Genomic DNA, 72,089 nt, shown 5'->3' on the forward strand with positions numbered 1-72,089 from the left:
CAAGAGAAGCCACCATAATGAGAAGCCCATGCAACAAAACAAAGAGTAGCCCCCGCTTACTGCAACTAGAGAAAGCCTGTGCATAGTAATGAAGACCCAACACAGACAAAAATAAAATAAATAAATAATTTTAAAAATGAAAATAAATGGTGATGTCTGTGGGCAAAACTCAGGGAACATTACCTGAATAAGTAGGTCAGATAACTGTTAAAAAAAAAAAAAGAAAAAAGTTGAAAAAAATTTAAGACTACAATCATTAAAAGAAAACACACATTTTTAACAAAGTGGAAATGGATGATGACAAATATTGACACATAAACTTTATAAAAATAATCCCCTGGGGGAAAAACATAAACAAATCAAAATGTAAATGACAAACTTAGAAAAACAAATGGTTTATAACTGAAATCATAGGCAAAGGTCTAATTTTCTTACTATATAAAGAGGAACTAAAATCAGTAATAAAACATACAAACTCCAAGTAGAAAAATAGACAGACAAGCAGAGCACATAAAAGGCACTAAAAATAGCTTTTAAACATATGGTATATATCATCTTCAACCATGATAAGAGAATAAAGCCTAAAACTTAAATTTAAAAACTTTTATTAATTCTCAGATTAGCAAAAGTCCAAAAGTTTGATAACAGAATAGGGTGACGAGAGACTTTAGAAAGAAGAGCTCCTATACATTGCTGGTGAAAGTGTGAACTAGAATGGCTTCTACTGAGTATTCCAATATTGACCAAAATTTAGAATGTATATACACTTGGTCTTGTGGACTCCATTCCCAGGAATACACCTTATGATTTTTTTCAATTATATAAGGCTAACATTGTTGCAAAAGCAATTTACACAAAATTTATGGTATAATGTGGCAAATAAAGCAGTGGAATACAATATTCTTTGTAACACGATTAAGATTATGCTCTATTGGCTTACGTGGAAAGATCGCGAAGATTTTGTTTAGTGAAAAAATTCAATATGCTAAATAGAGTACTGTATAATATTATACTGCTATTTAGCAAAAGGAAGAAATGAGAGAAAGAGAGGGAGGGAGAGAGAGAGGAAAAAGAAAGAAAGAAAGGAAGGAAGAAAGAAAGAGAGAAAGAGAGAAAGAGAGAGAGAGAAAGAGAGAGAGAAAGAGAGAAAGAGAGAAAGAAAGAAATAAAGAAAGAGAAAGAAAGAAAGAAAAAAAGAAAGAAAAAAGAAAGAGAGACTTTCATTCTTTCATCAAATATTTACTAAATATATCCTGATTCTCAAGCTCTGCTCTATGAATTTAGAACAAATAATTGAACCAGTCTTTACCCTTATGTTATACATTTCCTTGAACATGCTTAGAATATTGGAAGTATATACAAAAATTAATTTAGTCATAATTTACTGATGTAACAAATACTATTGAGTTGTTTTAAATGGGGAAAGCACTATAGTAAATGCTGAGTGAGGATACATTAAGATATTTTTTCATACAAAGCTAAATCACTATTAGATTTTAATGAAAATGACTGATGTGTATTGGCAAAGGGAAAATGGTTTAGTTCTGGAAAACTGGCAGGGCATAAGAAGAGATAAAAATGACCTTAGATGATAGTGGGCTAAAACCTAACTTGTTTGGCTTAAGTGGGTGGGATGTGAGAGGGATTAATGAGAAATAAAAAAAAAAATTGTTTGTAGAGGGATGAAGCTTTGAAAAAGTTATAGACCACGAGAGCAAGAAGAATTATAATATATGCTATCCCAACCAGCATATATTTTATAGTATTTTTTAAAAAAGGTAAAATACTTGCCCAGACTCATACAACTACATCTTAAACAGGACTAGTAAACAGGTTTTCTGACTCACAGCCTTTGTGTTAGTTATGTGAAAGGCAAACTGGAGTAAAGTATTAGGGCCGAGGCAGTCAGAAAGGAAACATAATGCTTTGAATGAAAAAGCCATGTAGTTATTGCCACAAATATAGATAACTGGAAATAGTAGACATCCTCTAACAGTTTTGGTTAAGATAATAGAGCCAGAGTAGATGAATTACACAGGGAGCAATCTCTACAGAAAATGGATTTGCTCCAGGAAGGAGAATTGAGAAAGTGGACTGCAAAATTAGGAGGGGGATATATTTCAGACTATAGATAAAATCTTCAGTATTTTGAAATTTGTCCTATAATATGTACACCCATTCAAAAATTAATTTGGTTGAAAAAATAAAATAAATTGGAAGAATGTAGATATCTTTCAACTGGAATTTTGAATTGGGTAATAGAATATTGGATTAAAACCCTCAATCTATCATTTACAAACTAAATTACCTTGGGCAAGTGAACTTCTTAAATTCCAGTTTCTTTTTTTTTAAAAAAATTGGAATTGTAATACTAATAAAATTTGTTTCCTGAACTGTGCCTATGCACATGGGTATGTGAATTTGATAAATATTAATAACACACACATACATGTAACTGAACTACATGAGAACTGCTTTTCTTTGTAATTTTGCTGAAGCTTGGTAGAGGCTATGCCTACACACTCTATTGTGTATGTAAGGGGAAATGAACATGTGAAACAGAAGGTTCTTTCATAATTTCATGATCCTGAAACAACAAAAGTATTACTAGGAAATTATTAATTACAAAATGTGTAATAAGAACTGTTTACAATCAACTATATGGTTTCTTTAATTAGGCTTATAGAAATAAATAATGTAGAACTTGAGCCCCATTTCAAAGGTTTAATTTCACCTGTTCCCATGGTTGAATCCAAATTCTAAGTTTTAGCCATATTGAGCTACTTTAAGCTCCCCAATGTATAGTTCTATAAGGTTTTCAACACGTTTTGAACATGCTACCCTCTGCTGCGGTTCTATATTACCCCATACTCTACCCCTCCCTTGTTCCTCCGTTTCACCAACTTATATTTTCCCTCAGCTAGTCACATCTTCCCAGTAACTGCTCCTAACATCTGAATCCTATGCCCTTCTTGTATTTCACATAGCACGTATATCACCTACACCTACTCCCGCTAGTAATAATTGGAATAATTTCTTACACTAAGTTACTATATATTGCCATGCTGCTGTTTTATGTGAATTTCTCATTTACTGCTCCTAGTAAACTTAAAAACATCTGAACTCTTAATATTTCCAATTTACAAATATGGAAAATAAAGCTTGGAAAGGCAAGTAACTTGCTGAAGGCCATGGGGCTGAAAAGTAAATAGATCTAAGATTCAAACTCAGGTTGCCTGACTCACTCTAACAACCTCCAATGATTCAGGTTCACTTTTGCTCACCTACTTGTGTGCATTTCCCAATAGTCTTTAAAGATTCCTTAGATCAGAGATAGTACCCTGTTTGTTATTTTTACCTCTAATACTTTGTAAAGTGCCTGATATCAACCTTTGATTCTCACTGATGAATTTGACTCTCACCTTTGACTCTCCAAATGCCTGTGATGGCATTTGGAACACATGTGGAGTGAGAGAGTTACAGACTTTATCCAATGGGAGATCAAACAACAAGATGAAAAGGGAATTTTGGTCACAATCAGTCTTTGTAGAAGAGCTGCTGGAAAAGTACCTGGCATCTGACTCTGAAGGTGGCTAAGGGTGTGACAACCTAGCCTGCATCATCATTTACTTCCTGACCACTAAGAAAGCAGTGCCTCTGCCAGGGAGTGAGGGTGCTGGTGCCTGAGGGGCTGAGGGCAATGACAGTGGTGTCAACAACAGGGTCAAGCAATCAACTGTATCCATGCCCACCCATCCTGCTTCTGAGACAGCTCATTTACTATTTCATAAGTCAACAAGTAAGTTTAAAAAATAAATGAATGAATGAGTAATAATGTTATTTAAAATATTATAATAAATATATAATAATCATAAATGAATAAATAAATAGTATTTTAATATGTATATTAAATTTATATAAAGCTAGGAGTATATATCTAGCAATGAGACAAACCTTGATTATAATTTTGGTTTCAAGCTACCTCTTTTCTCTAGTTAGGCCTCTATTGTTCTTCTTCATCATGGCATTCAATTTTCCTGATAGTTTTCTATGTGGCCGAACCATTTTCATTGCTTGTCTTTCTGCAATTTCTCGTATTAGGGTCCTTATTAATATTTTCAGGAAATTCTCACTCATTTATGACACTTGTTTAAATATCATATTAATTATTTTTTTATGATTCAATATGCTTTACAGAATACCTAGTATGTAGTCATTTCCCTAGAGCTGACATCTTGCCAAGTTGCTCTTTGCTTATCTCTTTCTGTTGAATGTTTTGTCTTCTCTGTACAGTTTCTTGACGTTTTGGCCATCTGCCTAGTGGAAGTAAAGAACTGTGGTTGTGCTAAGGCAGTGGAAGGAGAATTTAAACCATCTTCTCTTAGTGAGATAAATAAATTCCAGAATGCATAAAAGTTGAAAATAAGAACATGGATACAATGATATCCACACATTCATGCAAATATATTAAACATTAATTTTCACTATAGCAGCTCAGAAGCAGGAGTTTTTAACTGTCATGAACACGTTCTTATGTGGGTTACTTATAGACTGTAATTTACAAATAAAGAATGTTGAAAGGTGTGTGTCAGTGTGTGTGTATTTGCATGTATGCACAGATAGACTAAAAACTTTTAATGCAAAAGATAAATGATGTGACCCACTTGAATTCCCTCTACCTTCTAAGAGAAAACATGAATGTAGTCACTTAACTATAGCTGACATTCTCAACACGTGCACACACGTGTGTGTGTGTGGTCCTCATAATTCTTTAAGACTTTGCCTCATAAATTCCAAAATATTCTTTTAAAATTTTAAAAATCAAACTGAGACAGAAGAATGTTTGTGGTTAACTGACTTAAATAAAAAGTAATTTTTTAAAAAAGTTACTGTGTAATTTGTCTGGTAATACTGCAGGAGAAATAGTTTGTTAATTTATTTTCCTTTTAATATCAGTTTTCATATACTGTGAAGCCTCTATTAATATTCTGAATGAATATTCTTAAGGTAATATGAAACAGAATAGCTAAAATATTATGGGTTAATATTATATTTTCATCATGTGTCACCTTTTGTTCATGCTCATTTTATGTCTCTTTTAAAGTGAGAATCTAGCTTTATATTCACGTTTACATCTTAAACATTTTCTTCTATCTAGTATAAATAAGTGTAGATAAATTTTAAACCAGGTTTTATGAGTAATGTTCTCACCATATACATAATAGACACTTAGCTGATAACGAAGTTTCCAGTGCAATATATTACATCTTTATGTATTATATGAAACTCTATAATACAGTATCAAAAATATAATTGTAAGTAGGGGCTGTATAAATGTTTGCTTTGTTATAATTTTTTTTAATTTTATATGATTATTATTAATGATTTCATAAGCACCCAATTCTTTCTCCCACCTGAACTGAGAAATGGGCAATTTTTCAGGGCCATAAAAATTTAGCATTGAATTATAACTGCACCCATTATCTTAAAACTGAACTTGTCCTTAGGATACAATCACTCTGTCAATGACATGGATTTTTTGTTTCCTTTGTTATTTTACGTAATAGTAATTTTTACCTTTAATACTATAAGCTGTGTAAGGTCCTGACCAATTATTGAGACTCCTAATTTATTCATATCATCTTATTTACAATTTTTTTTTATTGTTTATTGACTGTGTCTTCTGTTTTTTTTTTTTTATCTTTATTGGAGTTTAATTGCTTTACAATGTTGTGTTAGTTTCTGCCGCACAACAAACAAAATGAATCAGCTATATGCATACATATATTCCCATATCCCCTCCCTCTTGAGACTCCCTCCCACCTCCCTATCTCACCCATCTAGATCATCACAAAGCATCGACCTGATCTCCCTCTGCTATGTAACAGTTTTCCACTAACCATCCATTTTATATTTGGTAATGTATATATGTCAATGCTACTCTCTCACTTCATCCCAGCTTCTACTTCCCCCCTGTGTCCTCAAGCCCGTTCTCTACGTCTGCCTCTTTATTCCTGCCTTGCCACTAGGTTCATCAGTACTGTTCTCTTAGATTCCATATATGTGCGTTAGCATATGATATTTGTTTTTCTCTTTCTGACTTACTTCACTCTGTATGACAGACTCTAGGTCCATCTACCTCATTACAGATAACTCAATTTCATTCTTTTTTATGACTAATATTCCATTGTATATATGTGCTGCATCTTCTTTATCCATTCATTTGTCGATGGACATTTAGGTTGCTTCCATGTCCTGGCAATTGTAAATAGTGCTGCAATGAACATTGTGGTACATGTATCTTTTTCTTCTTTTCTTTTTTAGACAAAGATCCAATATATTTGTGAGGAATTGACAGGACAAAGAAATGTGTGTTTTGGTGCTCAAAAAATTGTTCTAGGGGCTTCCTTGGTGGCACAGTGGTTGAGGGTCCACCTGCCGATGCAGGGGACACGGGTTTGTGCCCCAGTCCAAGAAGATCCCACATGCCATGGAGCAGCTGGGCGCGTGAGCCATGGCCACTGAGCCTGCACTTCCGGAGCCTGTGCTCCGCAATAGGAGAGGCCACAACAGTGAGAGGCCCGTGTACCAAAAAAAAAAAAGAAAAAAAAAATTGTTCTAATTCTGTGAAAAACGCTATTGGTAATTTGAGAGGAATTGCATTGAATCTGTAGATGGCTTTGGGTAGTATAGTCATTTTCACAATATGGATTCTTCACCATCTGTTTGTACCATCTTTGATTTCTTTCATCAGTATCTTATAGTTTTCTGAGTATAGAGCTTTGACCTTAGGTAGGTTTATTCCTAGGAATTTTATTCTTTTTGTTGCAATGGTAAATGGGATTGTTTCCTTAATTTATCCTTCTGATCTTTCGTACATGTATCTTTTTGAATTATGGTTTTCTCAGGGTATATGCCCAGTAGTGGGATTGCTGGGTAATATGGTAGTTCTATTTTTAGTTTTATAAAGAACCTCCATTCGATTCTCCATAGTGGCTGTATCAATTTACATTCCCACCAACAGTGCAAGAGAGTTCCCTTTTCTCCCCACCCGCTCCAGCATTTATTGTTTGTACATTTTTTGATGATGGCCATTCTGACCAGTGTGAGTTGATACCTCATTTTGGTTTTAATTTGCATTTCTCTAATAATTAGTAATGTTGAGCATCTTTCCAAGTGTTTGTTGGCAATCTGCATGTCCTCTTTGGAGAAATGTTTATTTAGGTCTTCTGCCCATTTGGGGATTGGGTTGTTTGTTTTTTTGATATTGAGCTGCATGAGCTACTTGTATATTTTGGAGATTAATCCTTTGTCAGTTGTTTCTTTTGCAAATATTTTCTCCCATTCTGAGGGTTGTTTTTTGTCTTGCTTATGGTTTCATTTGCTGTGCAAAAGCTTTTAAGTTTCACTAGGTCTCATTTGTTTATATTTTATTTTATTTCCTTTACCCTAGGAGGTGTGTCAGAAAAGATTTTGATGTGATTTATGTCATGGAGTGTTCTGCCTATGTTTTCCTCTAAGAGTTTTATAGTATCTGGCCTTATATTTAGGTCTTTAATCCATTTTGAGTTTATTTTTGTGCATGGTGTTAGGAATTGTTTTAATTTCATTCTTTTACATGTAGCTGTCCAGTTTCCCAACACTACTTACTGAACAGGCTGTCTTTTCTCCACTGTATATTCTTTCCTCCTTTGTCAAAGATAAGGTGACCATATGTGTGTGGGTTTATCTCTGGACTTTCTATCCTGTTCCATTGATCTATATTTCTGTTTTTGTGCCATTACCATACTGTTTTGATAACTGTAGCTTTGTAGTATAGTCTGAAGTCAGGGAGCCTGATTCTTCCAGCTCCATTTTTCTTTTTCAAGGTTGTTTTGGCTATTCTGGGTCTTTTGTGTTTCCAAACAAATTTTAAAATTGTTTGTTCTATTTCTGTGAAAAGATCCCATTGGTAATTTTATAGGGATTGCACTGAATCTGTAGATTGCTTTGGGAAGTATAGTTATTTTCACAAAGTTGATTCTTCCAATCCAAAAACATGGTATATCTCTCCATCTGTTTGTATCATTTTTAATTTCTTTCATCTGTGTCTTATAGTTTTCTGCATGAAGGTCTTTTGCCTCCTTAGGTAGGTTTATTCCTAGGTATTTTATTCTTTTTGTTGCAATGCTAAATGGGAGTGTGCCCTTAATTTCTCTTTCTGAATTTTGTTGTTAGTATATAGGAATGCAAGAGATTTCTGTGCATTAATTTTGTATCCTACTACTTTACCAAATTCATTGATTAGCTCTAGCAGTTTTCTGGTTGCATATTTAGGATTTTATATGTACAGTATCATTTCATCTGAAAACAGTGACAGTATTACCGCTTCTTTTTTGTATTTACTTTATTTATTTGTCTTCTCTGATAGCCTTGGTTAAACTTCCAAAACTATGTTAAATAACAGTGGTGAGTGTGGGAACCCTTGTCTTCTTCCTGATCTTAGAGGAAATGGTTTCAGATTTGCACCATTGAGAACAATGTTGGCTGTGGGTTTGTCATATGTGCCTTTTTTATGTTGAGGTATATTCCCCCTATGCCCATTTTCTGGAGAATTTCTCTCATAAATGGGTGTTGAATTTAGTCAAAATCTTTTTATACATCTATTGAGGTTATCATACAGTTTTTACCCTTCAGTTTTTTAATATGGGGTATCACATTGATTGATTTTCATATATTGAAGAATCCTTGCATTCCTGGGATAAACCCTACCTGATCATGGTGTATGATCCTTTTAATGTGCTGTTAGATTCTGTTTGCTAGTAGTTTGTTGAGGATTTTTACATCTATGTTCATCAGTGATATTGGCCTTTACTTTTCTTTCTTTGTGACATCTTTGTCTGGTTTTGGTATCAGGGTGATGGTGGCCTCCTAGAATGAGTTTGGGAGTGTTCCTCCCTCTGCTATATTTTGGAAGAGTTTGAGAAGGATAGGTGTTAGCTCTTCTCTAAATGTTTGATAAAATTCGCCTGTGAAGCCATCTGGTCCTGGGCTTTTGTTTGTTGGAAGATTTTTAATCACAGTTCAATTTAAGTGCTTGTGATTGATCTGTTCATGTTTTCTATTTCTTCCTGATTCAGTCTTGGGAGGTTGTACTTTTCTGTAAATTTATCCCTTTCTTCCAGGTTGTCCATTTTACTGGCATATAGTTGCTTGTAGTAGTCTCTCATGATACTTTGTATTTCTGAGATGTCAGTTGTTACTTCTCTTTTTTCGTTTCTAATTTTGTTGATGTGAGCCTTCTTCCTTTTCCACAGAGGTGTCTGGGTAATGGTTTATCAATTTTGTTTATCTTCCCAAAGAATCAGCTTTTAGTTTTATTGATCTTTGCTATTGTTTCCTTCAGTTTTTTCATTTATTCCTGATCTGATATTTATGATTTCTTTCCTTCTGCTAACTTTGGGGGTTTTTTGTTCTTCTTTCTTTAATTGCTTTACATGTAAAATCAGGTTGTTTATTTGAGATGCTTCTTGTTTCTTGAGGTAGGATTGTATTGCTATAAACTTTCCTCTTATAACTGCTTTTGCTGCATCCCATAGTTTCTGGGTCATCATGTTTTCATTGCCCTTTGTTTCTAGGTATGTTCTGATTTCCTCTTTGATTTCTTCAGTGATCTCTTGGTTCTTTAGTAGTGTATTGTTTAGCCTCCATGTTTTTTTTTTTACAGTTTTTTTTTTCCTATAATTGACATCTAGTCTCAGAGCATTGTGGTTGGAAAAGATGGTTGATATCATTTCAATTTTCTTAAATTTACCAAGGCTTGATCTGTGACCCAAGATGTGATCTATCCTGAAGAATATTCTGTATGCGCTCGAGAAGAAAGTGTATCCTGTTGTTTTGGGATGGAATGTCCTATAAATATCAGTTAAGTCCATCTGATCTAATGTGTCACTTAAAACTTTTGTTTCCTTATTTATTTCTGTTTGGATTGTCTGCCCATTGGTGTAAATGGGGTGTTAAAATCTCCTACTATTATTGTGCTACTGTTGATTGCCTCTTTTATGGCTTTTAGCATTTGCCTTATGTATTGAGGTGCTCCTATGTTAGGTGCATAGATGTTTACAATTGTTATATCTTCTTCTTGGATTGATCCGTTGATCATTATATGGTGTCCTTCCTTGTCTCTTGTAACAGTCTTTATTTTAAAGTCTATTTTGTGTGATATGAGAATTGCTACTCCAGCTTTCTTTTGATTTCCATTTGCATGGAACCATCCCTTCACTTTCAGTCTGTATGTGTCCTAGGTCTGAAGTGGGTCTCTTGTAGACAGCATATATATGGGTCTTGTTTTTGTATCCCTCAGCCAGTCTGTGTCTTTTGGTTAGGGCATTTAATCCATTTACATTTAAGGTAATTATTGATATGTATGTTCCTATTACCATTTTCTTAACTGTTTTGGGTTTCTTTGGGTAAGTCTTCTCCTTCTCTTGTGTTTCTTGCCTAGAGAAGTTACTTTAGCATTCATTGTAAAGCTGGTTTGTTGGTGCTGAATTCTTTTAACTTTTGCTTGTCTGTAAAGCTTTTGATTTCTCCATCGAATCTGAATGAGATCCTTGCTGTGTTGAATAATCTTGGTTGTAGGTTTTTCCCTTCCATCACTTCTTGCCACTCCCTTCTGGTCTGTATAATTTTTGCTGAAATATCAGCTGTTAATCTTATGGGGATTCCCTTTTATATTATTTGTTGGTTTTCCCTTGTTGCTTTTAATATTTTTTCTTTGTGTTTAATTTTTTTTAGTGTGATTAATATGTGTCTCAGTGTGTTTCTCCTTGGGTTTATCCCCTGTGGGACTCTCTGCACTTCCTGGACCTGATGGATTATTTCCTTTCCCATCTTGTGGAAGTTTTCAACTATAATCTCTTCAGATATATTTTTTTAGACCCTTTCTTTTTTTCTTCTTCTTCCAGGACACCTATAATTCGAATGTTTGTGTGCTTAATGTTGTCCCAGTGGTCTCTGAGACTGTCCTCCATTCTTTTCATTCTTTTTTCTTTATTCTACTCTGTGGCAGTTATTTTCACCATTCTATCTTCCTGCTCATTTTCCTGTTCTTCTGCCTCAGTTATTCTGTTATTGATTCCTTCCAGAGTGTTTTTAATTTCAGTTATTCTGTTGTTCATTACTGTTTGCTCTTTATTTCTTCTAGGTCATTGTTAAATGGTCCTTATATTTTCTCTATTCTATTTCCAAGATTTTAGATCATCTTTACTATCATTACTCTGAATTGTTTTTCAGGTAGTTTGCCTATTTCCTGTTTGTTTATTTGGTTTTGTGTGTTTTTATCTTGCTCCTTTGTCTGTAAGATTTTTCTCTGTCTTTTCATTTTGTCTAATTTACAGTATTTAAGGTCTTCTTTCCCTAGGCTGCAGATCATATTTCCTCTTGCTTCTGTTCTCTGCCTTCTGTGGTGTGGTTGGTTCAGTGTCTTGTGTAGGCTTCCTGATGGGAGCAACTACGTTCTGCTGGGTGGAGCTGAGTCTTTTCCCTCTGATGAGCAGGACCATGTCAGGTGGTGTGTCTTGGGGTCTGTGAGGTTAGTATGACTTTAGATAGTTTGTGTGCTGATCGGTGGGTTTGTGTTCCTGACTTGTTTGTTGTTTGGTGTGAGACGTCCAGCATTGGGAGCTGCTGGCAATTGGGGGGAGCCGGGTCTTGGATTCAGATAGAGGCCTCCATGAGAGCTCTCAGTGATTAATCCTCCCTGGATCTGGGAATTTTCTAGTGGACCAGCGTCCTGGACTTTGTTGTCCCACCCCAGAGCCTCAGGCCTAACTGCTAGTCAAGGGAGCAAGACCCCACAAGTTGCTCATCCTGGCAATAAAGGTGATTAAAAAAGACTAACAAAACCCTAGACAAATGGTAAAAAATAATGAAACAAACAGAAACAGAAACAAGGAAACACACACACAAGAAACAAAACAGAACCAAATAAATCAAAAAGCAAGAGAACAACCAGACAAACAAAAGAACCCAAGAACAAAATCAAACAACTAAGAAGAAAGCTGACAAAAACAAAACGAAAAGACAAAACCAGAGGGCCAACTGAAGAATGAAGCAAAGAGACAAAACCAACTGATGAAAATGATAAAGAAAAAGAGAAAGAGGAAAGAAGACAGAACAACAGCAAGGCAACATAGAAACAAATTTTTTTTAAAAATAGAAAATATTAAAAAAAAAACCTGAGAAATTGTAGAAACAAAATCAATCAAACAAAAACAGAAACAAGGAAACACCCACATGCAAAAAAACCAAAAACAGAGCTGAATAAAACAAAAAGAGAAAAACCAGACAAACAGAAGAACTCAAAAACAAAATCAAACAATTAGGTTTTAAACTAGCAGAAACACATAACCTAAAAACAAAACCAAAGCAGCGTGCCAACTGAAGAATAAACAAAGACACAGAACAAACCAATAAAAATGATTTAAAAAAATAATAAAAAAATAAAAAGGGAAAAAACACAGGAAAACAGAAAAGCAAGTAGAAATGGAAATATCTTTTTAAAGAAAGAAAGAAAAATATATTAAAGAAAAACAAGAAGAAAAAAATAAGGGAAACAAACACAGAACCACAGAAAAGCAAAGTAAAAATAGAAATTTATTAAAAAACTAAAAACAAAAGATGTTACAAAACATGGAGATCCCAAGAGACTAAAAAGAAAAAAACTAAAACAACATCACCAAACAAACAAACAACCAAAAAAGAATGAAAAGAAACCAAAAAAAGAAAGTTAGAACCAACAACAGAATGACCCAAAACATAATAAAATTAATAGTAATAATTATGTTTCCCTGGGGTCTCTGCTGTAAGTGACCTTACATGCCATGAGCCACAGCCCACCTCTGTCTCCCCAGGAGACCCTCCTCTGTCTCTGGGCTGGTCTCTGGACCTGCTGTGGGCCCTGTGGGACCACTCAGACTCTGACCTGGCCCAATTCCTGTGTGTGCTGCCCCCAAAGTCCACAGCTGCCAGAGCTAGACTGTTTTCATTTGTGGGAACACTCATTGTCTACTCAGATATTCCATAGACGCACAGTCTACCTAGCTGATTGCAGGGATTTAATCTGCAGCTTGTACAGCTGATGGAAATATTTTTGATCTTCTTCCTTAGTCACCCTGTCCCTGTGGTTTAGCTTTGGTTTTATCCCCACCTCTCTGTGTGGTCTACCCACAGGAGTCTGGTCCTGAGGTTGCTTTGGAGCTCTTGGGTCTGCCCCTATGAGGACCTGGCACAGAAGTGTTATGACTGCTTGGATCGCAGGAGCCCTGGCAGCACCAAATGTGTAGAGAAGCCAGTGGCCATGGGAACAAGAGATATGACCCTAGTGAGGGCCTTTTCTGGTGCCCAGCATAAGGCTAAAGAAGACCAGCCGTGACCTGTTTTTTTCTGGCACCTGTCAGCTGGTGCATGAGAACCACCCCTGAGGAGGCGTTTTTTATTGCTCAGCAGCTGGCACTCAATAGCCAGCCCTGAGTGGGCTTTTTTTTTTAATTGCTGTTGGCAGGTGCCAGCATGTGGGAAGAAAGAGGTTAGCATAGTGCCTCCACCCCCTGTGTGTGACTCAGCAATAGCACCTGCTTCCATGGCAGTCCAGTCTTTCTCCATAGCCATTCCCTGCTGTGGATTTCTTCCCTTTCATCCCCTCAGTCCATCTCTCCACAGTCAACAGTAGTTCTCACTTTGGACCTGATCTCCAATCCTCACGCACCATCTCCCAGCCTCCTTGCACACCTTTGAACAGACTTCCCAATCCAGGGCACATAGGACCGTGGTACAGACCATCTGTGTATTTCTCACTCTGTCCCATCTGCCACAGATCAGCTGCTTCACCCTCTTCTGACAGCCTCAAATGCTTCCCTTCCATCCCAATTGATTTCTCCATCAGAGAGAGGGTTTCCCTACAGCTCCACTGCCCCAGGGTGCAGGTCCCATCCTGCTTCCTCTCCTCCTCTTTCTCCCTTCTTTTTTTTCTGTCCTACCCAGTTATGCAGGGATCTTAATAGTCCATTCCAGTGTCTAAGGTCTTCTGCTACTTTTCAGCTGGTGTTCTGTGAGAATTATTGCATCTATAGGTGTATTCCTGATGCATCAGTGGAGAGAGATGAACTCCATGTCCACCTACTCCTCCACCATCTTGAACCTCTGTGTCTTCTGTTTTAGTTCTGGACATAGCTGTAATAAATATTTTACAGAAGATATGGCTTAAAAGAAAAAAAAAAGTTTTGCTTCCTCAGTTTATAGTATTAATAACTTGAAGCTACACAGACCAGGGCAATATCTATTGATGGTAAGTAGAGTACTACATCCTTAAGATTAGAAACTTGGGGAAAACAAACTTACCAATATAACATGCATTTAATATTTTGTTGATAAAAATATGAAAGTATAAGAAACTGATAATGAAAATTCTACCTTAACTGTCTCTTCTTGATCGTTAAGAATTCCTTGGAAAGATTTTGAATTGTCAATGCAGCAATATTTCCCCAAATATAGGTGTTTATACAGAACACATTGTAAATGAATATTTCATTGCTAAAATTAAGTGAAAAGATAAATAAGAAAAGATAATTCTTATTCAAAACTGAATGTTTTCCTTTAAAATGGAACAGGTGCTACATGTGACAATGATGGACCAGCTTATTTCAGACCAACTCACTGTTAACAAGCAACAAACCAGGCAAATGTTTAATATGTCTATTTGAAATTATCAGAAAGCCACTAAAGACACAAGGACTTGTGAGGCCAACACTCTGAGTAAGACAGAAGACCAAAATGTTGAATTTGACTCTTGAAACCATCTTTTCTCCTGAGGTATTTGCCAATTCAAAGGTGAAGTCCAAGAACCTAAGAATCTGAGGAGAAGGAAAGGGTGACAAGTAGAGCACTGGCAGAAGTCTTAGAAGACTGCCAACACTGAGGAGACACAATGGGAGTTCAGGGCCTGCAAGGTTCAAAGAATTCTGTGAACATCCCAGGCTTCCTCTTAGGACCCAGTGGATTACATTCTTCCAATGAGGGAGAATTATAGACAAGTGCTTGCAACACTGAAGTTTAGCTTAGAATCAATTGAATCCTTGTGTAGGGCTGTTAATTGATCTGCCTGTGAGAAGGGCAGTAAATATTCTATAGAGAAGAATAGCCTCTAGCCTTCATATTATTCTTACTTTTTTTCTACACAAAATGTATGACACTTAACCAAAAATATTAAGTATACAAACAAGAATTAACTGAAAACCAAAAATAAAATCAGATAAGAGAAAAATAACAATAAGAGATACATTGTGTTATTAGTCCAGGATAGGTGAAGTGGGCAAAAATATGTGAAGATATAGTATGTCTAAACAATAAAATCAATAAGGTCGATCTTATTAATATGCATAAAACATTATACCTATTACTACAGAATGTATCTTTTCTCAAATGCACATAGAGGTTTTCCAAAAATTTATCATATATTAGATCACAAAGAAAATCTCAGGTTTCTTAAAATAATAATAATCCAAATAACATTCTCTGATTCTAATGTGATAAAAATTTAATTAATTTATAACAAATCTAAAGACAATTCATTCCACACAGGGGTTTAAAAAAAATATCTTTCTGTTAAATAATTTCTTAGTGAAAGAGGAAATGCAAACCAAAATAAAAGAACCACTAAAAATATAATGATAATGATAATAATAATGATTTAAAAATAATTAAATGATTAAAAAGTAACACATAAAATACGAGACATGTAAAGAAATAATCAGAAGGAAATGCATAGTCTTAAATACTCATATCAATAGAAATAAAAAATAAAATAAATACTAAATGAAATAATAGTAAATATTCATTTACTTATACCAGGAATGCAGGTATAATTTATATTCAGAAATTATTAACATGCAGCATTAGAGGGAAAAAAAAAAAAAACTCACATATGCACATGTCATTTCTTCCACAGATGCTGAAAAGACTTTGTAAAATATTTGATACCCATTTCTGATTAAAGAAATAAGAAGCAATAAAAGAGGATTTGAGAAATATTTTATAACAGGAATGTGTGTGTGTGTATTTCTATGTGTATATATGAATATATATAAAAAGATATTTATATATGCTATTATAAATTTATAATAAATGTGTGTGTATATTTATATGCAACTAGAGAAGAAAAATACATTATCATCTCAACAGATGCAATAAAGTCTTTATTAAATTTGTGATCCATTTATAACAATACTAATAATGACATAAAATTTCTTTAATTTGATTATTTGTAAGTGACTACAAATACCTAGAGCAGTTCAAATACTGAACTGTCCTTCTGAGTCTGGGTACAAGATAAGAGTGGTCACTTTCACCATGTCTATTCAGCCTGGAATGGAATGTCTGTCAATGAAATGAGCTAAGGAAAAAAAATGCAAAGTATATGGCTAGAAAGAAAAACAAAACCATAATTTTATTACTTACAGATTATATTACTATACATATAGAAATTTCAACATTTCTATAGGTAAATTATTAGAATTAATGTGACTTCTGCAAGGTTGCTAGGTAGAAGGTCAATGTAGAAAAATCAGTTATATTACTAAACATCTACAAAACCAATTAGAAAATAAAATGCCACTTAAAATAGCATCCAATATATAGAATCTTAAAACAAATGTGTGAATATACAGAAACTCAATATGTGACAAAGATGGCTAGATGAGTTAGAAATAGAAAAAGACTTTTACAATTGGCACTGGCTTTGTCATTAAAAAAAACAAACAAACAAAAAAGACATTGATCTTTAACATCCCATCCAAAGCAAAAATCAGTTCCAGGTGGGATAAAAACCTAAATGTGAGAGAAAAATCAATTCATAAATGTTACATAAGGAAGTACATCTTAAATGAGACAAGAAAAACAAAATCACTGGAAGAAATAATATGTTTTTACTAAATTAAAATTAAGAACGTTTAACCCAGGAAGAGAAACTAGAGAGAGAATGAAGAAGCTAGAGGGTGAGAGAATATACTTGTCTCACATGTAAATGCTTTAGACCCAACATCCAGAGTATAAAAGTCACACCTACAAAACAAGACAGCCCAACAGATCAATGTTTCCAAGGTTTGTACAGGTACAGTACAAAAGGAAAAATCCTAATTAAAATAAAAGGTCATTCATGTTGTTATTAATCAAGGAAATATAAATGTAAGCCACAATGATACACTGTTTAAGCCCATCAAATTAGCAAGAACTAAAATGTATAGGAGAAAATTGGGGAAACAGGAAATCTTGCTCACTAAATGTTTGATACATTATTTCTGCAGTAATCAATCCAACAACTAAAGAAGGAATTTGTAATTCATAGTAGGGTCACACAATGGAGTACTGTATTTCAGTAAAAATGAACCCCTTACAGTAGCATGGATAAATCTCACAAACATAATATTCAACCAAAGAAACACATGCACATATACACATGCACACACAGATATAAGCGCAAAACAACCACTAACTCTGATATTTAGGTGTCAATAAACAGGAGTTCAAATCTAAAGGAAAATAAAATAATTATGAAAAAAGTCAGTGAAGTTAAACTTTCAGAGAGTAGGATGGTTTGGTGATCAGTGAGTGACACATAAGTATACCTCAATGTGACTGTCAATGTTCCTTTTCTTTTCCTAGATAATGGTTCCACAATTACTTGCCTTATAATTACTTGTAAAAAATATATATGCACTCATATTTATATTTCACAGTAATATAAAAATATATTTACTATGATACTATTTGGGGGATATGTCTGCACAGGCATTTATTATAAAGTAAATAATAATTATTTATAAATGATGATATTTGGGAAAATTTTCAATTGATTCTTGGTACTTTCTATATTATTCTAACTTTTTCTTATTACCAAGTATCATATTTACATAAACAAAGTACTTTCTGAAAAAGGGTGATATAATTTTGGTATAATTTCTTTTTTCCAGTGTGTAATTTTTTATTTGGGGGATAGGTGTCCTTTAGGCAAATTTGGAAAATATTTATATTTATACTGTAATTCTGTTCTTATTGTATTTGTGAGATTTACAAAATGCAAATGATAAGTTTATAAGAATGTGTTATTTAAGATCAATCCCACTTAAGTATCTGAATATTTTCACACATAATATTCAAGTGGTTTTAAAACTCTTTTTCTTTTGTTTTATAGGAGAGAAAAATATGAAGAATTCCTCAGTGATTTTTCAATTTCAGAATAAAATTCACAACTGAAAAATAAAAGACTGCTTCATTACTAAGAAATAATCTGATGAAGGTATGTTATAAAATTACTTTCCGTAGGAAGTATTCTCTCTAATACAATTTATTACATAATGATAATACATTAAATCTATAGGAGAAGAGACTAAAAATATATTTACATTTTTATGTCGGGGTAGATTTTTTTTTAATTTAAAATTTTCCATTTTGAAATTTATTTTACTGAAAAAATGCTAGACCTATCCTCTTTTTTTTTTTACCTACAAAAAAAGCACTTAAAAATTTTCCTCTAACTCACTTTATCTCCCTATCTCAAATTGTACAGAAATCTGAACTTATTTAAAAATGTTCTTGTGAAGTAAGTTATAGATTTCACCAAGGCAGGAATACATACAATAGCAATATTTTATAACATAGTATACCTCTAAAACCCATGTTAAATAACAATTATTTACCTACTTGTTAATAAGTTCAGTTAAATATTTTATTATTAACAATATTAGAAAAGATAACTTGGAATTTTTTGACCTAAATCTCTGACCTGTAGGAGTCAATGATGATTCTACCCTTGTGTCTCAGCTCAGACCTGTGTCTCAATACTTCCTCAACTTGCAGCCTATTAACCAAAGTAGCACGTTTTATGTTTACTGAAAATTTCCAAGCTGCCAGTCACAAAAATCACATACGCACACAAAATTAATTAATTGAAACTCTTTACAATATTGCAAATTTGATTTGGCTCATCTGTGCTACACAGTAGTTAGTTTAATTTTTCTATATTTTTAAAAATGTCATTACTATAAATCTGTGTTAACACCAATTTTAACATCAGAAAATACAAATTATAAATTCACACTTTCAAATGTTAATGAATGGTGACAAGATGTTTTTATAATCTTTATGCCAATATAAAAATCACATTTCTGTTATCTATGATCCCTTTTAATTTGGGATAGCAAACATTTGTTTCATAGTGAAATTAGATCAGTTACATTATAAAAACTGAAAATGTTTAAAAATAATCGATACAATAATTTTATAAAATATGATGTGTAGAAAGACTGCTATTTTCACATGGATTCATTATTTCTTAACTGGACCCTTTAGAGGGTCCAATGAGTTTTTGATTTTGTGCTTCTTCTGCTGATATTTTTTGTAAAAAGTTTGGTTTGATCTATGGTTGAAAGGAACGTGCTTTGGAGGTAACTTCCTTTCTCTGCTGACTACTTAGTAGGGATGTTAAGCTGATAATACAAACTTGTAAAACTAATGTAAATCACTTTATTTTTTAAAAAATTGGAAAATGGTTTGCTGCTATAAAGTCATAATCATAGATATTTTGTTTTTGATAAAGACAATATTTGCAATGTCCTGAGGATGCAGAATGAGGTTTATGAAAATTTTATGAAAAGTTGTTTGACCAAATTTTTAAACCACTCACTATACTCTATCTTAAACTTATTTTTGCTACCAAATAAATGCATTTCAAAGATTATTGCAAGAGCTCTTCTACACTTTATCAAATTACTAGACAAATACCACAAATATTTCATAAATTCTTTTCACTGTAGCCAACCAACCAACCTGATTTCAGGAAAATTCGTGGTTCTCCAAGAGTGAAGAATTTTAAGTGAACTCAAGAGATTAGCTTAAAACATTTTCCCAATCAGAAACAGGTGATGGCACTTCTTAATATCTTGCCTATAAGTAATCAATTTCCATTTACTTTTCAAGTACATACCAATCACATAATAACTGTGTTTATTAAATATAGATTTTATTTTATAAAACCTACCAAAAGAATAATGATATTCTATTCTAGCTCATCAATGGGCTTGGCGTTCAATCTGTGATTCTCCTAAATTACCTGTCTAAAATGATATATATATATATATTTATCCAGCACAGTGAGGCCCTTCAAAGTACACAGTATCCAATAAGGAATATAAAACATCACTGCCAGACTTAGTCAATAAGTACACAAGATTTTAATAATGTTTAAGATGATTTCCGTTCTGTGTCTATGTAAAACACTTGGAGCTTAATTTGCTTTAGAATGCTGAAATATTACATTCACATTTATTTCACTTGTAACAAATCACTCATTGCTTTATGAAAGAAAATCAGCTCTCAATTGTGACATTTCTTGTTATTTTAGCTTACTCGAAAACATTCGCATCTTTTATCTTTTTTTTTTGTTTTTTGTTTGTTTGTTTGTTTGTTTTGCGGTATGCGGGCCTCTCACTGTTGTGGCCTCTCCCATTGCGGAGCACAGGCTCCGGACGCGCAGGCTCAGCAGCCATGGCCCAGGGGCCCAGCCACTCCGCAGCATGTGGGATCTTTCCAGACCGGGGCACGAACCTGTGTCCCCTGCATCGGCAGGCAGACTCTCAACCACTGCGCCACCAGGGAAGCCCTCTTTTATCTTTTTAAAAATATAGTGACCCAAACGGGACTTACAGGGTTACATAAATTTTTAAAAAGAAAATTAAAATATTTTGAAGATATTATTTTCAAATTTATATCTTGGCCAAAAAATATGGCCAAAAATAAATTGTTGAGGTACATTAGTTATCTAACATATAACAGAAATATAGCATTCTAACATCTTAGAAATAAAGCTTTTTCCATTTTATTAACAGTTCAGTTTTAAACATTTCTATCAAACAGTTCAATATAATCAATAAATATAACCAGGAATACTGAGGTTGTTTTTCAGACAACAAAAACAGAATTTATGTTACGTGATTACTAGAATAATTGGCATTGGGTTCTAGAAAGAAATCTTAAAGATTATTCAATTGAGTATTATATAAGTTATGTTAACATAAACAGTAGTGCACATCTGGTCAAATGTATATAGAAAAATGCTATTTAGTATACCTCCCAGTAGAATATATACAATTTACATCATTATTTTTAATGTTCTATGAAAATGTGTTTAACTTTGCTTCTTTGAGCATTTCATGTATTTATTTATGTATGATACAGTTTTAGTTTCATATCTATATAACATTACCTTTTTAAAATTATTTGTCTTTTTTCCCTTTTTTTTTTTTTTGTCTGAAAGATTTTTTTCTCTTCTCTGATCAAGGCACGCATCTGCCTAAGAAGATGGTGGTGGTAGTGGTGATGATGATGTGAGGTCTTAAAATAGGACTTATCATGTAGGAATCATCAAAGATCCACACCAAAGTAACATTCATCTTCTGACACATAAAAAATATGATTTTTCCAGCTAGAAAATAACCTTGAAACTGAGATTGTTCTATCAAAAGAGAAAGCATAAAATTCTTTAAAGAAATAATATGCTCTAAGCATATCATCGGCCAATCTGGAGTAATTATTGCATTAATTTTTTTGAAAAATACAGAAGATAATGCCTATGTCCATTTATAAGTAAGCCATTTCTATGGTAGCAGGAGGGTACAATGTAGAGAGAGAAAGAGGAGGAGGCAAGAGGGGAGAGAAGTAAACAGAAATGTTTTTTTTTTCTCCTCTCCAGGCTTTTACCTTGGCAGGGATTGTTAAATCAATTGAGGTAACTACTCAGGATTTTATTTGCTCCTCTGTGTGGGCCTCTGGAACAGTATTCTACTGTGAAAATGGCACTTCCGTTGTTAAATATCCAAGTCTAGTTAGGAGGTTTCAGCAACGTGATCAGAAAAGAGGATGATCTAAGTCAATTCAGATATCATGTGTTAGAGATAATAAGCTAAAAGTTAGTGGACCTGCTATTGGGCCTGCCCTGATAGGGCAAAAATATTTTTGAAACAGAGTCCAGGGTAGGGTAGCAGAGTTGGGGCAGAGAAAAGTTAGGGGAGAGACTTAGCATTCAGAAATTGTATTTTGTTCAGAGGAAAAAGAGTCAGCATAGAGAGATGGGCAATGCCTCCTGGGATTTTTTTCTTACCTAAAAGTAAGGATCATTGGTTCATTAACCAGAGCGCAGTAGGATGTGGTCTAACCACACAGGCAAGGATGACTGGGTATTCCTTTGGAGGCTCTATACTGGCCTATGAACAATGAAGGACCAACCAAAGAGGAATGCCACCCAAAGTTGTGGGCCCTCCCTGCAGCAGCCCACATACAATGACTGGTCAAGTTTTGATATAGAGTTTCAACTTCTGTTTCTTAATTCAGGGTATCTCTGGAGTGACAAGTGTGTTGAATGCCTAAGTAAGAAATAGGTACTTTATACGATGGGACTGAAACCTAACAAAGATTTGGGACCTGAAAAACTCCCCCCCCGTAAATATACTAAAATTACTGGATTATACACTTTATAAGATATGTGAATTATATCTCAACTTTAAAAATAAATATTATGTCTGAAGAAGCTGAGATCACCAATGGTTGAACTGAGAACAGTGAGAATGGAAGGAGGTGTAAATGGGAAAGGGATGTGGTTAAGGTAGCAAGCATCACTGATCATAGCAAATAAGTAAAGACAATACAATTGAAAATTGATATATCAAGAAAAAACAAGAAAAGCATATTATTTAGAGATTCAGAAGGGAGCATGAGTTAAACTAGAAGCAAAAATTGTTAAAAATATATGTACCATTTAGGTCTTCTGCCCATTTTTGGATTGGGTTGTTTGTTCCAAAGAAGATATACAGACTCTCAACAAACACATGAAAGAATGCTCAACATCATTAATCATTAGAGAAATGCAAATCAAAACTACAATGAGATATCATCTCACACCAGTCAGAATGGCCATCATCAAAAAATCTAGAAACAATAAATGCTGGAGAGGGTGTGGAGAAAAGGGAACACTTTTGCACTGCTGGTGGGAATGTGAATTGGTTCAGCCACTATGGAGAACAGTATGGAGGTTCCTTAAAAAACTACAAATAGAACTACCATATGACCCAGCAATCCCACTACTGGGCATATACCCTGAGAAAACCAAAATTCAAAAAGAGTCATGTACCAAAATGTTCACTGCAGCTCTATTTACAATAGCCCGGAGATGGAAACAACCTAAGTGCCCATCATCGGATGAATGGATAAGGAAGATGTGGCACATATATACAATGGAATATTACTCAGCCATAAAAAGAAACGCAATTGAGCTATTTGTAATGAGGTGGATAGACCTAGAGTCTGTCATACAGAGTGAAGTAAGTCAGAAAGAGAAAGACAAATACCGTATGCTAACACATATATATGCAATTTAAGAAAAAAAAATGTCATGAAGAACCTAGGGGTAAGACAGGAATAAAGACACAGACCTAGTGGAGAACGGACTTGAGGATATGGGGAGGGAGAAGGGTGAGCTGTGACAGGGCGAGAGAGAGGCATGGACATATATACACTAACAAATGTAAGGTAGACAGCTAGTGGGAAGCAGCAGCATGGCACAGGGATATCGGCTCAGTGCTTTGTGACCGCCTGGAGGGGTGGGATAGGGAGGGGGGGGGGGAGGGAGAGGCAAGAGAGAAGACATATGGGAACATATGTATATGTATAACTGATTCACTTTGTTATAAAGCAGAAACTAACACACCATCGTAAAGCAATTATACCCCAATAAAGATGTTTATATATATATATGTGTATATATATATATATATATATATATATATATATATATATATATATATAAATCACATCTTTTTTATCCATTCCTCTGTTGATGGACATTTAGGTTGCTTCCACATCCTGGCTATTGTAAATAGTGCTGCAATGAATGTTGAGGGGCATGTATATTTTTAACTTATGGTTTTCTCTGCATATATGCCCAGGATTGCTGGATCAGGGAACTCTACACAATACTCTGTAATGGCCTATATGGGAAAAGAATATTAAAAAAAAAAAAAAAAAGAGTGGATATATGTATATGTATAACTGGTTCACCTTGCTGTATACCTGAAACTAACACAACATTGTAAATCAACTATACTCCAATAAAAATTTTAAAAATGGTTAAAAATAACTGATCCTGAGGAATAGGGCTTGACAGAGATAATTTCCATTCATTGTAAGCCCACTATAATATTAGGTATTTTTAAAGGGTATGCCTTGTTATGGACTAAATTGTGTTTCCCTCAATTTCATATGTTGAAGCCCTAACACTTAATAAGACTATATTTGGAGATAAGGCCTTTAAAGGGTAGTTAAAGTTACACAAGATTTTAAGAGTAGGGCCCTAATCCAATATGACTTCTCTCCTTATAAGAAGAGAGACACTAGAGATGCATGCAAACAGAGAAAAAGGTCACATGAAGACCCAACAAGAAAGTGGCCATTTGCAAGCCAAAATGAAAGCCCCAAGTCTGCTAACACCTTGATCTTGGATTTCCAGTCTCCAAAACTGTGAGAAAATAAATTTCAGTTGTTTAAGCCACCTTGTCTGTAGTATTTTGCTGTGGTAGCCCTAGAAGACTAATATATGAATGATTCTTGGATAAAAATAAAACAATATAAAATAAAGTACACAATAAAACCCACTGTTTCTCTTACCTGGAGACAGTATGAGTCCAGAAAGCTGCACTGAATGCCACGGTCTTTTACTTTTTGTGTCAGTATGGTGATTGACAGAGGCTTTTATTAGCTTGTAAAGCAAGAAAAGAAGTAGTCCATAAGGATATAATATAAATAAGTTTAACAATTAACCATATCCAATTTTAATAATGGATAATAGCTAAAGAAAAGAAAAATAGATCAACAAAAGTAAGAAAACAGAAACCACACAGTTTAAATGGAAAGCACTGTATAGGAAAGATATGGCAAACCCATCAGTAGAACTATATTTCTTGAGTTTGGATTCTGATTCTGCAGCATGTAATTGTGATTTCTTAGACAAATTAACAAAGATGCAGTTTCTCTACTCATAAACAAAGGCTAACAGGCTTCCTAACAAGGTTGTTGGGAGTATTAAGTGAAATCAAACTTAAACCCGCTTTTTATGGAGGGCAGCACATAGTGAGATCTAAATAGACATTAACTTTAAAAATTAATAAATAAACTGATAAGGAATTAATATCCAAAATATATAAAGAACCCATATGACTCAATAGCAAAAACCCAATCCAACTAAAAACGGGCAATTTGAATAGACATATTTCCAAAGAAGACATATAGATGGCCAACAGATACATGAAAAGATGCTCAACATCACTAATCATCGGAGAAATGCAAATCAAAACCACAATGAAAAAAAAAACACAATGAGATATCACCTCACACCTGTTAGAATTGCTTTTATCAAAAAGACTAGAAATAACGAATAAAAGTTCTGGATTAAAAGAAACACATGTGCACTGTTAGTGGGGATGTAAACTGGTGCCGCCACTATGAAAAACAGTATAGAGTTTCCTAAAAAAATTAAAAATATAATTACCATATGATCCAGCATTCCATTTCCAGGTATTTATCCAAAAAATGTAAAAACACTAACTCAAGGAATTATGTACACTTCATGTTAATTGTAACGTCATATATGTTAGTCAAGACATGGAAGCAATCTAAGTGTCCATCAATGAACACACACACATATATATATATATATATATTTCACTCATAAGAAAAGAAGGAAATCTTACCACTTGTAACAACATGGATGGACCTTGAGGGCATTATGCTAAGTGAAATAAGTCAGATAAACACAAGTACCATATAATCTCACTTATAAGTGGAGTCTAAAAACAAAAACAAGCTCATAGATACAGAGAACAGATTGGTGGTTGTGGAATACAGAGAACAGAGGCAGGGGGTTGGAGGTGGGTGAAATGAGTGAGGAGGATCCAAAGGTACATGAAATAAAGAAGTCATGGGAATGTTATGTGTAGCATGGTGACTACACTTAATAATATTTTACTGTGTCCTTTGGGATTAAATTGGATTAAACTGAATTTTAGTAGTGGGAATCTTATTACAGTAAATCTTCTCTTAAAATAGTTAATAAAACTAGTCGAGTACAGGGACTTACATCAGGGCCAAAACTTTTTTTTTTTTTTTTTGCTGTACGCGGGCCTCTCACTGTTGTGGCCTCTCCCGTTGCGCAGCACAGGCTCCGGACGCGCAGGCTCAGCGGCCATGGCTCACGGGCCCAGCCGCTCCGCGGCACGTGGGATCTTCCCAGACCAGGGCACGAACCCGTGTCCCCTGCATCGGCAGGTGGACTCTCAACCACTACGCCACCAGGGAAGCCCTTTAGGGCCAAAACGTTGAAGTCATTTTATTCCCTTAAATATTTAAATCACATTTGCCATTGAAGCCAGGAATAATAGATCATGGAACTACATTTACTTTTCCTTTGAAGTGTATAAGGCCATAGAATGGAGAAACAAGGCATAAAGATTCTTGTTTTTGTAGTTATTTTGCTTGATGATTTTAAGACATCATTCACTTATCCAAAATATTGAGCAATGACTTGGTTTCAGAGACTATGATATATTTCCTTCATAGAAAGGATTCACAGAATTCTAGAATTCATAGAAGGATTCATAGAAAGGATTCAAAGGATTCATAGAATTAAAAGGGAGGCAGATAAACCAATAATCACAATGCATTAATCCACACTACTTTTAGAATACACTTTGCTCAATTTAAATCTTAGCAGGCTATTTAGTTTCGAAGGCAATGGGGAGCCTTTGAGGATGTTTACAGGGTGTGATTATAATTATGGAACATGGCACCCAATGACTACTAAATAGATTTAAAACTCCTTAGCATATTATAATCGTCATTTATGATTGGTTCCCTCATCTCCCATTCACATTTCCCCAGCTGTGTATTCTTTCCCAAGCAGGGAATTACTTTTCTTGTTTTAATGTGGCTGTGTAAACTGTCCGTCCTGCTTTGTTACTTTCTCCTCTTCTGCAAGAATCGGTGAAGCCCACCTCCTACTCATTCATCCAGAATAAACTCATATGTCATCTCTTTAAAAAATTTGTTCCCAACTCCATTGTTTTTGTCTGCTTTACCAAGTTCAGGGAGTCACTCCCAAATCTGGTCCCACAGAACTTGGGACATGTTACTATCAACACTCATAACATAGCCCTGTAATTATTGAATCACATGTCAAACTCAACAGACTGTAAGACAAAGACTCATTAATCTTTTTGTCGAAACACAATATCAAAACACAGGCATTCAAAAATGTGTTTGAAATGTAGGCGAGGTGGGGAATGGTAGAGAAAAGATATACATATTTTGCATCTTTGTTTACAGCATTAGATTACAGTACCATGAATTTGCCTTGTGTTCCATAAGAAACAGAGAGCCACCGAGGCTTTTAAACAGATCTATAATGTATCAGATTCACAGATTCATTGTTCTAGAAATGAGATTTTAAAGTGGGCTAAGAACATTTGTCAGACACTGACTGACAAAGCGGATGCTGCTAAATCAAGCTTTTAGTCCAGGAATTCCCTCATTCCCCTCACAAACCTCCATCATCTTTCAAATAGTGTGACTTTCTATTTAGCCAAGAATGCAGTTTATATGCACGAGAATGACTGGACCAGTTGTTAATCCATGAAACATGTAAGTTGTTACCACATTAAGTCCTTGAATGCCGCTCCACACATAGTGTCTCTGTTATCCTATTTTCTTCCCTGGGGTCTCCTTCCTGATGATAAAAGTGAACAACCACAATGTTAATATACTCAGCAAGGAAATTCCAGGAGTCTGTTGCAGAGCCCCAGGCAGCAACCCTTCTGAGTAATAGATGCCAGTGACTCCTCAATGTTAAATATTTTAACTATAACCCCTGGTTATAAGTAATTCTGACAACATGACACTGTACTGGGGGCAACAGCTTTTTATATGTTAAGGTTATTGTAATACATGTAAGTGATAATAACCAAACTGACAGATCAAGTGAGGTGGAAGATGTAGAGTTAGAGCTGGGATTCAATTCCAGGGAGAGAAAAAGGTGCTAAGTGTCCCAAACTTAAGCACCGAACACTAGGTTCAGAATGAAGCAGGAGCTTAGTTGATAGGAATGGGGCATACCATGTCTTGCTAGGTTAGCAACTCATTGTCTGAATCTTAAAATGTCAGGATAAAGTTCTATAAATAATCCCAAATTTAGAAGTGGTCCTTGAATATGAAACGTATGTGACACTACACATACGGGCTGAAGTATTAAACTGCTTTGGGAGCAGTAAGATGAGGGTATAAGAAGCGAAGCAAATTCTGAGTGATCTCATGAGAAGAATTTTAATATCCATTTGTAGATATAAATATAAATCCTTTCTGCTGTAAAAGTTAGCAAGAGAAAAAAATATCCTAGCTTAAAGGGTTTTGACTGTCCTTTCACATAACCAAGTACATAGGAATTTTTTAAACATGTATTATCTGACCAAGATATATAGTTTCATGTGCCATATCTGAATGGAAGAATAAAATATTTACTATTAAATATTAGACATGATTTAGGAGGATTCCTGTTTTGTTTCCTTTTTCTTAATATGAATGGTCTAATATAATTGATATCTCTTTTCCAGTCATACTAACTCAAAATTTGAGAATCATCCAGGATTCTTTTTCCCCCTTTATCTCCTATATCATTAGTTACCAGATCTTACTTCATATGTATCCAGAAGTCTGTGGCTACCCATCCTTTTCTGAGCTATGCGCATTTATGGATTTTCATATATTTCCTGACCTATTGTATTTATCTTTTAGCTAAAGGTATTTGTGACAGGTTCCATATATTCTGATTACTTTTAGTTATAGGAACAGACTCATTTTACTAATTAAGCTCTATTCAATATAATATCACAATTCTGAGCTCTTATCTTTGGAAAGTTTCTCCACCCCTGGTTGGAAGCCTCAAGTGGTGATTTTTGGAGCAGGGAGACATAGGGTCAATATCTTTATTAGTTCTAGTCTGTGTCCTTCTCAATTCACTAAACAGTTATAATTTCTTGCCTCTCCAAGTTGAAGCTGGGATACGAGAAGGAGAGTGAAGTGGTAAAAAGGATTCAACTTGGCTGGTACAGTTATAATCTGACTCAGGTTGCTTCTGATGACAGATGTACAATTTCAGGCTCATTATCTTATAGGAAATTTTTTAAGCCTCCTCAAAGAAACTTCTACTGGAAAACTCCAACGGAAAATGATTTGGTATAAATAATGTGACTCTTCTTGTTGTGCCTACTATTGATTCCCCACTATCCCCAAAGCCTCAGTAGGGTATCTTTGCCCCCCAGGTGCTCCTCTTGTGTGAGATTACTTTTTAGAAACACAATAGGCAGCATAGTTCTGATCGAGTTAGTTCTGCCAATGCAAACCTCTCTATCATACCTACTCCATCTAAAAGCCATCTAGCCTCTGCCATTTACCCTTGGAATTGTCTCAATAAAGTTAAAACCTATCTTTGTGCCCCCTGAAATCCCAGGCTCATGTCAAGTTCTCTAAGCATTTCTGTTGAAGCCCCTCAACCTTATGCTGGAGAAAAAGTACCCCCCTTTCCTTCATAAGAGAACATATAGCCTACGGACAACACTCTCCCAAAGAACACTATTTTCCAGTCCTTTCAACTTTATTTTTGAACATCAAGGTAGATGAAGAGCTAATGTTGGTAGAATAATTTTCATAATCTCTTAGCATGTTCCTTTCAAGTAATCTGACACCTTCCCTTATTTGTTGTAGTGTTCTTGGCCTTTGCTTAAAACTCGAGAAAGAATCTCATTTCAATATCTGATTACAAATATATTTCTTTCTCACCAAGTACATTAAAAACTTCTTAAAGTCAAGAACGAAGGCAACATGGAGAGCTTGTTAGAAGCACAGACAACAGGGTCAGGTGTGCTTTGGTTCAAATCCAAGTTCTGTTACTTACCAGCTGGGGAGACCTTGACCATACTATTTACTTTCTCTGGGACACAATTTCTTCATCTGTAAAATGAAGCTAATAAGCTGACCTTATTGTAATAGATATCATTTATTGAGACATTTCTGTAATAGCATTTATTTAACACTGTATCAAAAAAATAATAAGTATGCAAATCTCCTTACATCTATTGTTTCATGTGTACAAGGTGGGATTTGTCATTTTCCCACATTTACTGATGAGGCCTGTGTATGTTTATTAGCATGCCCACATTTAGATACCTATTAACTTGCACGAATGACAGAGCTGGAAATCTAGAAATTTCTCTTCCAAAATTCATGCCCACTGTGATAGATACACTGACAACCAGCCTTACTGGGCTGTTGAGAGGATTATATGAGATAACTGGTTTAAAGCACTTATCACTGTGCCTGATATATAAATTCCATTAGTAAATGACAGCCACCATTATATAATTTAATTTTACTCTTCTCTCAGTATTTCATGGTTACCAGCATACTGTCTTTTCATGGCTATTAATAAGCATTAATTAAATGTATAAATAAAAAAGTAATAATCTAGCATTAATGTATGGTTATACATTTTTAACCTTGTATTTTTCCCTTTTTTATGTAATGTTCTTACTATAAACATTAAAGCTCCTTTTTGTATAATGAAATTAATAATGTTACCATCATACCTTAATTTCAATTTTTCAATATTATTTTGGAAATGTTCTCTTCAAGGATGGAAAATAATTCAACCTCCAAATAAAAATAGAAAAAATAGGGGGCTTCCCTGGTGGCACAGTGGTTGAGAGTCCGCCTGCCGAGGCAGGGAACACGGGTTCGTGCCCCTGTCCGGGAAGATCCCACATGCCGCGGAGCAGCTGGGCCCGTGAGCCATGGCCGCTGAGCCCGTGCGTCCAGAGCCTGTGCTGCGCAACGGGAGAGGCCACAACAGTGAGAGGCCTGCGTACCACAAAAAAAAAAAAAGAAAAAATAAAAGAAAAAATAAAAGTAGCTACCATATTCATTTTGTTTTAGAATTTGAAATCCTCTATCATGTGTAATTTAGTTTATATAATTATTTGTCTCATGTTTTATAATATTCATTTTGCAACTATAGTACCACACACTCACTAAGCACAATGCTTACTATGCAGTAGCTGCTCAGTTAATACCTATGAAATGAAATAAACATTTCTTATCATCATTTTACAGAAGAGGAAATTGACCTACATAAACATTAAATTAATTACCCTCTTTCACAAATCTGATAAACGTTGTTTTCAGACTTCCAAAACCAGTTTTTCTCACAATCAAATTCTAAAGTCTATTCTGTTGGAGTAGATGACTGACCTAAATCTCCAGGGCACTTGCAATCTCATTAAAAATTATACACATTTAAATATATGAGTCACTTTCTAGGTTTTTGAAATGGGCAGATACAGATTCATTTATCCAGTTATTTTACTAATGTTTGGAATATAGTAGAGCTATAAAACAGCCTTTGTAAGGAACTTTATTTATTTATATATTTAATTAGTTAGTTCTTAAAACAGCATATAATAAGAAACCAAAGTAGATGATTGGCTTTGATCAGTTTACTCACAATGTCATTAGTATCACATGGCCTGTATTGCTTATGGGACTTACCTTGGTAGGACGTTTATATGGTGTAACCTAATTTTCTCAAAAAAATAAGAAAAACACAGCCTTATATTTATTTCATTCAATTATTGTGTGAAGTTAAAAGAGTCTTGCTGAGTTTTTGGCTTGACAGTTGACAGAGTAGAGAGGCTAGGACTTTGGCCTAAAAATAAGAATATGTTCAATGAGGAGTCTCAAATAATAAATCTACTGAAGTTTTTGCTTCATTCAATAATATATGTTACATAAATACTGTATAGCAGCCACTTTCCTAAACTCCAGTTTTGTACAAGAATAATATATTAAACTTTCCTTGTTTAATATAAAGTGAACTAAGCAGAAAAGTTACTGGCATGTGTGGAGCACAGTTTCTACTAGGAAAATTTGTTTACTAAAAAAAGATAAGTAAAAGGAAACATAAAGGGGAGGTCATGGATTATGAATGCAATTTTTAACAGGGTAGTCAGGAAAAGCCTTTTGAAAGAAGACATTCTAATAAAAAGCTGAAGGAAGTGAGGGAGGAAGTCATCAAGTATTTGGGGAAAATACTATTTCACACATTTAGAACAATAAATGCAAATAGTCTACATTGAAGCAAGACTGTGTTAGGAGAACAGCAAGGAAGCCAGTGAACAGAATGGAGAACCAGGATGGTAAAAAGAATAGTCAGAAACACAGAGAAAAATGTGACAGAAAGTGGTGGAAAGAAAATAACATTGGGCCCTATGAGTCATTACTGTATAACGATTTTGGATTTACTTAGAATGAGATTGAAAGACATTAGAGGGTTCTTAGCAAAGTGAACTTGTTATGTTTTATGGGTTCATGAGTTTATTCTGACTCTTATGTTAAAAATAAACTGAAAGGGGTAAGGGCAAAATCAAGGAGAATTGTTACAGGCTATTGCAAGACTGAATGCAGAGACGATGACTCTGATGAATTCTGAATGGTTGACAGACTTAAATTGACTGACCTTATTAACAGTGGAGCTGTTGAGAAGTAGTCAAATTCTGAGTATTTATAGTAAAGCTGATGGAATTTGCCAAATATTAAAGCAGAGTCTGAAAGAAAGGGAAGAGTTGAAGATGATTTGAATATCATATCGCTAAATAACACTACTTGAAATACTGGAATTGCTATTGTACAAGACGGAGTAGACTAGAGAGAGACCAAGTTTGGGCAAAGGACTAAAGTATGATGTGGTAGGTTAATTTGAGATATTCATCAGTCAGCAAAGTGGAAAGGTTGAGTTGGCCAATGGAAAGCTGAATCTAGAGTTCCAAAGAAATTCTGGACTGCAGGTAAATATATTTGAGAAACTAAACATATTGACATTATTTAAATCCGTAGATCTTGTACACTATATTCTGTACCTTTTCTTACAATTAAGACCCTTTCTTTTGCAGACAACCACACTGATAGTTAATCTATCAATATATACATGTATTAGATACATATTACAAATCTAAATATAATATGCCATTTCATTCCTAGTTATACACTAGTTGAAATACATGTATCTTTTCACGAAAAGGCAGAGGCAAGAGTGTTCATAACAACACTACTTATAGTAGTAATACTACCAGACTAGAAGTAACTCAAATGTCCATCCTAGGTAAAAAGGGTAAGTAAATTCTGGTGTATTTATACAATAGAAAACTATAGAGTATTGAGAATGAATGAACTACAACTATCCACAGTAATGTAAATGAATATCATACACATCATGTTAAGCAAAAGAAGCCAAACTAAAAAAGCATATATTGTAATTTCCATTTGTATAGAATGGGAAAAAGTGTGAGAAGTCAAAATGGTGGCTGACACTGGCGGGGGTCACAAGTGGGACTTCTGAGGTGCTGATCCTGTTCTTTCTCCTGAGCTCAGTACTGGTTACATCACTGTGTTCACTTTGTGAAAAAGCATCAATCTATACACTTATGATTTGTGTACTTTTCTGTATTTTTGTCATATTTCAAATACAACTATATCTATTGACCTCAAGTCTCCCTCCAACTACTGATGTTGGAAAAGACACAGTAAACAGGGAAAAATGGACATAGTAATTTTTCATTAGAGAGAAAAACATTACTATAGCAATGACCTTAAATAGATGAGAAGAGATGGGAAGTAGTACACAAGATGAGAATTTGGTCATTGATAGCAGCTTGGGTAGATCATCCATTGTGCCTGAGGAAAGTGACAGTGCATGCATACAGATGCAAGTATGAGAGTGGATTCTCATTGGGGAGAGAACTTTCACGTTTCTATATTGATTGTTTTTATCTTCCACATGAAATCTGAATCATGATTAAATCAGATTAGAGTTAGGACAGGGTAAAGTGTTAAATATTTAATGAGAGAGAAAGTAAAAATAGTCATCTAGGAGAGTAGGAGATTAACTTACTGGGAAAATATTGCAAGAATATTGGGCCTATATGATTTCATTTTCAAGAAATTGAAGTGAGTTGAATATAGTGTGTGTGCGCACACATGTATGGCAGTGTGAGTATACATTTTCCAACCATATTTAACTATACCAGTATGGAAGCAAGAAAAGTGGATGTAGCCAGGGTTATTGTTTAGCCCAGTGAATAAGATAAAGTGAGAGAAGTGTAAGATAACTGAATTTTTGTGCAGGCAAATAAATTTAATGATTGAACATAGAATTTAATCTACATAAAGTTGTATATGAGGACATGAACAAAGTAATAGTGAAAGAGTGCTAAAACAATGTATTATGGATACTAAAGGCATTGAGGGTTTTGAAGTTTCTTAACACTTAAGGTATGAAAGGCAGTGAGATAAAAGACTAGAAAGTGATGGTTAGGAAATTAAAATTTAAAATACGCAGTATTGGTACTTAACACTGTAATGATAAGGTCAAGTGTAATGCCATGGGAATAAGAGAGCAAGAAAGATGAGATCACAGGGACAGAGGAAGTAAGAAAAGTTGGAAACCAGAATTTTGGTAAAATCATCTATGTTGATTATGATTTGATAGAATCATCTATGCATAATATTGAAATCATCATAAGTTATGAGAGAAGTAGAATCAGAAATAGTAACAGTGACCTAGTTAAGTTCTGAATATTAAGAACTTAAGTATTGAATATTAAAGTATTGAAAAGATGCAAAGTGGGAGTAAACAGGGGATCTACATATTGACTTAGAATTTTATATTTTGTAATGATGTCATGAAAAGTAAAAATATATTATCTCAATTTATCTTTTACTTAATGTGGTCATTTTGCTTTGAAAGCTGAAATATTTCATAGTTATAGTGTATTAGGCTTATTCCTTTTCTTGATTATATTTATGTGGAAAATTCCAATTCAACTGAATATGACAAGTTTAGATATATATATATGAATGTCCATTGAGCAAGGATTGCTCAGAAATATACAACATATATTTTTAAATAAAAGCAATATTTGATCTGATTTTCCCCAAGAAGAGGAAGTTTACCAAGATAACAAGTAAAAAATCATATTAATATTTAGGAATATAGCTTGCTTCTCTCACCTGACCACAACAATGGCAAATACCTTCAAAATGTCCTTAAAATATTTGTATTTTTTTTACTTAGGATGTGTTTGATTTTAGAGGCTTAGTTTTGTGAATTTTTGTGAGATAATTAAATCAGTAGACAGTTGCTTTATCTGAGTTTGATATCCTTGTAAACATACATTTCAAACAGTATTCCAAAATCTTTATATATTATACTGAGATGTATCAATTTATATAAAATGTAGACTTCTTCAGGAGAATAGTTGAAATATGGTATTTATTTGTTCCCAAGGTCTTTTATCAGAAACAATGAAAGACTTCTGTGCAAATTTAATGAATTTAAAACTACTTCAACTTTTTATAAAGTTTATTAAATCATTCTTCCATTTAAGCTACTGATATAGTGCAGAAGTTATTTCAAGGATTTCTAGCCATCTATAGAGGTACCTCAGAATGCTGTAGGTTGACAAAGAGAAAAATTGGGCAATATAACTCTTGGCTCTCACTTCAGCCTTTGCAGCCTCACTTTTATCTTTTTGTATATTAGCACTCTGCTTAAGGTTATGATTGAAACAATAATTTCTACTAGTGAAAAGAATAACAATTAAAAATACCTGGTATTCAAAAATGGGCACTAGATCTCATGACGGGTTTTGTCTACATAACCATTCTACCTAAAACACAAATAACTTATCCTTAATAACTTATTTTTTATCTTTCCTCACTATATTATAAACTCCATAGGGTAAACATATTAGTCTGCTTAAAAAAATTAGGTGTCATAGCACCTTGAACTGTTCCTGATAGATAGTGAATGCTCCATAAATATTTGTTGAGTAAATTTATATGGAGACAGAAGCCTATGCAATTATTACTCTCTCAAGATTTCCCTTTCTTCCTTTAGAAAAAAAAAAAAGGGGAGAAAAACTTTTACCTCAGTTGTGAAGAGCAAATTAGGTAATGTGTACAGAAGTTTTCCATAAACTATTGAGTACTATCTCTATTAAGCATGAACTATATAACACAGTGATTAGATAAAAGAATTTACTTTCATTAGCTCAATATTCAAAGACACAGAGGATCATATATGAATAAACTTGTTGACGATAGTTTTTTTTCCAGTAACCTCAAACATAATAATTTTTGAAATATGTGGATAATCCACAAAGAGATGAGACTAAAATCCTGAAGCAAACGTAGGTAGATAAAGGTCCTACAGTTTTACCTGGGAAAAAGAATGACTCTAGAGGAAAACAAAACCAAAATTCTATCTTGACTTCAGACTATGATCTGGGATATATTGTTCCAATCAGCCAGAGTAAATTTTGAAATAGCCCTACTGTTAGTACTGAGTGTATAAAGCACAATGGCTATCATGGAATGCTCTAGAGGAAGGCAGAATGTTTGGATCATGGTCATTTTCATAATAACATATTCTCTGTCAGAATCTGTACTAGGCATTTCATATACATAATATCTTTGAACTGCCATAATAGCTCTAAGAGTTCCATATTATTTTTCTCATCAAACTGCAAAGAAATTAGTGAGTTTTGCAAAATGACTCAAGCAAAAAGTAGAAAATATGAAATTCAAATTTCATTTTCAACAACTCTAAATTGTGGTGTATTCCATTTTGGAAAATGGAGCCATACCCAGTAGAAAAAACTGGTGGAAATAATTTGGCAGAATAGTAAAATTAAGTTAAAAACCTGTACTATAAATAAAGTCCCTGTCACAAGAAAATAACATCTTAGCATAGAACACCACCATAATTCTGATCAATGGAAACAGAAAAGCAGGGTTTGAACAAAACAGCCATTTTATTATTTAAAAAGTGCTGGAAGTGCATACCAGAATCCCAATACAATGTTTATAGTCATTGTCCGTATCTGTGCAATTATGCTTATATTGACAGTTTATGTAAATATATAAAATTATTTTCCTATACTGTAAATCAATCACATTTAACTCATCATTTTAGAGTCTTCCTAAAGTTTCAATTTCAAAAAATGTCCTGACTTGCTGCATAAATATAGCAGAGCCAAAGTAGAATCATCCTCTCTTTCCTGCTGGAAGTCACACAAAATCAACAAGGAAAATGAAGTCATAAACCTGGTATGATAAAACTAAGAGACTGAGAAAAGCTACCTATGCAAAAATGCGTATTTCAAATAATAGTCAATATTAGATAAAATTCACTATCAAAATAAATGGTCAATTTCAGGAAGCATTAGCGAAACTACTGACATTAGAGTGCAGGGACAGAGTCCATAGACATACCTTACTGGTGAGAAATCAGTGCAGGCAGAGTTGTAGGAAAAACTTCTGGACCTGATTTGGTTCAGACAGGCAGACACAAAGAAATATAGATTGCCACATGTGAAAGGAACAGTCTGTCTCTATGGCATCTTAGGAGGGATTCTTTGGATTTTAAAGTCTAAAAACATACCACTCCCTCAGCCACTATTGGAAAATATTGTCAATGGCTGCTTCAGAAAACTATAATTCATTCAATTATGAGCAATTTGAGGAGGATGGCACAATCTTCATACAAAGATCAAAATAATCAAGAAAATAAAATTAACACTTTTGATTAAAAAAAACAACCCCATGGCAAAATGCTGCCATACAGGAGATGAAAGTTGAGGACATTTCACTATTAATGCTGTGCAAGATATCCAATCCACTAGACCACTATTGATACAGTGTCAATTATGATAAGATTTTCTCACCGTTCATGAACAGTCATACAGTGGTATTTTTCTGTAGAGTGTTTCATCTGAACCCCTGATGCCTTCTTGTATTAGTACTTAGAAATATGCAAACCAAGATTTCTGAATGGAACTCAAATGCAAATGTTAGTTTATGTCTTGTAAGTAAAGCACCTAACTCAGTGAACTTTCCCCAATCATTTTCAAAGCTAGGAAAAAAACAGCCGTTCTCTTAGATGGCAATCATTTACATGATTATTGGGTGTTCTCTAGCAAATTTCTCACAGTGGGAGACTTTTTACAGATAAGAAATTCATCAGAGATAGAGGAACAGATTGCAAAACAGTCTAGTTAAATGTTAATATAGGGAAATTTTGTCTATTTAAACATTATTGTTTTGTTTTGGAGTGTAGGTTCAAATAAGCTTTAGAATATTAACTTTTCCAAGAAGTCATTTTCTTTAAGAAACTAGCTAGGGGTTAAAAATAAACTTTGGTCAGCAGAAAAACTATTTACCTAACTGTAATCCTTAGCAGAAGAAGAGCAAGGGGAATCACACCCCATCAATTGCGTGATAAATACCTTAGGCTATAGAACTTTCAAGCAGAGGGTAGTCATGTGAGAGAAGCACACACACACACTAGACAATATTTTTATTCTTTAAATTAAAATCATGAGATTGGGGGGGCTGACAGGTTGAAGTTGAGGGCGCAATCATCAGGCTTTAAAAAAATGTCCTTTTTGTTTTATTTTTATTTTGATACAGGCAGTGAAAAAGTTAAAAAAAAAACCTCTTCTTACCCAATCTGTATAGGTATAAATAGCTGAATCCTAGGGAGGTAAGTTTAGTTCAGCAGCTTAGCTAATTGAAAAACATTGACATCCAAATTGACCTGCTTCTTTTTTACCTCTAAGACCACAAGCCTCATATTGGCAGCTGGGGTGGCATATAGAACACATAAAGTAGTGGCTGAGTGCAGATAGTTTTTAGAGAAATGGAAGGGTTATAACCAAGGATACATAGGTAGTAAATTATATCATGTAAGAATGGTCAATGGTACATCAAAGTACTCATGATAGTATTTTTCTTTAAAACTTGACTTAAAGTAGCATCTGATTTTAAATAATTTAAAGAAATAATGTGCATATGTATTTATATGTATATTTAGAGCATAATTTTGGCAGAATAGGCCATGAGCTTTTGATATATTCTGTTACTTTTAGTAAATTTGGTTGACTTAAATTTCAAAATGTTTTTTTTAGATTTTTTAGGACCCTCTCTATTCAAAGATTTTTGTTGTAGATATTGTTATTCTTATTTGTTAACTAAAATTTTGTTTTAAGTACCTCCACTGAACTCAATTTAACATTCTGAACAAAAAGTATACAGTAAAGTTTGTAGTCTAGATGCAATTATAATGATAATTATTTTTGTAAAGAGCAGAAAGAGTAGTAAAAAATGTGAGAAAAAAAGAGAAGAAAAAGGGAAAAATTAATGCAGCAGGGACACATATATAAAGACACCAAAATATAAGGATGCAGAAAAAATGAGAACTTTATTCTCAATATATTCCTCTCTGACCACTGAAGTACACTTAGCATTGTGACATGTCTCTCATTTTAAATAGAAATCTGAGCTTGAGAGACAGATATGGAATTTTTTTTTTATCAACTTCCTCCTGCTTATTTCTGTTACTTTAATATTTTCTTTTATGGAAGTCAGGTGTTCTTTCTCCATCTTTCTCTAGAGCAAAATGCTTTAAATTTGTTGAACATACTCATTTTCCTAGTTCCTCTTCTGTGATTGTCTCTTGGAGCAATTACAATCAGGCTTCCATTCACATCATCCCATCCAAACAGCTTTTGTTAAAGTTACCAATAACTTCCAGGTAAATTAATCCACTGGTAATATCTCAGTTTTTATCCTATTGATCTGTAGCATTTGACAAAATAGATAAACTCCTTTTTCTTGAAAACTTATACTTAATTTGACTTTTGGGCCCACACTATTACTCTCTCACTAGTCTCTCTCAGTCCCCTTCGCTCTTAACCCCTATTTTCCGTTGGATGGATTGCTTCCTACAGGGTTCAATTCTCTACCATTTTATTAGAGTAGTTAGTACATTCACAGATATTATAATGCTTATATGGCTCTACTTCATTTTCTGCCTTCATTTGGTTAATTAAATATTTTCTAGTATTCCATTTGATTTCTTTATTGACTTTAGTTATACTTTCATATATATGTATAAGAATATATATGTTTACACATACATGTATATGTACTTATTAGATATGTGTGTATTCATTATATATATTCTGATTAGAGATTACAATGTATATCCTTAAATATACTATTGTACTCATATTTAATATTAAACCATCATATAAAATTCTAACAATAGTATAGTTTCATTAAACCTCTCACTCTTTTTTTGTTTTATCTATATCTATATATCTAGATATAGATATTTATTCAGTTTTTCTGTCTGGTATAATGTCCCTTCCAACTGAAGGACTTCCCACAGCATTACGTTTTACCATTACTTTTAGTACAATTTTTTGTCAACAAATGTTCTCATTTTTTTCCTTATCTAAAAGCATCACTTTATTTTCAGATAAATATTACTTTTATTGTATGTAAGATTCTGGAATTATTAATATAAATATTTTTTAGCACCTTAAAGATAGTGTCTTCCTGCCCACATTTCTGTATGATCCGAAGTCAGCCATCAGTTTTATTTTTATTTTTGTTTCTCTGCATGTGTCCTTTACTCTGCTGTTTTCAAGATATACTTTGGTCTTACGAAGTTTGATTTTGATATGCTTAGGTATGGTTTTATTTTACTCCACTAAAAATTTTCTGAGATACATTAAGCTTGTAGGATCTATACATTAATGTTTTTCATAAATTTGGTGATATTTTCTTGAATATATTTTCTGCTCTGTTCTCTGTGTTTTCTTGATGTTAGACTTAATTACAAGCATGTTGGACTACTTGCCATTGTTCCACAAATCATTAATGATTTGTTCAATTTTTTCAATATGTTCCTTTCTTCTCATCAAATTAGATATTATTTTATTGATCCATCTTCAAGTTTGTTGACTTTTTGTTTTTCAGTTTCTGATGGGTCCCCATGTATTTATTCATTATGCCTATCTTTTTCTTTAAATCATTAACCATATTTATAATGACTGTTAAAAAGTCCTTATCTGTCAATATTAACACCTGCAGTCATCTCACATTTTATTTTTAGTGAATTTTTATTAATTTATATGGGTCATATTTTTCTACTTCTTCACATGTCAGGTATTTTATGCTTGATATTGTGGATTGTACTTTGTAGGATGTCTGGATTGTGTTGTGTTCCCTCAAGAATTATTGATTTTTTTTTTGTCAAGTGTCTTCTTGTTCAAGTCAGATGTGGTTTTATTCTTTGCTTCAGCATGTCTATTTGCTTCCTTTCTTTCTTTCTAATTCTGTGCTTTGTTTTCAATCAAGGACACTGTACTAATTTCAGTTGGCATGGACTTTTGGAATCTCAAGTGAGCAATGAACTTTCTAGCCAGGTCTAATTTTCATTGGAAAGTTAAGAATTCTATTATCTCTCCATATGTCATGACCTCTGGAGTCTCTGTTCTGATCTCAGCTTCCTAGAAGCTGTTCTCTGTTAGACCTCGTTGGAGTCTTGCCCTATACATGCACAGCCCAGCCCTCAGACAAATAACCCCAGGGAATATTTGCATATTTCTGTGTCTACCTTCTGGGCACCTTTCTACTCTTTAGTAACCTGTTCTATAAATTTTAACCACTTAAGCAGATCTTGATTTTGACTTCCCAGCTCAACAAGCCTGTCATCTCATTAGGCCATAATTCAGAACATACCCCCAGAAAGATTGGTTGAACTTAGGGTTCATAAGAGTTATCCTTTTCTTATGGATCACAGCTCTTATGCATACTGCCCAATGCTTGAAAACTGATTCACATGTTTTGTTCATTTTTATATAGTTTGCTTTAGAAGCATGGTTCTCATACCAATTACTCTGCCATGGCTAGAAACCAAAGTTTGCCCCTTTTACACATCTTGACATGCAATTATCTTCTCAATTAATTTGAATTCCTGATCATCATTAACAAATATAGTAAGTTTCTTCACAGTTAATGGCAATGCTTTACTTCCAGTTGCTCAGATAAATTCTTGGAGTCATTCTTAACCCTTCTCTTTTTCTCATTCTCTGCATCCAATTCATCAGCAAATTCTAGTTTTACCTTCAAATTTTATCCATAATATGTCCTTTATTCTGGTGCAATAGCTTTCAAACTGGGTTCTTCATTCTGTCTTTGACCCTGTCAAGGTTGCCATTATCCTACACAGCATTTTTGTGCTTATTAGAAAAAGATGTCACCTATGATCAAAACTTTCACTATTGTTTCATCTTAAGACAAAATTCCCAAGTTCTTACAGTATCCTGAGAGGATACAGGATCCCACTCCTATTATCTTCATTTCCTATTACTCTTCCCTTTGTTTACTCTCCTTTTGTAGCACTGACCTCTTTATTGTACTTAACGATAGATGAAGTTTCTTCCTACCTCAGAACTTTGCACAGAATGTTCCCTTTGACTAGAATGATGTTCCCCAAATATGCACATAGGTCTCTGCCTAACTATCACTTTAAAAAAAAAATGAAGCTATATCTGACTTCCTCATTTAAACAATATTTTCTCCTAATCAAATCCCAAACCATAACTACCACCTGGGAATCACAGTCCCTCTCTCACAATCAGTCTATTAAATCAAAGGAGCAAAATAATTTAAATAGATAAAGAAATAGTATTTATAATAAATTTTTTTCACTTTTGCTCTATAGTATTTGCTTTTCCCTCCGGAAAAGCAAAGTGAAGTGAAAAATGTCACTTTTTCGTTCAAGGAACAACCTTTCCCAAATTGAACATTGTCGGTTCTGGAGCCTAGCCCAATGTTATAGACTATTTAATAGAGTCTTTTAGTTAGTATATCATTAGATCTATTTGTAAAGTCATCATTCTCTTACGTCTCTTGACTTTCAAGTTATATAATTTATTTTAACAATCAGAAACTCTGTAGTCTTAAATTCCATTGATTTTTATAGAAAAACTTATTTTCTTACCATTATGAACTGAGTCCTGTCTCACCCACGTGGGTTAAGTAAGCTCCTTCTTCTAACATCTAGTTTTGATAAGATCAGCCTTATCTAAAACAAGTACCTAAAATATCTATCAATATTAGTAATATATAGACATGGAGAAACATTAAATTAAGAATTTACTGCATTCAAATATTAACTAACTTCCTATTATTAAACTTTGTGGACATTATAATTCTTAATGTAACATATCTTCTATGTTTCTGTTTTTCTGCATATGCTTTAATTCCTCAAGGGCATTCTTGTTCCAGTTGCAGTGTCTGGTACATAATGTTTGGCTTGCTAAAAATATATTGAGACACCCACAGAAAATTGCAAGACCTGGGTTCGGTTGTTAGGAAAAAAGTTGATGATAGATTGAGGAATTTAAGTGTGTATTTGCCCATGGCATGGCCTAGATAAAAGTGGCTCTAGAAAAATAAATTTCTGTTTGATGGGGAATAAAACAAAATATAAAGGTTTGTCTTGGTTTAATAGTGTTCTAATAATAAATAGATAGATATAAAAAGTACGGCATTGTATAAGGACATTGAAAAATAGATTAGTTAGTACAAACTATTGTCAGCGATATATGATGGAGATAAAATATCTAGTCATTTCATATTTTAAAAATATGATAATAGAAAGAAATAGCATCCAGAAATTAACATATATACCTAGGATGGGTGTACTATGAGACTGCAGAAGGAGCCTCCATGGGGGATAAAGAGATAGAACTTATGGAGAAGCAAGAGAGGAAGGAATTTTGATTTTATAAAAATATGTAAAAACAAGCTAAGAGCTTCTTGTATATGGGACATGTAATTTTTCCTCTGGCAAGCTCACCAACAGCATAAATAAATTGGAATAAGACACTCAACATTTCCTTATGTCTTCTACCTGTTGGTTTCACTGAACTTAGCTGCATTGACAGGTCCCTAGAGGGTAAATGGCACAACTCATCCCTTGGTGTCTGTCCTGTTAATGTCAATTACCTTATTTGGGATTTTTATCTTTGTAGGAGTCTGCCGCATCAGCTAATCATCCTTGAACTTTACTCTTGGCAACATAAGTTGAAGTCAAACTAATAAGGGATAGAGAAAGGCCATGGATCTGAATCTATAGTATAAAATAGCAGTTCTCAAAGTGTGGTCCTCAGATCACTGGGAATTCCTGAGACTCAGGACATCTACAAAGTCAAAATACATTATTTGCTCATTTAATACATTTGTATGATAGTGCAGAAGGAATCTTGGGTTAAGCTCTTGGCATCTTAGCATAAATTAAGTCAGGGGCAGAAATTTGTACTGATAATATTTATTCTTCACTGCCATGCCTTTACAGTAAAGGAAATGCCAGTTTTAATTAAGAACATCTTGATAAAACAGTAAAAAAATATTGATTTTATTAAATCTTGATCTTTAGGCACATGTCCTTTTTAATACATAGTGTGATGAAGTGTGATGTAACCCAAAAACACTTTTCTATATTCCATAGCACACTGGTTTTCATTATGAAAAGCACTTATGTGGTTTTTGTGATTGGTGAGATGAACTAACCACGTTTATCATGGAACATCATTTTTTTCTTGCAACAATGGCCAACATACAAACTACGGTTAATCAGGCATTTGCACTTACCAAAAAACTGTGAGCCTGTAGTTTTAAGGAAAATAATTGATAACATGATGTCAATAATGAAATTCAAGTTTTCAAGCAAAACTCTGAATTTTGAAAAATGTGTATCTACCACTGTTAGGTTGACAGATTCCTGGTATTTAAATATTTTTTCTGATGAAATTCGTGGTGATATTAACAAATGTGATTTTTTTGAAGTCATAAATGAAATGTGTCAAGTTTTTGAGAATTTACATAACTCAGTGAAGCAATAATTTTCCAAGTAACCAGTGTATGATGTCACTAAATCATGTGCACTTAAAACATGAATTCAAACTGCAATATAGATAGATTTCAATGTAACTGCATGAAAGTGTTTCTCACTTCCTTTTGGCCCTCGCCAGCAGTGTTCTCTAAGTCCAGAACAGTCTTTTTGTCAATTTAGGCTATCTCATATGCTTCCAAAATCCTCTCAGACTCTACTCATTGCCCACTACTAAAACCACACCTACATTTATAGATATTTGTTCTTCAGCAACTCCCTTTCAAGATACCACAATCTGCATTAGCTATCTATTGCTGAATAAAAAAATTACCACAAATTTAGCAGCTTAAGATAACACTCATTTCTTTGGGTTCTGAATCCAGGCATGGCTTATATGGGACACCTGTTTTAAAGTGTCTCACAAGACTGCAGTCAAGAGATCCACTAGCATCTCATTCAAAGGCTCCTCCAGGAAAGTACCCACTTTTAAGTTCTCATGCTTGTTGGCAGAATTTGGTTTCTCATAGGTTGTTGGACCCAGGGCCTCTTTTCCTTGTTGGCTGTTGCCATAGTCACCCTAGATTTCTTACCATGTGGGCCTCTCCAATTCGGCTACTTGCTTTATCAAAACTTGCCCTTTGGGCTTCCCTGGTGGCGCAGTGGTTGAGAGTCCGCCTGCCGATGCAGGGGACACGGGTTCGTGCCCCAGTCCGGAAAGATCCCACATGCCGCGGAGAAGTTAGGCCTGTGAGCCATGGCCGCTGAGCCTGCGCGTCAGGAGCCTGTGCTCCACAACAGGAGAGGCCACAACAGTGAGAGGCCCGTGTACTGCAAAAAAAACCCAAAAAACAAAAACTTGCCCTTTGAGGAGAAAATAGAGCTAGTCTCTAGCAAGATGGAAGTTATCTTGAGTAATCTAATCACTAAAGTGACATCTCATCTCCTTTGCCATATTCTTTTAACTAGAAGCAAACCTCAGGTCCTTCACACATCAAAGGCAGGGGTAACACAAGAAAGTGAAACCCAGGACACAGGGATCATTGTTGGGCCACCTTATAATCAGCCAGCTATAGTTATCAATGGTGATTTTGTTGGTTGTTGGAATTACTTGTGTATTCCTGTTTCATTGTGGTCAATTCTCTGCATTTAAAAAAAAAATATTTCATAATTTCATAAGTTAACCTGCATTGCTTTCATATTAAAGTGATATAATTAATCTTTATTGGATCTGAACATTTGGGAGGATACTTCTATCAAAATTAGCTAAAAATCTAAGATATTATATGTAACATTTTGCCCTTGATTCTAAGAATCAATGTTGAAGTTGAATTATGGTATCTGTGTTAATCCTGATAATTAGCTTATTTGATTTTTTTTCTCATTTCCAAGTCCCTGTTTATTTAATTATATTTTAATAGCAATATATGAATGTTGTAATTATTTTAAGGATATAAAGCATGTTATTTCTAATAATTCTCAATTGAGGGCATATCTGTATCTTCATATTTATATCCGTATCTGTCTAGATATTAAAACATAATAAAATCACTATATTCAATAGTTAGCTTTTCTTTAAAACTCTACATCATTTGTAAATATCCTTTCTTTTTATAGATTCTTAGGGCACAGCTTCTCTATAGTACTTTATGCTTTACCAACAATGTTAGTTTGCCTGTATGGTGGTTCAACAATTTTCAATTATAAGAACATCTGTCATATTTCTAAAAGGTTGTTGTTAAAGCTACCTGAGATATCTAAACTCAACAAAAATTCAGTAATTCTAGGTCCTAAAACTGAAGATACAGTTTCTTGTGCCAGAATATTCCCTTTGACTTTAACTTTGATTATTGGAGTTCCAAAGTGCTTTTTTATTTATTCTATTCTACATAACCAGATTTTATAGCTATTGAGGGCAAATGTGTATATCTCTAGCTTTCTGATTAATTTCTTGATAACTCCTTAGGACAGTAACAGAAAAAATCTAATTCCTTCCTTTAGAATCTCTATCTTGAATTATTCAAGAAGTAAGAGGAGGCATACTCAGTCTGACAGGGGTCAGCAATCCTACTCAGTGTACTAGGAAAATAGAAACTAGAAATCAGATTTGTTTCATTGACTTTATCAGTCAAGGTTCTGAGAAGTGGTTCACACAATTTTGGGGGCTGGCAAGTCTAAAATTTGTAGGGCACACAGGCAGGCTATAAACTCAGGTAAGAGTGGATAGTATAGTCTTGATGCAGAATTTCTTCTTCTGGAAACCTCAGTTTTTGTCTTAGGGTCCTCAAATGTTTGGATAAGGCCCACCCACATTATCAAGGGTAATCTCTTTTACTTAAAGTCAACTGTTTGGGGCTTCCCTTGTGGCGCAGCGGTTGAGAGTCCGCCTGCCGATGCAGGGGACATGGGTTTGTGCCCCGGTCCGGGAAGATCCCGCATGCCGCGGAGCGGCTGGGCCCATGAGCCATGGTCGATGAGCCTGCGCGTCCGGAGCCTGTGCTCCGCAACGGGAGAGGCCACTTTGAAATTGGTCCTGCACATTATAGCAGACACAGTAAGTGTTTTAGTGATGACACATGTGGTTTTACATCCCGGCCAGGCACGTGGTGTTGCTGCTAAATATTAGAGTTCCAACATTACAATCCACAACAATTCTTTTCTCAAAGTATAATCAGAGTGCTAGGATGATAGGATCCACTTGTCCTTCTAGTCACATAAATGGTCACAGTCAGCCTTCTCACATGGCACTAGGTCTATCATACTGACTCAAAGTTACTGCTTTCTGTCTCAATTTATTAATGGAATTTTATTTCAAGAATCTCTTTGTTCTTTGACCCCATTTGTCTTTGGTCAGAAAAACCCTTTATATATCACAGCAAATGTGCTTAACCTCAAATTAGTTCCTTCAAATAGGAAGCTCATTTCCTCTCCAGTCATTTCCATAGACACTGCATTTTGCCCTTTCCATGGACTACTTTCTCTGCTTGGAGCAGTTGCCCTTTCCCTTGTTCCCCATCTTTTATTTAGTTAACTCCTCACATGTCTCTCAACTGTTATTTTGCCATGGCAGCTTTTCCTGACTACCCAGTTTAAGGCAGACTGCACCTTCTTATCCCCACCGTCTTATCCTCTCCTATTATCATGTACTTCTTACGTAATCACACTATTAAGGAGTTTTGTGTGTGTGTGTGTGTTGTTTTGTTTTGTTTTGTTGTATGTTTCTGATTTTAGGTAATGATTTATTTAGCATCTGTTTTCTGTGCCCAGTACAGCATTTAGATTCATGTAAGAAAGGTCTCTGCATGGGACCTCTGCTGTAGAGGTTCCATTCTGATCTTCCTATGTGTATTTGCCTCTTCACATAGGTTGAGGAATCTGTAGGGTCAAGGAGACCTGCCCACAGTTTGCCATTTTCTTCTCCTCTGACTATGCTTTGAGTAACTAGCATCCTGGAGTTTCTCCACTCAAATGGCCACAAGCTCTCTTCCCTTGAAGGTGGACCAACCTCTAAACTCAAAGGATGGCCAAAGGGAAGAATGAGTGTAGACGGAGGTTTGGGATGTCCATATGTGTGCAATAAGGAAACAACATAGTGTGGGCCAGAAGGAAGTTTTAGGAAGGAAATGGGGTGTGGGAACTTGTGTGTAGAAAGGTTGAGAGCTTGGCGGGCCAGGGCCACAGGCTGACTTGGACTACACTATTATGTTCTTAGCTGCATTTCTTAGAAATCCAACAATTCTAAACTCAAATATAGTTCATTATGAAGATATGTCTGACAAAATAAACGGATAGAGTTTATCTTATTTAACAACGATTCGTAATTTTTCAATATTAGGTTGGCCAAAAAGTTCATTCGGGGTTATGGAAAACCCCAAATGAACTTTTTGCCCAGCCCAATATTTTGACATATGGTATTTTGCCACATCTATAGTAGATTGTGTGCATAATGAGAAAAAGGAAACACTCTACATCGTTTCCTGTTCTTCTCAGATCACAGAACATGACATAGAGTGAAGATTCCCCTAAAATAAATTTAAATAATTTAAAAAAATCTAGATTAGAAGTTGAGAAGACCAATCAAGTTTCTATTCTCTGGTTGCCTTTAAATCACTATTTGTCATTATGCAAATTATTTGGTCTCTTGGCTTCCAATTGCAAAATATGCGAGTTTGGATTTGGTTACAGCTAAGATACACTCCAGATGTAAAAATTCACTTACAAAGTTTTAATTAATAGGCACTGAAGTGTATTTAACAAAATTTGTTTTAAAATGTGGAACAGAGAGACATAATAATTGCAGTTCAAAGCAAAAGTGATCAAATTTGACACCTGAACAACAATCTCTACAGTAACCTGTGTATCTCTGCTAGACTGTTTAGCTTTTAATAATTATTTCTCTGAAGAAACCTAGGAGGGGAGGCAAATTAGTTACATCTTGCATTTTACAAACAAAGAAGCAGAGCAAGAGAAGATAGACTATTACCATCTTTACCAGAAGAACAAAGGCTGGTTTTGCTGTCAGAACTTGGTTCTCCTGGTGACCCTGGCAATGAGTTACTCCTCATACCTCAAACTGAAGGGAAGCCAGTGGGGGAGGAGGAGCTCTACTTGCTGATTTCTCCTCCTGTCCATGGCTGAGTCACTTTGGAGGATTGTTTTCCAACAAGTCAAAGAAATCTGATCAATGGTATCTTCAACTCAAAAAATATACGCTCCTTCTTTTCCTCCTGTTCTACTCAACTACATGTTAACCTTGCCATTTGTCTTCTACTTGCCTCTTCCAAAAGGTATACACCTTAGAAAATGTAAGAATAATACTGAGCTCTAACAATGGTTAGTGTTACATATTTTACATATTGAAATTTACAGGGAATCTTTATGAAAAGTCCTGAATTATTAATTCTTTTTAATTTTTCACAAAACTATATATATGCATTTAAAAATATTGTTATATTGATAAATTTGTAGTGCTGAGTAGAGTGTTCAATCCAGATCTACAATTCATTTTTAGCTGAATGAAAGAATGATAGATATATTAAGATATGCATGAAATTTCCAAGGGTGTTCAAAAATTAGCACTTTGTTAAATGAATATATATTTTGATCAAGTAATAAATATTGAATTTTTACTATATATAATGTAGAGTGAAAATATGCACAAGACATAGACCCAAGCTTGAGGAACTCCGAGAGAAAGTATCTGGCAACTGTATGAATTACCAATTTTCTGCAAAAGTTCAGGTATTTATTAAGGTGATTTTTCTAAATTTATAACTAAATACTCTTTAATATTTATAAGTGCAAGATTTCTTATTTAAATGTTGTTACAAATCATTTATATGCGAAAGAAAGACAGAGACACAGAAAAAGAGAGTAAAAATAGTGAAATAAAAATTTAAAAATCAAAGGGAGGAATATTTAACAGTGAACAGAATTGGCCAAAAGGTTTTCTTGTCTTGAAAGTATCAGTATCTATATTCATAGGCTTATTTTTGATTTGTTAATTGCATGATTACATTATCGGAGTCATTTTTATTTATTTATTTACTTATTATTTTTATTTTTTTTTTTGCGGTACACAGGCCTCTCACTGTTGTGTCCTCTCCCATTGTGGAGCACAGGCTCCGGACGCGCAGGCTCAGTGGCCATGGCTCACGGGCCCAGCCGCTCCGCGGCATGTGGGATCCTTCAGGACCGGGGCACGAACCCGTGTCCCCTGCATCGGCAGGCAGACCCTCAACCACTGCGCCACCAGGGAAGCTCTATTTACTGTTTAATTTGGTGTTTAGAGGTTTTTCCTCATTCTCTCTTTGAATTCCCTCAAAAGTTAAAAGCAAACTTGTGGGACCAAATTATAGTATCAGTTTTCCTACCTTATGTAATTCCATGATGTTCTGGTGGTAATAAAATGAAATGTTATATTTCTCCTTTCAATTTTATCTCCCATTCAGCTTACCAGTTTCTCATAGGTTGCTTTTTTAGCATCATTTACCTTTAAATGAAATAGATGTGATAGTGATTAGTGTTGGGAGTGGATGGTTGAGGTGGAATGTAGAAGAAATTCATGATAATCCCTTTTCCTGTTGGGACTCTAAACTTATTTTGCCAACAAATTGACTTCTTTGACAAATTAAATTAAAAAAAAAAGATAAACAGGCAGGCATATTACTATAGACGTATATATTGAAATACTATTGTTTTTTTCTTTGTTTTGGTGAAGGGAATCTCAGATAAGTGAGAAAGGATTGTTTTATCAACAAAAAATTATGCTAATTTAGTTACCTACACATAATAGTTTTATTGTTGTTAAATAACAGAAAACTTTACTAATTAAACGTGGATTACATTATTGGGTTTTTATTCACCATAAAAATATTATCTGCTTTGAAATACAACACCGATTCTAAAGCAGCATTGCTCTTCACACACACACACAGCTTTTTTTCCAGATCTAGAGAACTCTGTCTCTGGGATCTCCAAATATTTTGCCAAACCTACTAAATTTTGCATTCCATATACCTGTTATACACTTATAAAACTTTTTCCTGAATGTTAATCACTTAGAGCTGACTGAATGCTTGGTTTAGATTTTACATTAAGGATTATTTCCATTAAAATTAGACATTAGCTTCTTGATCAAAAATCTAACTACCACTTTTGGAAATTAGTGTAATCTATAAGACTAATGGCAAAAAGAGACTGTACATATAAACCATATTCTAGTTGATTAAAGTTCTTTTTCCTGAGGACATGGGTTAACAATTTTGAAAGCAATGAACATATATATATATATATATATATATATATATGAAAACCACATATACGTATACACATATGAAATTAAACAAATGAATAAATGGGTAGTGGGTGATGAGAACCAGGTTTATCACTGTTGGATTGGGAGATTACAGATAAGCAAGGAAAGATTAGACTGTTCCACGTGTAATGGATTAGAGTTGGAAAAATTAGTATAAACTCATATTTAGCTTAATATAGATACAGGTAGAAGCACATATAAATATTTATAGATATGTATATATGAATATGTTTGTATACCCACATATATTTCCTTGCTCTGCCAGCTGAGAGTCCCTAGAAGTAAGAAAGCTTCAGTAGCAATAAGCACACCTAGCGCTCAGATCTTGGTTTCTAATATCATTCTTTAATACAAGAAACCAGGACTTCCTGAAGAAACGTTGACTGTAGGACTGGGGCAGAAAATACATAAGATGGGACTGGAATATTTTCTAGTATCAAAGGAAAGAAGCAAGGAAGTACTCAATGAAAATATAATGGTGTTATATAAAAGAGACACGAGAGCCAACTGAAAAAACTCCCAAAGGGTAAAGCTGTGAAAATCTGAATGACAAAATATTGGTTTATAATCCAAAGTATAAAATAAATAACCATAAGGCCATTCTAATATAAATAAATGGTTGAGTTAATAATGGAGAACAAGCAAATCTGTGCAGAAGAGTTCCAAATTATATAGATAGATAGATAGATAGATACTCCATCCTCAAGGAGGTGGAGAATAACTCCCTTAATGACCTCCTTCCAAAGAGTAGTACAAAGAGAGAGGGGAATAACAATCAAAAACTTCCCAAAACACTTTATAGTGATGAACCTGTACTGTAGAACCTCAGCTAAGTGTTCAAGGTTGACACCAGGAACGATAAAGTATGTTGACAGTATTCATCCTTGATGTGAAGTGATAGGAATGGCTATTTATCTCTATGTCTCCTTCCAGAAAACCCATAAACCCTGCCTAATCATGAGAAAAAAGATCAAATTCCAATAGAGGACCATCCTACAAAATGCTTAAGCAGCATTCCTCAAAACAATCAATATAACTAAAAACCGAGAAGTTCTGAGAAACTGTTACAACTAAGAGGAGCCTAATGTTACATGATAACTACATGTAATGTTTTCTGGAATGGAAAGACAATGATAGGTAAAAAATATGGAAAACTGAATAAAGCATGTACTTTAATTTATAATAATGTAGCAATATTGGTTCATTAATTATTGGTTCATTAGTTTATTAATTATGACAACTGTACAATACTAAAGTATGATGTTTGTAATAGAAAAAGCTGTGCGTGGATTTATGGGAATTCTCTGTACTATCTTTTCCATAGATTTTCTGTAAATCAAAAACTATACTAAATTAATAGTTTATTTCCTAACTTGCATTAAAATAAAAATGAAAAACAATCCAACATCCTTTTATAGAACTATTTCCAATGGCAAATCAGTTTTGCCTTACAAAACTCCTATCTATAGCCACTTTTCAAAGTGGCATTTATGTGGCATTCAGAATGGTTTATTCTGTAACTTCTAACAAACTGTGAACTCTTAAAAGGAAGCTTACAATCACCTTCAAGAAGGGAAAAGCATGAGGAGGGAAAATTTTGTTATTATATTTTTTATTATGCAATTCATATCGCAGTGTTAGCAATCTAAGGTTTCATTAATGTTTTAATCATTTATGAAACCATAATATAGCTTATTAATAATATAATGCTTAGATATAATGTTCAAGAAATATGTACTTTTGATCCACAAGAAATGGAAATTATGCTTTTATTGTAAAATATATCATACCGAAGAGTATATACTATTTATATATAGTTTAAATAATAATAATCATAATCATCAAGTGTGTTTGCATCCCCACCACCAAGATTAAAAAGGTGGAAATCTATTAGCTCCTTAGCATTCCCTATTTCCGTGATTACATTTCTACTATCTTAACTTTTGTGTTAATCATTCCCCTTGACTTTCTTTTAATTTCTCTCTATCATGAATGTATACCTCAAACCACATACTGTTTAGTTTTGTAAAACTAAGTACCAAGCATGTACCTTCCTATTCAAAGAAAGTTTAATATTGTCAATACTGGTAAATTGTATAGAATCTTTGGTACCCTACCTAGTTCCAGGTTCCCTAAAAGTTTATAGGAGTCCCTTTTGCATACGTCAGTGGGAAAAGCATGAGTTCTTTGACGGATAGGGCTCATCACAGTTGGCACGTGTGGCAGCACTGCAGAGTGGGTCATGGGCTGGATGTGCAAAGGTAGTCTGGTCAATGGGAGTCAGCTAGCTTCTAAATATTTTCTGCTTCTAACCTCCCCGGGAGCCATGCCCAGCTCTGAGGAGAAAACAAAACCAAAACTTCTCTGGCGCTGTTCTCAGGTTACACAATGCAGATGACACTGAGCAGAAACTTAACCAACTCAACGTAAAGACAAATCAAGCACTGAAAAGAATCTCTGTTCAGTGTTTCCCAGAAAAGGCCCTTTATTTTATAGCTTCAGGGATAAATGTCCAGACCAGGAATGCGGGAGGTGGATGTATGGAAGTCACTTGGTGCCATGACTGTGGAAGAGAGATGTGTAGACCTGAACATTTTACAAGCAGCTTTCAGTCTGTCACCCCCTCCACTCCATTCCCATTTCCAGAGACACAGAGTATGGGAGTTCCTGATCACTATTTTTTTTTTTTTTTGGGCTGCGCTGCGGGGCGTGCGGGATCTTATTTCCCCAACCAGGGATTGAACACACGCCCCCTGCAGTGGAAGTCCCAAGGAAGTCCTTGAGTTCATCATCATTTTCAGGACCTTTACTCTGTAGTTTAGATTATTTTCTCTTGTGCTGGATGCAGATTTAACTTTCTTTGCTGTACTAAATCAGTTACCATTCAACTATCTGTTTTGCAGAATTCAAAATATTTGCAGTTCTTTTCTTTTCTTTTCTCCTCAGCCTAGTGATACACACACACGCACACACACACAACTATAATTTAATCATTGGACAGTGGTGTTTGTGGGATTACAGATCAAAACCAAACTAAATATATGTGTTCAGTCTATTATCTTAAACCAAAACTTCAGAACTGAAATTTCTTGTAAAATGATGAAATCACAGATGGCATAATCTTTTGATTCAGTGGTGCAAAGTGTACACTATGATTAACCAGACAGTAGTATTAAAGCTGCTTGAATAAATGATGTCCATTTGCTCATATCTTCCATTATCTTCTAAGTAAGTCTTAAATGCAGAACCAAACCTTACCAATAGATGCATGGCTATTTAAAATAGTAAAGATTAATAAGTGGATTTTTAGGAATTAGTTTTTCAATAGCCTCTTATTCCCAATGAACAAGTCTCAATAATTCATTATAATCTGGGAAGTCAAAGATCATGTTGATCCCAACCCAAGATTTTGAAAAATGGAAAATCACTTTTATATTTCCAAATAACTATATCTGCATTGACCGGTACTCAAAATGAGCCATTAATGAATTGACAAGGAATTAGAATTTGCCAAGTTTATGGTGTTAACACTGTAGTTGTATTAATTAAAATCTAATAGAAAATTTAGAGAAAGTTATTACTACCTATTAGATAACATCTTCCTTAGGGAAATATATTACCTGACTTCTGTCACTTCGTTGTATAACCACCTTATCCTGAATTTCCATATGTTGTGCCATTTATTTTTCCTTCTACAAGTAGGAGAGAATGGCAAGTGAGCATATAATTTTAACCCTGTAATAAATGCAATGGTAGAGGTATGCACTGAATGCTATCTATGTGGAGGAGGAGGGCCAAACTGGGAGGACATTGGTGTTAGGGAAACTTCAGGGAAGAGGCCAGGTCTGACTGAGTCTTAAGTCATTAATAAAAGAAGAACAAATAATAAAGAAGAACAAAAAGTACATTCCAGAGAGAAGAAATAAAGCAATAGCAAAGGAGCAGCGCCCATATGTCTGGGCTACCTAGATCAGAATTGATGGAAAATAAAATAGGATGTGGAAAGGGATTATGCTACAGAAATCTGTAAGGGACAGATTAAGAAGACTTTATGTGCCACACTGTGGAGGGCAGCCTTATCACAAAGACATAGTGAGTTATTAAAAAGTTTTAAGTACTAAGGTGCAATAGTTAAAATTGCAAATTATGAGCATCACTCTGGAGTCAGAGTAAAGGATGGCTTTATGCATCTTTTCAATATACAACTTTGAGCCATTTTAATCTCTTCACAAATGAACATGTAATTTTCCATTGCTAAATACTCCTTACTATAAAATACAATTTCTCCTCAAAATATTGCTTTGGGCTTAATTCAGTGAGAATTAGAACTGCAATCCATAATGTTTGTATATTCTGAGACCAGAAATTATTAATGTCTGAAATCTTGCTATTAAATTAATTACAAAGCTGATTAGTGAAATTATTGAAAAATGATGACCAAGGGTTAATATCCAAAGTGGGTAGTTGGGAGAGAGAGAGAGAGAAGTAATACTTCTGGAAAATAGAAACCTGACAAGTAGTTTAACTCTAGAATATTAGTGATAACAAAATAATGCATTTCTTTCTTGTTTTTAACATTTTAAACAAGAAATTGCCATTATCAGTTATATTGCTTTATAACAAACTATCCCCCAAGTTAGTAGCTAGAGATGTATTACATGATATTTTGAAGGTTGACTGCGCTCAGCTAAGTTCTTCTGTTCCACATTATGCTGGTTGAGATCACACATACTTCCTTCACTTGGGAACCCAGCTGAGGCTAAACAGACAGGATGGCTTCATCCATTAGTGAGCTTCACCCTCAACTGCAGTGAAGGGAATGGATACAGACTTACATGTGGAAGCTTCTCTCTCCACGGATATGGAACTGGGACTAACTCACTCAGTAATCTACCCTGAGATTCTTTACATGGAGGCTAGGTCACAATAGGATGAAAACAGAAACTTCCTTGGCCTGCAAACTGTATAGTGTCATTTCCACAGCATTCCACTGGTACAAGAAAATTACACAGAAAGCCCATGTTCAAAGGGTGCAGAAATAAATTTTATCTTTTGATGGCAAGAGCAGCCTGCATGTACAGGAGGGACTGAGGGCAGTCATATATGCAAATAATCTATCATATTGCCCCTTTAAAATTATGAGAAAATGGAAATATAGTTTTGATAGATGTTGATGCAACCAACATGCACAATCTCAAGTTTCAAGAGGAAAATGCCTCCATCATTTCGTGCAAATTTTGTTGGACCAAATGTTACTTACTGGATTTTCTAAGAAAGTCTGATTCTATAAAATAGATAGCTGTAGGGCTTCCCTGGTGGCGCAGTGGTTGAGAGTCCACCTGCCGATGCAGGGGACCCGGGTGCGTGCCCCAGTCCGGGAAGATCCCACATGCCGCGGAGCGGCTGGGCCTGTGAGCCATGGCTGCTGAGCCTGCGCGTCCGGAGCCTGTGCTCCGCAACGGGAGAGGCCACGGCAGTGAGAGGCCCGTGTACAGCAAAAAAAAAAAAAAAAAAAATAGATAGCTGTACCCTGGTGGTGCAGTTTTTAAGAATCTGCCTGCCAATGCAGGGAACATGGGTTTGATCCCTGGTCCAGGAAGATCCCACATGCCGCGGAGCAACTAAGCCTGCGTGCCGCAACTACTGAACCCCACGCGACTAGAGCCTGTGTTCCACAACAAGAGAAGCCACTGCAATGAGAAGCTCACGCACCGCAATGAAGAGTAGACCCCGCTCATTGCAACTAGAGAAAGCCCACGCAGCAATGAAGACCCAACGCAGCCAAAAAACCGAAAGAAAAAAAAAACCAAAAACATAAAACTGCTGTATAGTGCTCGGAGCTCAGGTCAGTGCTCTGTGGTGACTTAGATGGGTGGGATGGGGGGATGGGGGGATGGGAGGGAGGTCCAAGAAAGAGGGGATATATGTATACATATAGTTGATTCACTTTGTTGTACAGCAGAAACTAACACAACATTGTAAAGCAATGTATACCCAAATAATAAAAAAATAAATAAATAAATGAGATCTGCAACATAGAGTCTCACAAATATCTGAAGTTCTTTTGTGGTAAGAACAACATGGTTCTTATCTATTAGCTTTATGGTTAATCAATATAGGTAGTGTAAAAAGTGAGTTCATTAAATAAATATATCTCATATACATGACTAAAATATCAAATATGTACATTTCTAGCATTCACATCTACCCCTTTTTTGAAATCAGTAATGTCATCCATAAGAAACAAAGAAAGACACAATAAAAAAGGTTAATACCAATTGTAAATTTACAGCTTATTACACACTGTTCAAACTAATACAGATACAACATCGTTTACAGCTGAAAACTGTGGCTAGAGGAATTAATCTGCTCTGCATGGAACTGGGTTTATTTAATCAGTGTTGCTTCCACTAGAAAGGTGGATTAGTTTTTCTTTAAGACAGAGTTAAAAGTTTTGCAGCTAATTTATTTTAATAAGTGTTCTTACTGAAGGATCAAAGGGTGGGGGAGTTGATGTGCTAAACTGTAATGAAGCACTGAAAAAGAAAGCATGACATTATTTTTCTAGAGTGGATGATGAATAAATTAGCCACACTGCCAGCTTGCCATTTGTGTAGAATTTATTACTTTTTTAAGAACCATATCATGACAAAGTCGATTTTTCTCCTGACTGCAAGCTGATTGATGGGGCAATGTCTGGCTGTGAAAGACTTCGTCTTCATCATTGTTTTGGCAATGTTGATATCGTAAAGAGAGTTTGAAGTTTTCCTGAGTTCATGCTCTCCTACAAATTATAAATGACAAGCATGTTAACTCTTTTTTTATAAGCTGTCTAATCATGTAAATTACAAAATGAACAACTTACATGTAACCGAGTATATACATGATTGTGGGGGGCTCTTACTTATTATTTTTCTTGGAAGATTGCACAACTATGCTGGAAAACTGATATCTCCGCTGGGACTAGAGGTGAGTGAGCCATGTAGGGTATTACTTTTTTATGTGAAATGTGACAAATCAGGTTTCTAAACTGGAGAAGCTGATATATAATTTTTATTATTTTTAATCATGTTAGTGACCTATAAATGGTAAAAATGATCATGTTTTCCTCTTGGAATCTCTAAAATATTCTATATTTTTAAACTAAAAATGGTTGCATGTGTAATAAGATAAATGTATCTATATATTAAATGTGTTTTTCTTTAATAGATTTAACCATGCTGCCGGCTTACACCTAAGATATCAGCTTCTGAGTTGGGTGGGTGGAAGGTACAACATACACTGAAATAGCACATGGAAAATGAAAATAATCACTAATCCTAACTCAGCATTGCAAAATGCAGCACAAAGAGATATTTTTAAGCACTCAAAGGTCTTGTATCTTCTAGGAAAGAAGATATACAGATAACCCTGTTCTTCCTGGTTTGTTTGTTTTAACAATCTCTTAAGTAGCACTTTTAATCAATTAAAGAGGACTCTAAATGCTTGTCTCTTTAGAAAGTGATCTTCCCTACCTCATCTTTTCTACAAAGACAAACTAATTGTGATTGGAAAACAGGTAAAAGCCAACCCTCTGTTAAAACTCTTTTACATAATATAGTTCATATTAAATTTAAGAAATACAGGTCTTCCCTGGTGGTGCAGTGGTTGAGAGTCCACCTGCCGATGCCGGGGACACGGGTTCGTGCCCTGGTCCGGGAAGATCCCACATGCCATGGAGCGGCTGGGTCCTTGACCCATGGCCGCTGAGCCTGCGTGTCGGGAGCCTGTGCTCTGCAACGGGAGAGGCCATAGCAGTGAGAGGCCCGCATACCGCAAAAAATAATAATAATAATAAAATAAGAAAAAAAGAAATACAAATCTTTTAATGCCCACAGTTGTATGACTCTTTTGAGCAAATTTCTTATAATAAATATTTTCATAAAATAATATATTTGCAAAGTTTAAATTTCAAGGTCAATATATTGCGAAGAAACGCATATTTTTTGTGCATATTCCATAATTAGTTGCATTGTTAGAATACGTTTTTTACTCTGTGATTGATAAACCAGTGGAGACTTTTTGAACGTAAAAAGCAATACATATATACACACCATTAGATAAATGTGCAAACCATATACATACAATCACACAACAAAAGTACATCTTGAAACTTTATTACCTGTATCTATTTATTCCAGTGTCTATACTTTGTATTAACAGCAAAACCTAACATAACTTGCTTTAATTGACTACTATCAACAGAACCACACTTCCCTGATAATTTTGCCTTACAGGTAATGATTTTTAAGTTACATAGAACTGTAATATCCTCTTTGACAAGAGTAGTCTCTAATGATGTGAGAAGCCTGTACTACAAAAGGACAGCGATGAGAAAGACACTGGGGACACTTTTAGGTCTGTGTCTGTTACTGGGAATTAGACAAGATTGACAATGTTACCAGCACATCAAACTAACTCAATGACTGAATCAAACCCTTATGAGTATCTCCACCTGAGAATTTGCACCATTTTCCAAGAACTAAAAGTCTTTTCTGGGTTAGAGGATGATTTTTAGTTCTCTGATATTGCCCTGCATCCCCACAACCCAATTCATCCCTGAGCATCTGAAGTGCTCAAAAGGTCAGGTTGGTTCAATGATATTTTATTGGATCACAGTCTGGGTGTAGTTTTCTTCTTGATTCTTGGTTTTCTCTCTCAGACACACCTCCACTGTCTTTAAAGCAAATGCCCCCATTTTCAGGATCGTATTTCATTTCTTTCCTCTCAGATTTGTTTTCTCTCTTTTATGTATTCTTCCAAGAAGCTGCTTCCCTGCCCTGAGAAGATACAAAGAAGAAACAAACAAGCCAACACAAAAATCTAAGAAAAAAATCAATTTTAGAATGTTTAGTGTCAAATTTATAAAGTTGAAGGTGAAAAACTATCTCATCACAGTTTAATGTAGACAACTATTTTATAATAAATTAAATATCTGTTCACAGGAGCAAGGCTAAATATATGAGGCACATTTGATGATATAATTGACAAAAAGATAGAAATTAGGTACAGCTACATACATCACAGTGCAAAATGAAAGGTCAGAGCCCCCTTTTCATAAAATATTAAGAAGTTCTAAACAGTAAAATCAGAGTATTAAATCAAGCAAGGGGCCCATCTAAGTGCAGTGCCCTATGTGACTACAGAAATTGCATGCCTAAGAAGCTGGCCCTGATAAAAAATCTTTACCTTATAACTTCATAGTTTTCTCTTTTGATTAGTTAGAAAAAAACTTTATGTAAAAAAGTGTTAATGTAGTAGTTAATATGTAGGCCTTAATTCTGGTAGCTAATGACATGAAAAAAAATTATAAGTTTGATTTTTCTTTTGCAAAACCTCTCAAGGAAATCTATTTTATTCTATTTAACGTTGGGTCTTTGCCCACAAGTTTTCTCTATGGACTAAATCTATTTTTTCCTTTTCTTTCTTGGAACAGATACCCTTTCTTATCTATTTTCCTTCACATGGAGGAACTCCTTTGGCTTCAGTGATGAGCATAAAAGCCTTAAATAATTTTGGCTACCTCCAGAGAAATGAGATTCCTCACAGTGCTTAAATTAGAAAGCTATGCTTTTTATATCTCAAGATCACCCACAAAAATTTAATTTCTTTTAGCTTCAAACTTTGGAATCAAAAAATATAAACATACTTTCTTACTATTCTAGGTAAAGGATAAAGATAATTCTCTTTTAATTGAAGTAAGTGCTTTATAAAATGTATATCTCCTGAAGTCCAACCTACTTCCTTAAAGAAAAAAAAAAAATACAAATGAGATTTGTAATTAAATTAAGAATACAAGTTTTATTTTACTAAAATGACATCCTTTTTGTTAGGAAATTCATTTTGGAAGAGGTCATATCATAATCATTAAATTGCATTATTTACCATGACATGGTTTATTAAAGACCTCAACTAAATTTTTCAGATTAACAGAAGAAAATTTAGTTTTTGCTTCTGTTTTTTTTTTTTTTTTTTTGGTGGCTGTTGTTTTAAAGAGAATATCTATCTAATATAAGATATCCCCAATATAAAAGGAAACATTTTCTGGTACTGGAAAGCAGTGATCTTAAAGTGTAGCTACCATTTTCCCTAGAAAAACAAGACTAAAAATGTTATCTTTTGGATATATGTTTTATTTAATTCCAATATCAAACTTACACAAAAGTTGTAAGAATAGTAAAAAGAACTGCTGTACATTTTACATCATTTTACATACCACAGTACAATGCTCACAAGATGGAAAGCAGGGGTAAAGGGGGGAGCAATGGAGAAGAAAACAGGAGATAAAAAAAGGAGAGGGGAAGAAAAAGAAGCAAGATAAAACATGGTGAAAAGATGATTATTCTTTTTCCACAGTTATCATTTTTTCTATTGCTCTTTAATAAGAAGAATTCTCAAACAGGAGAAGAATGGAGAAGAGAGCACTGCAGGCAGAAGAACCAGTGAGGACAGAAGGACAGAGGCAAGTAGTGAATGGTGGCTGGAATAAAAGATGTGTTAGGAAGAGCAGCAGGAATCGCAGCTATTAAAGTAGGATGCTGCCAGGGCTTGCCTGGTGGTGCACTGGTTGAGAGTTCGCCTGCCGATGCAGGGGACATGGGTTCGTGCCCCAGTCCGGGAAGATCCCACATGCCGCGAAGCGGCTAGGCCCGTGAGCCATGGTCACTGAGCCTGCGCGTCCGGAGCCTGTGCTCTGCAACGGGAGAGGCCACAGCAGTGAGAGACCCGCGTACCACAAATAAATAAATAAATAAATAAATAAATAAATAAATAAATAAATAAAGTAGGATGCTGCCAGATGATAAAAGTTCTTGAATACTAAGCTAAGGGGGTTTTGCTTTCTGCCAAAGCAAATGGAAAACTTACAAAGATGTTTATGAGGGGAGTGGTGTAGATCACATCTGTTTTTCGTTTGTTTTTGCTTTTTTTTTTTTAATTTGATGTTTTTATGTAATGCAAAATGATCACCACAGTATGTTTGGTTAACAGCTGTCACCATACAAATTTATTACGTTATTGACTGTATTCCCTATACTGTACATTACGTCTTCATCACTTATTTTATAACTGGAATTTTATACCTCTTAATGTCTCTCACCTATTTCACTCATTCTGCCACCCCCTTCCCTCTGGCAACTGCCAGCTTTGTACCCTGTATCTATGTGTTTGTTTCTGCTTTGTTATATTTATTCCTTTGTTTTAGATTCCACATATAATTGAAATCATACAGTATTTGTCTTTCTCTGTCTGATTTATTTCACTTAGCATAATACCCTCTAGGTCCATCCATGTTTTTGCAAGTGTCAAGATTTCATTCTTTCTTTTATGGCTGGAATAGTCCATTGTATATACATACCACATCTTCTTTATCCATTCATCTATCAATGGACACTTATGTTGCGTCCATATCTTGGCTATTGTAATTAATGCTGCAATGAACATAAGGATGCATATATCTTTTTGAATTACTGTTTTTGTTTTATAGAATACTATTTAATTAGTAGCTAAGATGAAAACTATTGCTGAGTAATATTGGTACAATATTTTGTCCATTTAATGGTAATTGTTAATATTTTTCTTGGGATATTTATAAAAAGAAAATCATTTCTTCTGCTTTCAATCTTTCACTTTTAGAAGATTGTCTCCAGCTTCCCCACAATTTGAACCAGGCTAAGTCTCTGGAGACAACAGAGGGTTGAAGAAATTGTAGGCATGGTTTAATTCCATTTTTGCCAAGTTAAAAACTATTCCTGCATGGTATTTGTGCACTGATTGACATTTTTTTTAAGAATATAAAAATTAAGAACATAATAATTAAATAATCAAATTAAGAGTTAGTCAACATTTTAGTATATGATGGAAAGGTAAGTGAAAATTGTGAGCTTAAGTAAATTTGGGGTCATTCTAATCTGCACCCAATTGACATGACTTTTCAAAGTGGGATAAATCAAGAAATATTTTCACACAATTCAAACCACCTAAGGAGCATGAAAGTAGGTCATCTGTTTATCTACTTTCTTTTAAAATTAGCACCACTTATAATGTTTAAAATCTATAAAACAAGAATTTGCATAGCATTGAATGAACAAAAGTAAGACATATATATTTTTAATTTCAAAGAGTATAGTATGAAAGAGGTTGGAAAATTCTCCTTTACAACTTCCACTCGACAGCCTCCAGTCCACCTTACTAAGATAATCACATTTATTCCTTAAGCATACTTCTAAGAAAAGTGTTTATTCATATATTAGCAATTATTATATATTTGTGTCCAAACTTGTATAGTTATTGTTTCTTATGCTATTAATTTATTTATTTATTATTAGAAAAGGAATATTTATTCATTGAAGAAAAAGCAGAAAAAACACAAGTAGAAAATGTAAAATACCTATAACATCTGTACCCACATTAAAGACAGTTCAATGTACCATACTAGCTTTAGCATGTTTTCTCAGTTTCATTTCTTTCATGAATATTCTTTCTCATTTTCCATCATCCTTATTATAATTTTATTTCTTCTATCTATCAATCTATCATCTATTGATATTTATCTATTCCTACCTACTGACCTACCTAGTATAGCTATTTATTTACTTATTTATCTATTTATTTTTAATTTTTATCAGAATACAGTTGATTTACAATGTTGTGTTAGTTTCAGGTGTACAGCAAAATGAATCAGTTATACATATACATATATCTACTCTTTTTGGTTTTTCTTTCAGATTATTTTCCCATATAGGCCATTACAGAGTATTGAGTAGAGTTCCCTAGGCTATACAGCAGGTTCTTATGGATTATCTATTTTATATATATCAGTGTGTATATGTCAAGCCCAATCTCCCAATTTATCCTTCGCCCATTTTTAATATTAATATGTGTTCTTTTCTTTAAATTATATTTTTGTAGTTAATAATGTATCAATTAGTATTTCCCTCCAGAATGGAATAATGTTTCAAAATGTGTGATATTTTAGTGACTTCATATTTCTTTCTATGAAAATATCTTAGTTAACTTAGTTAATTTTTTTATATTTACATGTTTTAATTTTTACTAACATAAGTACTTTTATAACTGTAAAATGTATAATTTTACAAAAACCTTACATATATTTCTGATTACTTCCTTAGAGTTAATAGTTATTATAATAACTATTATATAATTAATAGTTAAAAGTTGTTCAACAATATTGATTTTATATTTTTTTTTCCAAATATTCATTCAGAAAAAGGTATAGACAATACATGGTAGGAACGTTTGGAACATATGAAGATACTATTATTCAAAAAATTTTTGACTCACACAAAAAGTTGTCGGTATGGTTAAATCTAATGTCATCATATGATTTTCTAATTTTACTAAATGTACCATGTACAATACCTCATCTACTGCTTCAATAATGAAAAGCTGAGTGTGTTCTATGCAGGCTTCTCACTGTTGTGGCCTCTCCCATTACAGAGCACAGGCTCTGGACATGCAGGCTCAGCGGCCATGACTCATGGGCCCAGCCACTCCACGACGTGTGGGATCTTCCCAGCCTGGGGCACGAACCCATGTCCCCTGCATCGGCAGGTGAACTCAACCATTGCGCCACCAGGGAAGCCCAGGAATCAATTCATTTTATATCTTTATGCATTGACTCTTGCTAAACAATTTCATTAAACTATTTCTTATGAATTTATTTGCAAGCCCTAGGTAACTATTCTCCTTATATTTTACTATCAAATAGTCTGCAGCTATGTAACCAATTTTTTCTTAATTGATAAAATTTATCCTTAATTTTTATTGTCTTGTTTAACATACACTACATTTTCTTTTTTGCTAGTCAAATCTGCCAATCACCTACTTCATATTTTTCTTTTTATTTTTTATTTAGAAAGTACTTATTTTCCCTGAGATCAGGTGAACATTGATTGCTGTTTCTTACTGCTTACAATATTATTTTTACATATGTTTCTATCTATTTCATTTATGCAAATTTTTAGTTTAGTATACCACCAGTATTTGGAATTTTTCTCTTATTAAAAGCTAAAATTGTTATATATGTGGTTCCTTTAGCTTTCTTTTCTGCCATTTATCCATCTATTATTGTTCAAGGTGTACATTGTTTTGATTATTATACAATAATATATCAATTAATATTTATAATAAATTGATATATTATTATATAATGTTTTGATTATTCACAGCATAATTTGATAAGCCAAAGGAAAAGTCCTTGTATTTTTCATTAATTTAATTACATTTTCCCAATTTTCTGTTTTTTAATTATAAAGGAATCAAATCTATAAATTCCTATGAGGGTAATTAGAAAATGTTAAGTATTTCCATTAAGGAAGCTCCTATTTTCTTCATTTATTCCTGTCTTCTTTAATAATAATAATTTTATTATAATTTATTGACCATTTAAATGTACAAGTTTTGTACAAAATAGTTTACAAATATTATCCCTTCTTTCAACAATACTCTTGTGAAATTGATGTTTAATTGGAGAGAATATGTTGCTGATAGCTGAGGAGAGACTAAGGTAAACAATTATATAAATAAGATAATTCTAAAGACAGACATATCTGGAAGAAAAAGAAGGAGGAGGAGAAAGCATCTTCTAGGTATTGTTATAGAGAGGTGAATTCTTCTTTCAATAGAGTAATCACGGGTACATCTTTGAGGATCCTAGGAGCTCAGCAACAGCAAGCAGCTTTGGAGAATTTTATCAGAAAAAAGAATGTATTTGAATAGCTAACAGAATTAATGAGAATTCTGAAGAACCATTCTAGGAGAATGATAAAATTAATAAAAGACTAGAAAGCTTAAGGGACATTGCTTAAGTCACACTTCAGGACTGACTGTGGCCAGGAGGCATGGCTGGCAACATGGCTGCTGGATGCTTGTTCTGTCTACACCACTGCCACTACAACAAATAATCCCTGTTTATTCCCACATCTTTGTAGAACTTCTTCAGAATTAGAGTCTTAGGTGAAAACAAAGTTTAGTGCCCATACTCTGTCTACCAGAAGTCAAGGAGAAGGAATATTTGATGTTTACACCTCCTCTCTATTCTGTGCATTGGAATCCAGTCACCAATCAAGATTTACACAATATGAGATTTTGTCAAATTGAGAGTTCAGATATTAGCAGCCAAAAAAAAAAAAAAGTGCTCATTATTTGTTGACACTTGAGTTATAACTTAGATGTAGAAAAAGACTGCGCTGCAGAGATTAGAAATAAATGGAAGGAATGCCAAATACAAAGGCAGGAATGAGATTGAAGCATTCAAAAACAAAAATGGAGACCAGAGTTTATAGAACAATATATAATGTATGCAATTTTTGAGATATTCTTAATCATATTATAGGAAATCCTTCCATATCTAACACTGAAAGAGCATTTTAAATAAGAATTATACAAATCCTTAAAGAATTATGTTAAAAACTTTTTATTTTGAATCAATTGCAATCATCTATTTGTTTTCACCTTTTGTCCAATAAACATGGAGATCTCCATTAAATTTTTTACATTAAATCCTTTGTTTTAATACACTTTTTAATTTGATTCCCTATTATTTTGTCATAGATTAAAATCTATAGTCAAAAGAAAGACTGAACTTGATGTTAATGCTGTATCATTTTTTAATAATTTGAATTAGCCTAGATTTATAAAATATTTTGAAAATATTTTCTTTTTTATAATCTGGGACAAATTGTACAGTATGCGATATATATATATATATATACATATTTAATTTGAAAACTATTTCTCATAAAACTATCTGTGTGCAGCTTCCATATTTTAATTCATATGTCTCATTGACTACTGACTGGGAATGACTGACAGGCATGAGCTCTAGTGGCACCTTCCTACATCCCCCCAGGCAGAGCTTAAGGGAGCTTCAGGTGCCTGTAGGAGTCACAGAATAAGTTTGGGGACCTCAAACTCTCTCTACTTTTAGTAGTACTATTATTGCTATTGTGTAAGGATTGGAGTTTTCAGAAATGGCCATATGTCTTGCTTGACCTGGATCTACTGACTTAACTTAGGTCCTTGAGAGAATTACTGCCAGCTAGATGAGCATGCTGGCAACTGATTCCAAAGTAATTAGACATTTGATTAATTGCTTACTTCATTGACTGATGCACTAATTCAGCAATAATTTATGAAACTTCTTTCTACTGCATGAGTACAGTCATGGAGTCTGACTGTCTCAGATTGATTCCTGACCCAAATGCTTACTAGTTCTGCACCTTTGGGAAAATTACTTAACTTCAATGGGTCTGTTTCTACATCACAAAATGAGGATAATAATTTCATCAAACTCATAGAGTTTTATTTTTTAAACTAACATATCATACATTACACTTCTTTTGGCATGTAGTTCTAGAAAACTTAGTACATGTATAACTACTATGAAAACCAGAATACAGATCAACCCCATAGCTTCCACTTTCTCTGTTATCCCTTTGTATTCATACCTTACCCCCACAATGAGCTCCTGACAACCACTGATCATTTTTATAACCCTACGTTTTTGAGGACATTATACAAATGTCCAAATGAAATAATACAACATATAAACTTTTGAGCCTGGCTTTTTTACTTAGCATAAACTTTGAGTTTCATACAATTTGTCCAGTGCATCAATAGTTCCTTCTTTTCTATAGATTAGTGCTCTTCCATTGTTTGGATGTACCACAATTTTTTTTAAAAAATCCATTAACTCATTCAAGGACATTTTTGTTTTTTCCATCTTTAGGTGATTTTTTTCAATAGAGCTCCTATAAATGTTCATGCACAGGTTTTTGTGTGAACATAAGTTTTCATTTCTCCAGAGAAAATATATCTAAGAGAGAGATTGATGGGTCATATTGATGGGCCAAGCTGCTGTCCAGAGAGGATGTACCATTTTATGTTCCCACCAGGAATGCATGAGAGTTGCTTTCTATTCTCCTTGGCACTTGGTGGTGATGTCGTCTTTTTTTTGTAGGCATTCTAATAAAAATAGTGATATCTCATCATGGTTTAATTTGCATTGACCCAGTGGCTAATGATGTTGAACATCTTTACATGTGTTAGTATTTGTTCATTATTCATATATTCCCTTTTGTGAAGTGTTTGTTCAAGTCTCTTGCTTATTTTTAGTTGGGTTGTTCAATATTTTACTGTGGATTTTATTTTTTATTATTAAATAAGCTTTATTTTTGAGAGTTTTAGATTCACAGAAAAACTGAGTGGAAAATGCAGAAAGTTCCCACATACCACATGTCCCTACACATTAACAACCTTTTCCAATATCATTATTCCCTGTGACAGTGGTACATTTATTACATTTGATGAACTTACATAGACAATATCACCTATAGTCTATAATTTACCTTAGGTTTCATTCTAGGTGTTGTACATTCCACAATTTTTGACGAATGTATAATGACATGTATCCATAATTGTGGTATCATAAAGAATACTTTTAGTGTCCTAAAAATCCTCTCTGCTCTGCCTATTTGTGCCTCCCTCCTTACTAAGCCCCAACAAACACTAATCTTTTTACTATCTCCACAGTTTTGCCTTTTCAAAATGTCATATAGTTGGAATCATACAGTATGTGCCCTTTTCAGATTAGCTTCATTTACTTAGTAATTTTCGTTTAAGTTTTCTCCATGTCTTTTCATGGCTTGATAGCTCATTTATTTTTTAGCACTAAATAATATTCCATTTACCAGATGAACCACAGTTTACTTATCCACTCACCTACTGAAGGACATCATGGTTGCTTCCAAGTTTAAGCAGTTATAAATAAGGTTACAATAAGGATCCATGTGAAGGTTTTTGTATGGCTGTAAGTTTTCAGTTCTTTTGAGTAAATACCAGAAAGATCATGTGGTAAGAGTATAATTAAATTTGTTGAAAACCACCAAACTTTCTTCCAAAGTGGCTGTACCATTTTACATTCCCACTAGTAATAGATAAAAGTTCCTGTTGCTCTGCATCCTCACAAGAATTTGAGGTTATTATTTGGATTTGTCCATTCTAATAGGTGTGTAGTGGCTTCTTATTGCTGTTTTAGTTTGCAATTTCTTAATAACATATGATGTTGAACATCTTTTTGTATGCTTGCTTATCGTCTGTGTATCTTCTTTGGTGTGTTTATTAAAGTCTTTGCCCCAGTTTTTTTTTTTTTTTTTTTTTTTTTTTGCGGTACGCGGGCCTCTCACCATTGTGGCCTCTCCCGTTGTGGAGCTCAGGCTCCAGATGCGCAGGTTCAGCGGCCATGGCTCACGGGCCCAGCCACTCCGCGACATGCGGGATCCTCCTGGACCGGGGCACGAACCCGCGTCCCCTGCATCGGCAGACGGACCCTCAACCACTGCGCCACCAGGGAAGCCCTTTGCCCCATTTTTTAGTAGGGTTATTTGTTTTCTTATTGTTGAGTTTTAGAGTACTTTGCATATTTTGGACAACAGTCTTTTATCAGGTGTGTCTTTTGCAAATATTTTCTCCCAGTCTGTGGTTGTCTTCTCATTCTCTTGACCTTGCCTTTCACAGAGAAGTTTTTAATTTTAATGAAGTATAGCTTATCAATTATATTTTTCATGGATTGATTGTGCCCTTGGAAATGTATTTAAAATGTCATTGGCATTTCCAAGGTCATCTAGGTTTTCTTTAATGTTATTTTCTTGGAATTTTATTGCTTTGTATTTTACATTTAGGTCTATCATCCATTTTGTGTTAATCTTGTGAAGGGTGTAAGGTCTTATCTAGAATCATTTTACTTTAGATACAGATGTCCAGTTGTTCCAGAAACATGTGTTAAAAAGACTGTCTTTTCTCCATTGTATTGTCTTTGCTCTTTTGTCAAGTATCAGTTAACTATATTTATGTAAGCTATATATTTTCTGTTTCATTGATTTACATGTCTGTTTTTTCTCCAGTACCACATTCTCTTGATTACTGTTGCTTTACAGTTTGTCTTAAAGTCACATGGTGTCAATCCACCTTTGTTCTCCTTCAATATTGAATTAGCTATTCTGGGTCTTTTGTCTCTCCATGTAACTTTAAAATAAGTTTGTCAATTACTGTTGAATTTTGAGATTTCTTTATATATGCAGATATAGTCCCATTGTTGATTACGTAATTTGTAAATGTTTCCTCTCCATCTAAATCTTGTCTTTTCATTCTTTTAAGAGTACTATTCTCAGAGTAAAATTTTTAATTTTAATGAGGTCCAATTTATCAATATTTTCTTTTATGAATCATGCTTATGGTGTCATCTGTAGATTTTTCTCCTTGTTTTCTACTAACATTTAACATTTAGATCTATAATTCATTAGACTTAATCTTTTTAAGGTTTTGAGAATTAGGTTGAGGTTCATTATTTTGTATATAAATTTCAGCTGTTACCACATCATTTATGGAAAAGGCTATTCTTTACTTATTGAATTTTCCCTGCACTTTTATCAAAAATCATTTGGGCCTATTTGCATATATCTATTTATGGAATCTCTTTCTGTTCCATTGATATATATATATATATATATCTTTTTACCAATTCCACACTGTCGTGATAACTGCAGCTGTGTAATACAATCTAAAATCATGTGGTGGTAATCTTCCCATTTTACTCTTTCTTTTTTTTTTTTTTTCAAAAATTGTAGGTATGCTAGATTCTTTGCTTTTCCATATAAATTTTAGAATAAGCTTACCCAAATCTACAAAAATCCTGTAGGGTTTTTAAATTTAAATTGCATTAAATTTACACATTAATATAGGTTTAACTGACATCTTTACTACGTTGAGTCTTCCAATTAATGCACATCTCAATTTATTTCAGTCTTTTAAAAAATTTCTTTTATCAGTATTTTTTTTAGTGTTTTTCAGAGTACAGATTCTACACATGCTTTGTTAGACTTTTATCTAAGCGTTTTATTTCTGAAGCTACTCTAAATGGTATTACTTATTAATTTCAGTTTTCAGTTGTTCATTGCTAGTATATAGAAGTACAATTGACTATTGTATGTTGAACTTGTATCCTGAAAACTTCCCAAATTTATTATTTCTACATGTTAAAAAAATATTGTTAATTGAGTTTTCTATGTAGACAGTCATACTGTCTGTGCATAGAAATATATTCTAAATTTTATGCCTTTTATTTCTTTTTCTTACCTTGTTGCATTGACTGGGAACTGGTAGTATGACATTGAATGAGAGTGTTGAAATCAAATATCCTTGCATTGTTCCCAATTTTCTAGGGAAAATTTT

This window comes from Monodon monoceros, unplaced genomic scaffold (assembly GCF_005190385.1).
Source record: "Monodon monoceros isolate NGI ecotype Baffin Bay Population unplaced genomic scaffold, NGI_Narwhal_1 Super_Scaffold_18, whole genome shotgun sequence".
NCBI lineage: Eukaryota > Metazoa > Chordata > Mammalia > Artiodactyla > Monodontidae > Monodon > Monodon monoceros.